Genomic DNA, 70,833 nt, shown 5'->3' with positions numbered 1-70,833 from the left:
GTAAACCGAAGGATCATCGCCGACAATGAAACCCTTCCCCACTTTGCTCGGGCAAGCTAGAACATTGCCACCACAACGGCCTTGCTCCGTGGCCTTGTAGAGGCCATAACACTCGAGGATCGCCGGGCCCACCATGAAATCTGCACGCTACTTGAGCGTGTGGTAGCACAGCAGGTGGAGAGCTCATTATCTCGGTAATGTGAGCCCGACACCAGCCAACGTACGCCCTCGGCACACCCCGCCAGGGACGCATCGGTCCACCAAGCGCCACAAGGCGATGGGCAGCACGCTGCAATCCCGGTACATCAACATCTCGGCCACAACCGTGACGCATGCAGCACCCTTGCCGCCCACAGACATGCCTACAGCGACCCAAGGGAAGGAGCCCACTACGGCTATCATCCTTGATGTGGCGGATGCTATGACAGCGGCAAGGGCCAGAGCCCAAGCCCTAGCATCCCAGGGCCTCAGGCCTTTAGTCGGCACATCCTCAACACTGCGTTCCTGCCAAGGTATCGACCACCTACTAATATCCCTAAGTACTTCGGGGAGACAAACTCCGGGCTTTGGCTTGAAGACTATTAGCTTGTCTGTCAAGCCGGTGGTATGGATAATGATGACTTCATTATCCGCAACCTTCCACTGTTCTTGGCCGATTTGGCTCGGGCATGGTTGGAACACCTACCGTCCAACACAATCCAGAGTTGGTTGGATCTGAAGGAGATCTTCGTGGGAAACTTCCAGGGCACATACAAATGCCCTAGGAACCCATGGGACCTCAAGAACTATCGCTAGAAGGCCGGTGAGACCCTTCATGGGTACATCTAATGCTTCTCCCAGTAGTGCAATGAGCTCCCCAACGTCGCCGACACCGACGTGATAGGAGCCTTCCTGTCCGGGATGACCTGCGAATCTTTGGTTCATAAGCTAGGACGCAAGGGCCCATGGACCACCAAGGAGCTCCTGGACATCACCACCAGCCACGCCTTAGGAGAAGAGGTGATCGGAGCGATCTATGATCGCCTCAAGGGCAAGGCAAGGTGGGACAAGGGTGCTGGTGAAGGCACCTCCAATCGTTCCACCAAAAGGAAAAACAAGAAGCAATGGTGCGAGGACCCACTCGTGGCTACTGCTGACCGCAAGGGTGGTCGAAAGCCCATGGAGGGCGCTCCAAACCACTTTGAGAAAATGCTCGAGGGGCCATACCCAAACCATGCCTTCCCCGTAAAGCATCCGCTCAAGGACTGCAGCCTCATGCGGAAGTTCTTGTCCGGAGGCTCCAACAAAGGGGAATAGGGGAAGGAACCTGCCCCTGCTATAGACGACGCTGAGGAGAAGGACGATGGCTTTCCAATGCCAGATGGCTGCCTCATGATCTTCGGGGGATCAACGACCTACGACTCCAAATATCGTTAGAAGGTCGCACGCTGCCAAGTCAACACGGCCTAGCCGGCCACACCTCCTTTTCTCCGGTGGTCGGAGTCCGCCATAGCCTTCGATCGGACCGACCATCCGGACACCGTCCCACACCCGGGAAGGTATCCGCTTGTGGTCGACCCGATCATCGGCCCAAAGCGCCTCACCAAAGTTCTAATGGACGGAGGCAGCGACCTCAACATCATGTACGCAAAGACGCTCGACGTAATGGGCGTCGACTGAACGCACCTTCGCCCAATTCGAGCGCCTTTCCATGGCATCGTCCCCAAGAAGTAGGCCATGCCACTCGGACAGATCGATCTACCCATTACCTTTGGGGATTAGTTCAATTATAGGACTGAGACCCTCACCTTTGAGGTAGTGGGGTTCCCCGAAACCTTCCATGACATCCTAGGACGTCCATGCTACGCGAAGTTCATGGCCATCCCCAACTACACATACCTCAAGCTAAAGATGCCAGGCCCCCACGGGGTCATCAATGTCGGCACCTCCTTCCAACGTGCCTACGAGTGCGAGGTCGAGTGCTGTGGCCATGCCACGGCAATCGTCGCCTCCGAGGAGCTCGCCGCCCTCAAGGAGGAAGTCGCCGAAGGAGCGCCCGACGCAAAGAGGTCGACTGGGTCGTTCGAATCGGCCGAGGGCTCCAAGGAGGTCCTCATAGATCCTAGTAGCTCCGAGGGTAAAACTATACGCATTGGTACCAAGCTCTCCTCTGAATAGGAAAGCGCGCTCATCGACTTCCTCCACGACAACAAAGACATCTTTGCGTTGAAACCCTCGGATATGCTAGGCATTCCAAGAGAGGTCATCGAGCATACCCTAAAAATCCATCCAAGCTCCAAGCCGGTGAAGCAACGCCTATGCCACTTCGATGAGGAAAAGCGCAGGGCCATCGGTAAGGAGATAGCAAAATGGTCGGCTACCAGATTCATCAGGGAAGTACACCACCCAGAGTGGTTAGCCAATCCCGTCCTTGTACAAAAGAAGAGCGGGAAATGGAGGATGTGTGTTGACTATATGGGCCTCAACAAGGCATGCCTAAAGGACCTATTTCCTTTGCCACACATAGACCAAATAGTCGACTCTACCTTAGGGTGCAAAACCCTCTGCTTCCTTGATGCGTACTCCGGCTACCACCAAATCACGATAAGAGAGTCCGACCAGCTCGCGACGTCTTTTATCACCCCCTTTGGATTGTTCTGCTACATCTCAATGTCGTTCGGTCTAAAAAATGTTGGGGCCACTTACCAGTGCTGTATGCTCAACTGCTTCGGGGACCTCATTGGGTGGACCGTTGAGGCCTACGCCGATGACATCGTAGTTAAGTCCAAACGGGCTGGCCACCTTATCACCGATCTTGAGCAAACCTTTGCGAAACTCTGGGCAAATGGCATCAAACTCAATCTCGAGAAGTGTGTTTTCGGGGTCTCAAGGGGCATGCTACTCGGCTTCATCGTCTCTGAGCGTGGCATCGAAGCCAACCCAGAGAAAATCTTAACCATCACAAGGATGGGCCCGGTCCAGAACATAAATGGGGTTCAGCAGGTCGCAGGGTGCCTCGCCGCTCTTAGCTGATTCATCTCGCGCCTCGACGAACGAGGACTCCCCCTTTACCGACTCCTGAAGAAAGCCGACCGCTTCGAGTGGACAGCCAAGGCCTAGGAGGCACTTGACATGGTCAAACTACTTCTGACAAAACCCCCGGTCCTAGTTCCTCCAAGCGATGGAGAATCCCTCCTGCTATACATAGCCGCCGCCACACAAGTGGTCAGCACCACCCTGGTAGTAGAGCGGGAAGAAAAGGGGCACACCCTCAAGGTGCAGCGCCCTATGTACTTCATCAGTGAGGTATTGTCCGACTCCAAAACTAGCTACTCCCAAATCTAGAAGCTCCTATATACCGTCCTCATCACCAAGAGGAAGCTACGTCATTATTTTGAGTCACACCCTATGACAGTCGTGACATCGTTCCCCCTCGACGAGGTCGTCCATAGCCAGGACGCCAAAGGAAGAACCACAAAGTGGGCACTCGAGCTGATGGATCAAGGCATCGTGTATGCCCCCCGAACGGCGATCAAGTCCCAGGTGTTGGCTGACTTCATCGCAGAGTGGACCGAGGTCTAGATGCCATCGGTGATCATCGATCAAGAGTACTAGACGATGTACTTCGACGGATCACTAATGAAGAAGGGCACCAGCGTGGGGCTAGTCTTCATATCACCCCTTAGGGTCCGCATGAGGTACATGGTTAGGCTCTATTTTCCCTCATCAAATAATGTGGCCAAATACGAAGCACTCATCAATGGTCTACGCATCGCCATCGAGTTGGGTATTCGATGTCTCAACATTCGAGGCGACTCTCAGCTAGTCGTTAACCAAGTCATGAAGGAGTCAAGCTACCACGACGCCAAGATGGCTACGTACTGCCAAGAAGTCCGATGGCTGGAGGACAAGTTCGATGGCCTCAAACTCAATCACATCCCGAGGTGCCTCAACGAGCCGGCCGACGCACTCATGAAGGCGGCATCCGGTTGATAGCTGGTGCCAATGGGCATCTTTGCTAGTGACCAACATAAACCCTTGGTGCGCTTCGAAGGGTCAAAACGGACCGACGATGGCCCATCTGATCTAGCCCCAGGGGCTGACCAACCGACCACTCTGCCTAGCCTCGGTGTCATGGAGCTTGAAGAAGATTCAGCGATAGAGCTCGACCCTCTAGGCAACTGGAGAACACTCTACCTCGACTACTTCCTTCGCTATGCGCTACCAACAGACAAGATGGAGGCTCGACGGCTCACACGACGCGCCAAATCCTTTGTTCTTGTAAAGGGTGAACTCTACAAAAGGAGACACACTGGGATCCTACAGCTCTGTATTCCCATCGAACAGGGAAAGCTTCTACTAAGTGATATCCACGGTGGGGTCTACGGTCATCATGCCACGCCTAGAACCTTAGTTGGGAATGCATTCCGATAGGGCTTCTACTGGCCTACTACAGTAGCTGACGCTGAGCAAATCATACGCACCTGCGAAGGTTGCCAGTACTACGCTCGGCAAACTCACCTCCCGGCCTAGACACTCCAGATGATCCCCATCACATGGCCCTTCACGGTCTGGGGGCTCGATCTGGTTGGGCCTCTCAAAAAGGCGCCCATGGGTTACACCCACTTGCTTGTCACTATAGACAAGTTCACAAAATGGATCGAAGCTCGGCCGATCTTCACGATCAAGTCTGAGCAAGCTGTGCTGTTCTTCCTCGACATCATCCATCGCTTCAGAGTACCGAACTCCATCATAATAGATAACAACACGTAGTTCACCGAAAAGAAATTCATTTGATTCTGCGATGAACAACACATCCAAGTCAATTGGGCTACCGTCGTGCACCCCCGAACGAACGGGTAGGTCGAGCGCACGAATGGCGAGCTCCTACAGGGCCTCAAACCTAGGATCTTCAACCGGTTGAACAAGTTTGGTGCACGCTGGGTCGCCGAGCTCCCTGCGGTGCTCTGGAGTCTAAGGACAACTCCTAGCTGGGCCACCGGCTACACACCTTTCTTCATGGTCTATGCTTCCGAGGCCGTCCTCCCGACTGACCTCGACTATAGAGCGCCAAGGATCAGAGCATACGATAAGCTGGGAGCCGGGGCATCCCACGAAGACGCCATGGACCAGCTAGACGAAGCTCGTGACATCACCCTCCTCCGTTCAGCCAGGTACCAATAGGCGTTGCGATGGTACCACAGCCGACGGGTGCAGGACCGAGCCTTCAACGTTGGGGACCTTGTCCTCCACCTTGTACAAAGCAACAAAGACCGCCACAAGCTCTCCCCACCCTAGGAGGGGCCGTACGTCATCATGGAAGTACTCCGGCCAGGCGCCTATAAGTTGAAAACCATCAACGGCAAGGTCTTCACAAATGCCAGGAACATTGAACAGCTACATCATTTTTACCCTTAATAAACACATATTTTCCCTTATCAGTTTTTATCTTCTGAGATCCTCGACCTTTAGTGACATCTGACCCCTGCAAATTGCAAGGGGTCAGACCTCACTCGGGGGCTGATATAAGTGATACAAGTACGTTTATCTTGCAAACACTTCCTATGTTACCTTTGCAAACATTCTCTAAAAGTTTTCCATTCTTCTCGTAACAAGTCCTAAGGCTAGGATTTCGGGAATCAATTCTGAGTATAACTGGTAGGACTGCGGGAAACCCACGCCCCAGCGGCTATGACCTCCTTGCTCACCGGCGTGATCAGAATTGATTCACCCGCACTCCTAGTTTCTTTGACCTGGACTATGGGATGAGCTAGAAGGCACCGAAACCTCTTATACAAAAAAAAGAGGAAGCTGAAAAGTTGTTTGCCATAGCGAAAGTCAAAAACTTATGCATTTTTCTACACAAAATTAATTGCCTACAAAGTGATCCCATCACGAAAAGGACTAATGTATTCACAAATACAAAAGACTGTTCACTCAGGGACTCCCCCACAAACTTATTCGATTACAGTTTCTGACCAGCCCTACTATGAGTACTGCTACGGTCGCCACGCCACGCTCTCCATCAGCAACACCCTACCGTTCCGTAGGATCCTCAAAGGCACCGTCCTCTACAAACATCGAGCACCACGTCGGCGACTGTGGTGCACTCCTCAGGGCATCTAGGGACTGTGCCATCGTCATTAGCCACGATGCTGACAACAGCGCCCCCACCAAGGCATCTAGGGACTATGCCATCGTCATCAGCCGCGACCTTGACAACGGCGCCCTCGCCGAGGCATCCAGGGTCTACGCCATCGTCCTCAGCCACGACCTTGACAACGGCGCCCCCACTAGGGCATCTAGGGACTACACCATCATCACCAACCAAGACCTTGACAACGGCGCCCCCGCCGGGGCATCCAGGGACTACGCCATTGTCATCAGCCGTAACCCTAACAACGACATCTGGGTGGGGGTGTCTCCCACCAAGGAAAGGTCACAACGAACAATGGCAAAGCCGACGATGCTTGGCACCCTCCAGTGCTCCTCCTCCTTTGGCAGTAGTGGCCCCTTCTCAGTAAAGGTAGCCTACACCATCTCATCTACGTTGGATGACCCCTAGCTCGACATCGCACTCCGGATTCAACGGCAGATCTGTGAGCTTTTCTCTCCTTGGCGTTACCCTCTCTCACTTAGGACCCACCACGACGCATGAACTCATTTGATCGAAAGGAAGGAGAAGAGGTAGCGGCTCAGAAGCAGGCGAAGGAGTGGGATGAGAACTCCCCTCCCCCTCCCTATTTAAGGAAGAGGCATAGCAACTACGGAAAGGTGAAAGGTTGGGACAAAAAACTCTCTCCATTCCCCTATTCAATACAGGTGGGAGATCAATGCTTATGGGAATCCGAGGAGACGTGCCTAGACCGACGGGACATGCTCTGGTCAACAAGACATCGCCTGGTCAAACAGGACATTGCCTAGGAGTGGCCCACCACCAATGCACGCCGGGCGCGAGAACTAGGGCACACCCACATGCAGACGACTCTCTGCTTCTCTAGGTAGGACCATGGAATGACCCAACGGGGGAGGTCCCGTCGGGCCTCCTAGGTCAATCGGACGGCCTAGGCGAAACGATGAACGAACGGCCGTAGAAAGATAAGCACCTCTGTTTCCTTGCTTTGGGCGTTAATTTCATTACCGAGAGTGTCTACCTGTTTAGACATCCTCCTCATCCGACCCCTCCTTACATTTAAAATCAGAAGCACGGCGTGTGGGTATAAAACTTTGAATACAACTAGATGAACCGCTAGACCCTATGCCCAGACGGCTATGGTGTTTTTGTTCACCAGCATAATCGAGTTCATAGTTCCCCACACCACAAGCATTGGCTCCCGCCTTCCCGAGAAGGGTTTGGGGGGGGCTCCTACAGAATCTCCTTCGAGGAGAAGCTGTCAGGTCAACTAAAATCAATCGAACGACTCGAATCACCGCCGAGAGATAGAAATGAAAAATGGTAATGTTTATGCAGGATACACCGACCTCATCGCAGATGTTGGACCCAAACCCCACACTAACATATTTGGTAAGAGCTTCCCGATGCTCACACCCCAGGGTAACATTACCGACCCCCCGCTTTCGTTTCAATTAAATTATACATTGAATCCATACATCTAAACATTGCATATACAAATCGCTGCATCCCAATGCTTCGTGTCGCGTCACGAAGCGGCAGCCACCTCATTCAATATGAGTGGTGACTGACCGAGGTTCGATGGCCGGCCCACAAAGGGCTTGAGGCCGCCTCATGTCAAATAGAGCCAGGGGAGAAAAACCAAGATGAGCCCCAGTGGCCTTGCCTGACTCCGCTCAGAAGCGGACAGGGACATCTCGACCTTTCTCGTTCAATTCTAACCCCAAGCCGAACCCACAGAATCTCCATCAAGGAGAGGCCAATGGGCCACCTTAGCCTATCGAACGGCTCGGGCATCTGCCAGGAGGCGGGTTAAGAAATAGTGAAATGCCACATGAGGGCTCTATTGACCCTGTCAGCGAATGATGGACCCAGATTTCACACGAACATACCCGTTAGCGAGCTCATTGAGCATGACACTCGTCAACTTAGCCCCTCCAGTTGCGGAAACCGAGGATGGGGTAACACACAAAACATGGTCAACCCCTAACAGACCCTAAGGGGCTCGGGGGCTCGAGCCACTTGATTCATCATCGAGAGACCGAGGCTTAAAAGCTGACCCACGAAGGGTCTAAAGTCGCCTCGCATCCAACAAGAGCCAGCGGAGAAAAACGCAAATGAGCCTCAGCGGCCTTTGCCCAACCCGCATTACGACGGAAAGGGTCATCTCAACCTTCTAGTTCAATCCAGCCTCTAGCCTAGCCTATAGAATCCCCATTGAGGGGAATCTATTGAAAGGCAGGATAAGGAGCAATGGAACGCCACTCAAGGGCTTTGCCAACCCTATCGCAAAGCAAATAGGATCGGATTCCATCTGAACATCCCAGTTAGCGACCTCATAAGACACGCCACTCGAGTCGTCGAGGCAAGTGACGTCGCCTTCACCCCTCCAGTCACAGAAATCATGGACAGGGCGACAGTCACAAAACAAGCCGGCCCTTGACCGAATCCCCACCACACGCGGGAGCTCAGGGAAGGCCGGGCCAGTAATAAGACCAAACGCATGGTCACACAACGATCGCCAAAATCCTAAGTAAGGGGTACGTGCAACACTAAGTTCGCTACCCTCGCTCTGGTCTCCAGTAACATCCGACCCCAGCGACACATCAGACCTTCTCCTTGCGTTGAGACTGGCGGCAAGGTTTAGGGGAACAGATAGGTAAGACTGCAAAAAGCTCACGCCCAGATAGCTACGGTAATTTTGCTCACCAGCACAATCAAAATTTCTCCTAAACACCTCAGGCCCTACAGTCTTAACAAACGGAAGGGTCGGATCGCGTAAATCTTTTCTTATTACAAAAAAGGAAGAAGGTAAGATCAAACAAATGAAACAAAATTGCGAAACAAAGTCATGAATCTATTTTCAGACATAAAAGTACCGACACTTGTTCACATATTATGGATAAATGTTTATCAAACTTATTCAACTAACTACTTCCACGGAGGGAGAACCGTTTCTTTCAGCCTGTTCACTAGGTTCCGCGCAAGGGGAGTCACCACCCTCTCAATCTTGTCCAGCTCAGGGTCTTCATAGACAGGCGTGAAGCCTTGGCTCATTACCTCCAAGTTGATCTCTAGATCATAATGAGAACGGGCAACAGCGAAGGCTTGGGTGATCCCGATGTGAAAGGCGTCCTCCTCAAGCTAGCCCACCCACGCTGTGATACCAGTGGCATGAGTCGGGAGGGAGCTGATCGCCTCTCCTTGTGCCACCTACAGGTCGTCGCAGACCACCACGACGGCAGCATGTAGAAGATCATGCTGATCACTTTCGGCCCGAAGGATCCCCCGCACCTCGGCGAGTTCCGTGCCCAGCCCGGTAGAAACTTCCTCGGTCTCCAGCCTTAGGGCCATCGTGTCTCCAAGATCCGCCTAGAGGGTCATGGCCTCCCAACACGCCTTGCCATGCTCTCAGATGGCCCGGTTGCGCTCCTCGTAGGCCGTGCTGCGCTCTGAGCAAAGAATTTCTTCGGTCCGGCGCAGCTCATCCCGCTCCCCATGTAGCCAGGAGATCACCTCGGCATCCTGGTTTGCCCTCTGCTGTAGGGCCACGGACCTTTCCTCGGCCTTCCACCTGAGATCTCGCACCGTCTCCAGCTCAGCCAGGACCTCGATGGCCCGCTAACTGGCCTCAGCATCCTTCTGGAGCAGCTCATCTCGCTCCTTTCGGATCCTAGCAGCCGCCTCCTCATCCAGCTTCACCCTCGCCGACAGGTCTTCAAACATCCCATGGATTTCCTCCGCGTCCCAATGCACCTCAGCCTCCTACTGCTGGGCGGCAGCAAGCTACGCGCCCACATCTCCTCGCAGCTAGGCCTCCTCGATAAGGTTGTCCCTTTCCACTTTTTGCTCATGGAGGAATAGGGATTTGTTCCGGCTACGAGCAACGATACACTGAAGAGAAGACCGGTATCAAAAATACGAAAACACAAGAATACGTGAAGAAAGAAGAAAACAAGGGAGAAGATTAAGCGAATACCCGGCTAGTAGGAATGAGGATTTCGTGTAGGACACCACTGGCCTGGCTCAAGGCATCCATCATAGCCGAGAACCCGATGTCAAGATTCTCCCACTCCATGCTCTCGGTAGCATCGTCAAGCGAGAAAAGAGCCGACGTTGGGTCCTCAGCGGCCATCCACTAGAGCAGCGGCTTGCCCCATGCGGGGGAGTGGCTGCCCCCCAACAACAAGACCGAGGGCGACCTCCTACTAGTCCTCTCCACCACCGCCAGGATGCCCGGAGACCCTCTGTCCGTGTCCTCCTCCATCCGGTCCGCCTCGGGCGCCACAGCCTGGGCCGCAGGTGGCGTGGATTGTGCCGCCCCCTTGGATGCCACCATGGCAACATCCAGCCCCATCAGGCTTGTCGTGGTCATGGTCACCTCCACCTAGGCCTCTAGTGGCACGGACTACGCCACTCCCTCAGACACCACCATGGCTACGTCTGACTACGCCTGGCTCGTTAGGGTTGGGGATGATCCGGTCGCGTCCTCCTCCGTCCGGCCCACGTCGAGCACCGTCGCTTGGGCTGCCGGAGGCACGGATTGCGCTGCCCCCTCAGACACCACCGTGGCGGCGTCCGGCTGCTCCTAGCTTGGCGCGATCACGGCCACCTCCACTGGTGATACTGGACCCTCATCTAGCGGTGTCGCACCCGCCACAAAAGACGCCGCCTGCTCGGCGACCACCGAGGGCACGGGCGCCGTTAGATCGGCCAATGAGGCCGCAACATCAGCACTGCTCCTACCCGAAATTGGGGCAACGTCGGGTAGCACCGTCCATCCCGCCTGAACGGCAAGGCTCTTCTTGGGTGCCAGCCCCAGAGAGCGGCCCTACCGCAAGAATCTGTAAGAGGAAAAAAGGCATAAGGTCAAAAGAGAAGAATAAAAAGGGGGAAAATAGGGGAATCAGTGGCCTACTCCGGCGCCTTGGGGCAGTGGGAACATTTTAGGGACGAACCCCTAGACCCCTACCATGACTCATCTAGGCGGGACCGCTTCGAGCCTACCCCCTACTCCTGGGCAGGGGGGCAGGGGGCTCGCCTCCCTTATCTCTAAGGGCATGGCAACGGAGCCACCCCTCTTTGTCGATGCCTCGGGCATGGTGGTAGATCCGCCCGCCCCCGTTGGCTCATGGGGCACGGCAGCTGTGCCGCCCCCTCCATCAGCACCTCGAGGGCGGTGGCCGATCTGCCTCCTCCCATCCACCGATCCTTCGACGGCACCCTGGGTGGGGTGGTAGATTCTCTGGCTCCCACCAGCCCCATGGACAGGGCGATGGTTCGGCCCACCTCCACCGATCTCACAGACTCGCTTCCCTCTACATGGAACGGGAAGGGTCCCTGCATGGGTCAGTGGCGTCTGTCAGTATATCCTCGTCTGCCAAGACGTCCCAATCCACGCTGGTGGCTACCTCATTGTCATCATCGTCATCACTGCATGTCTCTTCTCCTCGATCACGCACTTGTCATTTCCGTAACAGCTTCTTCTTCCTAAGCTCTCTCGTCTTTTTGTCCCACTCGGCCGCGATACGGTTCGCTTTCGCCAGGGTCTGATCCTTCTGCAACAGAGCCAGGCTATCCTTGAAGAATAGTCCCCCCGGCTGGTCCCGCCATCCCTAGGGTCAGCTTCAAGGGATCAGAAATTCAAGTAAAAAAGGAGTATGGAGAAGGAAAACTTATGAAGTCAATAAACCCCAGTTTCGGCCACATTGGGGGATGCCTCGGCACCGGGAACATGAAATCGAGGACGACGCCAGCGGTGTCCTTCAAAGGCTCCATCGTCTCCTTGATGCACTGGGCCACCTCGAACAAAGGCAGCGCCTCGTCGATAAGCACCGTCCCTTCGAACAGTGCTTCGGGCACCATCTGGTGTAGGGGAAGCACGCGCGCCATCAGCGGTGCCACCATCCTCGCATGGTAGGCACCGATGATCCCCGAACCCTTCATGCCAAATTCTTCAAAGTTTGGAGGGCAGCGAGAAGGTCATCGATGTACTTCCTCTCCTTGATCGGGACGCCCCACCTCCACGACCCCGGGGCCTCCTTGATGACGCACTCGGAGAAGACTGGCAAGGGGGCGGCGGCGGCATCCTTGACATAGAACCATTGCAAAAGCCACCCCTTGTTGGAGGTGGATAGACGCATTAATGGGTACACATCTGCCCGGTTGTTGCGGAGGTGAATGCCGGCGCATCCCATCGGTGTGGGCAGCTCCTGCTTCCTGACCCGCCTCTTTAGAAGGTTGACGATGAAGATATGCAGCCATAGGTCGAAGTGGGGATCAATCCCCAAGAACCCCTCACATAGGGTGACGAACGCCGCAATTTGCTAGATACCATTGGGGGTAAGGTGATGTAGCTCCACCAGGTAGTAATCCAACAGCCCCCGAAGGAACAGGTGAGCAGGTATGGTGAATCCCCACTCATGGAAGTGAGCGAAGGACACGACATACCCTTCGGGCGGCAATGGCTCGTCCTCATCACCAGGCAGCCGCCACTCCTTGGCAGCAGTCAGCGGGTAAAGAAGGCCACGGTGAACAAGGCCCTCTAGGCACTGAGGGGTGATGCTGGATCTACCCCACGTCTCCATTGAAACAATTAGGAGGGGGTGGACGTGAGTTCAATGGCAGCTACGATGCGGATGCGAGCTTGACGGTGGTCGTGATGCGAGTACGGGAGGCTCTGGCGATTGGCAACGTGGCCGTGATGCGAGTACGGGAGGCTCTAGCGATTGGCGGTGGAGGTTGACGATGCAAAGGCAAAAAGGCAAAGTACAGAACCCTGGGGGCAAACCCCATGGTTTTATAGGGGCGACGGATGCAAGAAGGGCAACCATCCACCTTGATCTCTGAGCCTACCACGACACACTGCCGCGTCACACCGCGGGATACGCGCTAGCGATCCCTACCCCTTCCCACTAAAATCACGCCGGACGGTTCGTCTTCCTGAGCAGATCAGACTCTTTTCCCACGAAGGGGACACGGGTCAGAAGATTTCCCCTCTGGCCTGTATGGGCCCAGAAAGCCCAAGGGTCGGCCCAACAGTCTCGATGGCCATCCCAATGAGGGACAGGACCACGAGCGACTAAGACGCAGGTACGCGAGCATCAGTAGGGCCTCGTTCCACGGTCGAGCCCCAGCCAGGCAGGCCCTGGACGAAATCCCCGTGAATGGGATACCAGGGTTCCCTTAAAACTTTCTAGTTGGTAAAAACCAAATCTCACAGCCTTACCCATGAAGGGTCCGAAATTACCCCCTGGGTGATTCTACCCGAATCACCTGGGGGCTCGGGGGCTACTGTCGGGGACCTAATACCAGGGTACCCAATGAGGTGGGACTAATGACCATCGAATTTTGACGCTTCCAGTCAGACAAAGAACACTACTATGTTTCTTGCTCGAATAATGGAAGACTGGTTCTGCCTCACCCGATGGCTAAGGGCTAGCTCCGCCTCGCCCGACATCTGAGAGCAGGCTCCGCCTCGCCCGACCCCCAAGGGGTGGGCTCCGCCTCGCCCGACCTCCAAGGGCAGGCTCCGGCTTGCCCGACCCCCGAGGGCCGGCTCCTCCTCGCCCGACATCCAAGGGCGGGCTCCGCCTCGCCCGACTTCTGAGGGCTAGACTCTGCCTCGCCCGATGGCTAAGGGCTGGCTCCGCCTCGCCCGACAATCACACCCTGCTCCTTCATGAGGACGAGCACAGGATATGACAGGACATTCGAGTCAACCATGATATCGAGGGCCATGCCCTGTGCGCCTGCAGGAAGGTACCGTCAGGATACGATGGGACAGGCGCTTTAGGTCCTTTCCGACATAACAGTGCCCCAATAGTGTTGTAGGCGCCGACTTTTGTCCCATAGTATAGTAGGGGCCGCCTTCAGTCCTTGGGCGCAGATACTAACACAGACATACGACAACCATTACAGTCCAAAACAGAAATCACATCATCTACAGTGACGGACATATGGTCACTTCCCCTGTTACTCCCCGAGGGGTCATAGCTCGGCTCTCCGGCGCACCGCACCGTCTGCCGGCGTAGGATGGGACACACCCACTTGCTAAATAAGGCCAGGGCTTGGCCTACGAAGATCAGCGAACACACCACCTCTGACATGGTCTACCATGTTAAGCAGGGCAGACCCAGGGAAAAAGGAAGACCTGGCTCCCTCGAAGGACCTTCGATACCTTTGGTATTTTCCTCCTTCTCTGATCTGTAACCCTTGCTCCCCCCTTGGTCTATAAAAGGGAGGGCAGAGCCCCCCACCAAAGGGACCGACTTTTGACGGATCAGTTCAACATACACAACACATCACACATACAGCCGAGCAGTGATTGGGCTCTTGGCATCCTTTTGACCATTCCATCAGAGGCCTGGAACCTCTCCCTCTCTCGATCGTTTGTACCCCCTACTACAAACCTTTTTTTGGTACTAATAACATGAGCAGCGATAGACTGGACGTAGGGACATTCAGCCCGATCCAGTATAAATCTTGTGTCCTTTGGTGCATCATCCAGGTCTAACGCGTAACAATCATAAATTTACTAGCCGGTGTTTGTTCGAAACACCGACAGGTTGAATGGCATAGTCATTGGACCCAAATTTCCTTTAATACCTAATCAGAATCTATGTTAGTTGTTATCTCTGAAACCTAAGTAAACATCATACTGAAACTCCTCTCACAAAGCATGTGTCTTCTGTGTTGTCACTGTTGTCTTTCTGTAATTTAGTAAGCTGCAGGTTTAGTAAACTGCCTTTTGTCCCTCATTTTCTTGTCTGACCAATACCATTCTTCTTCTCTTCTTCTGTTTTGGCAGTTGTTCAGTAAAACAGGTTGGTCTAGGGGTTTATTGAATTCTGCTTGTATTATTTTGTGAATGAAGCTTTGATTCTTTATAATTTACCTATGTTGTTTCCATTTATTCGATCTGATCCCAAATGAGAATATGGGAATGCCGCTTTAGTTTGTGCTGTTCAACGAGGAAAGATTGCTTGTGTGGCTATTGAGCAGTTTGTCATTCTCTCTATTTACACATGCATGAGCTCCACCATACTGTATATGTATTGATATACATTTACAGTTTAATTGCATTAAGAACGCATACTATTTGCACTATTTAAATTGTGCAATTTTCATATTTGTGTTTTGTAATTTCATCAATATAATGCATTACACTTAATTTGCATCTACGATTCTGCAAAAGCTAACAGGATCTGAAATAGTTGGGTGCTCTAATTGCAAAAGCTAGCAGCATCTAAAATAGTTGGATTGCTGATACACGCTGCTCTTATCTCATACTATCTGTTGTGTCATGCAATGCAGGAAATTAGCAGGATCTGAAATAGGCTTGTTTGTAGCCTTTAGACCACAATTACAACCCCCAAGTGCTGGATCTGCTTCTTGTGCAAAGTGAGCAACGAGGGCCACACCCTGCTATTGGAGCAAGCACAAGCAGCAGGTCATCTTAGCCATCCTAAATGTGTAAGGTCTCATGATTACATATTCCATGGATCTAGATTCTCCTGTTCTTTCTCATCTGATCTGCTAATTTCTTCGTTTTCGCTTCTTCAGAGAAATTGAAATACCAGAAAGTTGGATTTAAAAGATTGGTCTACTAACCTTGGCTGATGAGGTATGAATCAAACTTCTAGTGCTTATTCTTCAAATTTCCTATTGTTTTTGTTTGCAATCATATTTCTGCCCCTTCTCCTGCTCCGCGTGAGCAGAGAAGAGCCTTTTCCACACAAAGAATATATGTTTTCTTTATTTTCTTCTTTCCCAAGTATATCTGATATATTCCTATCGATTTCTGCTTTTGGGTTTTTAATATGGGCTCCGTAGTTGTTGGGCTCTACTATTTTACTCTCAACTGCACAGAAATTGTATCTAGATCTGCTCTGCATGGGCCTTTTTTGTCTGATGGAATTTGTGTGCTAACTTTTCCTAAAACACACGATTTTTTTCTCTGTTGTAATTTGTGTGTTTTTTAGGCAACCAACAATCATGTGCTAGCTTCTCCTAAAACACATGGTTTTTTGTCTGTTGGAATTCGTGTGTTTTTTAGGTAGCCAACAAGGCTAACTTTGGCTGAAACGCATGGTTTTTTCTCTGCTACAAATCATGTGTTTTGCAGCTAGCAAACAACCATGTGCTAACTTTTACTGAAACACATGGTTGTTGGGTAGGCAGACTCTAATTAAAATTACCCGACTAACTGAACGATCGATCTCAAAGAGACAATAATTAACCTAGCTTATTTTTATTCATGTCCCTGCTGGCATCAAACCCTAAGACCTTGACACATTGTGCATGCGTCGTGCTTCTGCTTCTGCTAGCCTAGCAGCAGCATGGCTGCCGGCCCCTGACTGAGACTGCATGCAGGATCGATCGGATGTGATCTTGGGTTTGATGGGTCGGTCGTTGATGATTAGCTAGTAGCACTTGCCCGGGTACTTGGGGCGGAAGAAGCGGTTGCCGACGGAGTACATCCCCTGGAGGCCGTTGTCGCGCTTGACGAACTCCTGGAACTTGAGCGGCAGCCCCCTGCGTCCGGCCGGGTAGTCGGGCACCCCGCAGGCGCGCACGGGCGACCGCGCCACGTACACCCGGCACTGCTGGCTCGTGAACGCCGACACCTGCTGCGACGTCTGGATCAGGAAGTAGCCGCCCGGGCCCGACTCCCCCGCCACCGTCACCGCGCGCCGCCCGTGTTTGCACCGCAGGTACACCTTCGCGCCTGCACGCATGGGCAAAAGGCGTCGTTTGCATTGTCGTCTCGTCGTTTGCTCAGGAGTGTACTGACAACAATGGACAATACTACTACTGTACCTGGGAGTGGGGACGCGTCCATGGGCGCGAAGTAGCCGGGGTACCTGCACGACTTGCACCACACCACGCCCTGCACGCCGATGCTGAAGTTCACCGGGGGCAGGCTGCTCAGCATGGCGGAGGCGCCGCCGCTCAGACAACAGAGGAGCACGGCGGAGAGGGACAGCAGCACGCACTTGTTGGCGAGCAAAGCCATCGTCGTCGTCGTGTGGTAGCCTTGCTTTCTTTGCCTACAAAAAGCTAGCCAGTATAGTACTAGCTAGCTAGCTAGGATACAGCAGCAGAGGTTGCGAAGACCGGAAGCGAGATGGCTGCAATTTATAGCAGTAGCTAAGGGCATGTTTAGTTCCCAAAAAATTTTGTGTAGTACCTATCACATCGAATCTTGCGGCATATGCATGGAGTACTAAATGTAGACGAAAAAAAAACTAATTGCATAGTTGGATTAGAAATCGCGAGGCGAAACTTTCGAACCTAATTAGTCCATAATTAGACACTAATTGCCAAATACAAACGAAAGTGCTACAGTAGCCAAAACCTAAAAAATTTTGGATCTAAACGCGGCCTAACTCCTCTGATTTCCTAGCTTGGTACGTTAGATTACGGGCCTGTTTTTATTTTTTAGAACAACTTCATCTCCTTCACTCGAAAAGACATGAGATGGAATGAAGCTGAAAAAAAATAGCTTATCTTAGCTCCATCTCTTATTTCTCTCTCTCACTCATACATGAAGTTGTTGGTGAAGCTGTTTTGCCAAATAATTTTTCAAAACAGTTCAGCTTCACCTAGAAAGTTACTCATAAAACTGTTTTTTTTAAATAACTTTACTAGTGAAGCTGGTCTGTGCCAGATAGGTCCTACGTTGCATTGCTCGTGATTGCCGTTTTGGCTTGTGGATCAGTACGCGGAGATCCTTCAAGTTGCGCGGAAATCAGGAGGGCTCGTCGGGGAATCGAGGGCAAGACATGATGAGCTCGCATGTGGCTTGGAGTGCGCTGCAAGCGAACAACTGCTTCGTTAACAGCATCAGTCGATCAGCACAGTTCAGTCCAGATCGATAACTTCCTTAATTAATTACGGGGTTCCAGGTGCGTTAGATTGTGTGTGTAAATTGTACATAAATCCCTAGCTATAGTAGCCATGTTCGTCTAGCCGAGCTCGATCTAGTCAGAATTGAATGTCAGTGTCAGAAAGGAGTATGCATTCTATGCTCAAGCTCAAGTAAACACGCAGGACCAGCGTCGACGTCCCGGCTTCTGGTCTGTGTCTGCCCACGCCCGCATCATCCTCGGTTGAACTTGAGCATCCGCGGCCGCCGCGGTCTCTGCAGATCGAGGCCCGTATGGGGTGAATACATAAGAGGCGGACTGATCGTACTTAGGAGTGTGCAACAGAATAATGCAATCGAGCTGAGCGGATACGTAACGTTCAAGGCATCGGATCCATTTCGATGTGGAATGCAATATAGACTGCTGCTGCGTAACTGAATACTATCTCGATGGTGTTCAGTTTGAGGGGAATCCGTTTGGGTTTTGGATCTCGCGTAGTGGTAACTGGATGGTAAGTCGCGGCAAGACCGAGTGAGCAAAACGGTTGCGGTTCCAATGTCCTGCAAGTAAATCCCAAGGGAGGGTGGCTTATTTGGTAGAATTACACCCACTGATTTTTTGCTATAGCTTTCCGATTATCTGATAGAGTGATTCTGGTTGATGAGTAGGTGGGAAGAACTGATCTAGAAGAGATTAAACAAGGAGTAGTGGGGAATGAAATTTTTAAGCTCTCAGCTCGCAGTGTAAATAGAGAAGTGATTCTTATCTAATCACAGTCAAAATCTAATCGTGTTTAAGGGCTTATTTGCTAGAGCTTCACTCTTTGATTCTTAGCTCCAACTCCTTGGTTCTCGGATGTAGTGACTTTTGGTGGGGGAGTAGGTGGTGGGTGATTCTAGTGTAGATTGAATAAGAGTAATGGATCCTTACCAGAGAATTTGTGCATGTTTTTCTATTGAGAGAATTCTTTATTTAGCACTGAAACAAATCGCTCTTCTGTATTTGACACTGGAAATTTTGAACTTCCTTATCTAGCATCAACTTAAAAATTCCTTCCGTATATGGCACTTCCGTCCATTTCAGGCAGTAACGATGTCAAGTGCCACCTAAAATAACATATATGCCCTTATATGTAACAGGAACATGTAGTGCCAGATAGGAAAAGAATAAATGGACATAATGTCAAATAAGGAAAGCACAAATATGACAAATATACTTGATGCACAAGCTTCACAAATCTGACCACATTGTCAGCATATCTACATAGAGAATCACATTACAGTTCACATGTCCAGGTTATGCATACATTACCAGGTTCATAAACATAAACACATGAAGGTTCATACATAGAGGGTCTAAGTTCACATTACAGTTCATAGAGCATATGCCTTACATATTGCCAAGCACATCTACATAGAGAATCACAAGCTCAACCTTCTCTTGCTTCTTGTGCTATTTGCAGGACTAGCAAGGTTAGCTGTTTTGTTTCTGGTGGCCATTGCAGGGCTGTCATTTTTTTCAGGTTTGAAGCAAGCTGTTTCTTGGTCCTTTTAGCCTTCTCCTTTGATGGAGATTGAAACTCGGTGGAAATTGGCTCGGGTTGATTGGAGCCGCTTCTTGACCTGCACATGTACATTCAAACTAGGATGACATCCTTGCTCTTCGTTGACTACAGAATAATATTCAGAAATACGAGACAAGATTGGCAAATTCACACTACAGAGCAAAGACATCAACTGACACAGAGGTGACAGTCAGTTACTTGGCAGCATAGAGACTACAGCAGAGAATTGTAACTGGCATTTGCTACAGCCTCTGATGGCATATATACTAGTAAAACTTCGGTTGTACTGTTCTCAAGTTGATTTTACATATATACAAGCAAGTCTTGTCTCATTTTGCTTGCTGAACTTCCATTATGCAACACATTCAGAAGCAGCTCTCCAGTGTACATCCGGTGGTAACTCACTATAAAAAAAAAGTTGATATATATGTACAGGTTGTCTGTACAGAGCAAAGACAACGGAGTTGATCATCTCTAGTGTACATATATACAGGATGCCAACACATGTACATATATACAAGCAAATTCATACTATGTTAAGTACACTCTCCAGTGTGAAAGATAGTGAGTTACCTTTTTGATGCTCTAGAGCTGGAGTTACCATGTTTCTCATTTTGCTTGCTTGTAGTCTCCATGCTTTGGCTATGGTGAGAGAAGATTGGTAATTAGGTTCTCTAATTAGATTGGAAACCATGTTTCATTAAATAAAATAGAAAAGAGATCTTAATACCAGTTTGAACTCTTTGAAGGTCCAAATGTAGAGTCAGGCTTTTTTCTCTTCTTCTTACTTATTATCTTCTTAATTGGAGACTTCTTAGTTGTAGTTCCCAAGCTTTGACTATGTTATCAAACAATATAATTACAAATCAGCACAGGTGAGCAGATTTTGTACATAGAAATCAGCACAAGTGAGCACAAGTAAGCAAATTTTGTACTTAGAAATTTACCTAGGTGGAAAAGACATAGATAGCGTTGGTACTTCATCCTCTAAAGGCATAATATAACTTTGAGCAGATTTTGTAGTCGTTGCCTTCTTCTTTCGTGGTCCTCTACATTGAGCAATAAGAGATTAGTAAGTGGGTTGTAGCAAATTATTTGATGCAGCAAAATATGAACACATTTCTTACCTCACAGCCTTCATAGCTTCAATGTCAGCCGGGTTGCCTTTCTTGCAATTGTGCCAATGATGCCCATAGTCCAGGCAAATAGGACACTGGTGCTGGCCCTTTCTTTTTTTCTTCTCAGTGCCACCTTTATGCCTCTCAGTTTTGGGCCTACCAGCTACGGGTGTCAATAGTGGGGGATGCATAAAAAACCCATGGGAAGATTTAGGCCATTGTGTCTTATCAATCATAGCAGGTATTAGTTGGGCATAGGCTGCTCTAAATTTTTCAATGGAGTAGTAAGAGTCCACATGCATCTCTATTTTACCATTATCAAGAGCTGTGATGAATGCAAGAGCATGTTTGCATGGAAGACCAGAAACTTGCCACTCTCGACAAGAACAAGTTCTATCTTCCAAGTTAACCACAAATCTGAAGGCACTACCTCCTAGTGCAGTTATTTCAGCAACATGTGGTCCACATTCAAGCACTGCCAAGTTTAGTTCTCTACTCTTTTCATTAAGCTCCTTGATTATGTGTGGCAGAATCAATCCATCTAGTTTCTGTCCAATCGTCCTCCTTTGATGCCACTTTGTCATAACCATTTGCCTAATCTTGTCCATCAAGTCATCTAAGTTCATGGATTTGTGAGACTTGATCCAATTGTTGAAGCTCTCTGCCAAATTGTTTGTAATATAGTCAACTTTGCATATGGTCAAGAACTGACTCCTAGTCCACAACTTTTTGTGGCATTGCCTTAGATAATCTGTTGCGGCTGGCCTAGCCACCTCCATTGCTGCCCAATGCTTCTCAAATAAATAGGAGTTCCACGAGTATGCTGCAGCCCAAAGATGGTCATCAAATACCTTCCCATGGAATTTCTTCTTGAAGTTTGACACCAAGTGAAACATGTATTCTCTATGTTCAGCTTGTGGAAACACTTCTGCTACCCCTGCCATCACAGCCTGTCCAGCATCAGTGCATATGGCTAAACCCCTCGGTGCCCCAATCACCTCTCTAAGTTGAGTCATGAACCATATCCAATTATCATTTGTTTCAGAATCAAAGACTCCTAAAGCAACTGGATACAACCAATTATGTCCATCTACAGCAGATGCACTAGCTAATTGACCTTTGAATTTGCCTGTCAGAAATGTGCTATCTATTGCCAAATATGGCCTGCAACCACTAAGGAACCCTTCTATGCAAGGTTTCAAGGTGAAAAAAAATCTTCTAAATCTGATTTCTTCTGCAATAGTGTGATGATCAATAATTACTAAACTACCAGGGCAACAGCTCTCAACTTGTGCCTTAAATCTGTACAGATTATCGAAACTGGAGTCCCAATCACCATATAGATGCTTCAATGCAAGGTTCTTACCATCAAATACTCTCTTGTAGTGGATGGTAACCTTGTAGTGTTCTTTGAGCTTTTCTTGCAATGCACTTGCTCCCAGAGTTGCATCCTATATGAGCCAGTCCTTGACCTTTTCACAAATCCAGTGCTTAGTGGCATTCCTCACTCTCTTCTTTCTTCTACTACTAGAGCAGCAATGAGCACTAGGGTTCTTTTTCACCTACACAAAAAGGCAAACATAGTCAATTAAATATACATATCAAGTTTGCAATAAAAGCAAGATGTGCAAGCTTGAACAGTAGATAATTACCATTATTGTTATTTGATCAGCCGTTGTAGAAGCATGTATCCTCCATGGACAATTATCGGCTTCTTTCCTTGAACAATAAGCCCTCAGCCGTTTTGGTCCACTTCTCTCTGTATTATACTCAAACTCATTTTTGATTGCATGTTGCGAAAGAGCCAACTTAAACTCTGCCATATTGGGATACATACTGCCTACTGTCATCGGAGGGTCTTCTTTGTCATATTCCACATGCGGGCCATGATTTGGATCTTTTTGCATCTCATCTTCTGTCATCTCATTCTCTGTCCCCTCCTGTTCACTACCAGATTGTGCCTCATCTTCAGTTAATGGAACAGAGGTCTTCTCCTTCCCTTTATCAGAAGGGACAGCTACCACACGGTCTTCCTTTAAGTACATACCCTCCTCATCCACACCAACATGCTCATTGTTTGGTAATGGATTCATGAGATAGGTATCCAACTCTTGTTCTATGTCGTCCTTATGTTGTGCTTCTCCTTCAAATTGCCATTCAGTGATAGGCTTGTAAGGTTCAGATGGATCACAATAAGCAATGAATATCTCGATGACCTTTTCCTTATGTTTACTGAACATTACCATCAGTTCTTGGTCTGACGTTACTTCTGGAAAAGTTTTTAACTCAGCATCATAGTATTGCACATGTGGAACTTCCAAGTACCCCGGAGGATACTGTTGAACAATGGATTCAACAAGGTCCATATAATTTGTGAAATCAGCATCCACAACCTTCTCCAAGGAAAAACATCTCACATCCTTTCTACTTTTCTTTGGATTGCCAAGAAGGTGAATTTTGAGCAAGTAACTTGTATCTGTATCCATTCTGTGTGTCCAAACAACAAAATTCAGATGGCACTACATGTTCAGTAACTTAGTAGTAGCTAGAGTATTATAGGCCGTGCTTAGTTAGTCTTACCAATGACACATGTCACCACTCAAACATGTTCCAAACTATCACTAGCAGTGTATATATAGCCGGGTAAATAAGGAACTTGCTATAATTCGAAGTAGATACAGTATCGCCCAAGAACTCAGATATCTGACCATTATATATAATTCTATATCACTTTAATTTTTATATAATTCGAAATTGGGGAAAGAGCTAATCTATCCCTCTACCTACCGAGGTCCTCAATTTCCCCAACCTCTATTTCCTCAAATCAGTCAGACGACCATCTAGTCTAGCAATCGATTAGCGCAAGAAAAACACCACGCCGCAGAAATCCGAGCAGAGGTTCCATCCAGTGCTCACCTACGTACGAAATCGATGAAAGGAAGAGCCGCAGTACTCACTCTTCGGTGGCATCGCAAGCCGCATGGTGGTGACAGTGGCCGCTTCCCGCGCCGTTGGACGAGTCCGTGCCACTGGGACTGCTGCTTGGGGAGGCCGCCACGCCCAGTCCGCCACGCGGTCTGGCCGGTGCTCCGGTGGGCGAGCTCGCCCCGCCGTGTCTGCCACGCCGTGGCCTGCACCCCGCGCCGTCGGGCGAGGCCGCCCCCCCGCGCACCACGCGCCGCGAGATGGGGCCAGCGCCGAGCGACGAGCCCGCCCCGCCGCTGCGTTCCCCGCCGGACCCGTGCCTCGATCTGCGACCATGGGGCAAGCTTGGCTGACTGTGGGGCGCCTCGAGCTGGGGGACCCGCCCCGCGAGTTCCTGGGCACCGGCGGCCGCCGCCTCCTTTTCCCCATCCTCATCTCCTCCGGCCTCCATTCTCTCTAGGGTTTTGGTTTGAGAGGTGTCTCTTGTTTCTCTTTCAGAATAGAGGAGCGACGGGAGAGACCGAGAGAGGAGAGACGGGGAGAAGGGGAGATGGACGGACGCACGAGACCAAGGGCATTTTGGTACTTCTAATGAAAAGCTGACATGGTCTTGCTGGTCAATTGACGGAGGGACGCCTGAAATGGACGGAAGTGCCATATACGGAATGAATTTTTAAGTTGATGCTAGATAAGGAAGTTCAAAATTTCCAGTGCCAAATATGGAAGAGCGATTTGTTTCAGTGCCAAATAAAGAATTCTCTCTTTTCTATTTGGGTGATGAGGAATGATTCTCATAAGAAACTACTCCAAAGAGCACTAGTAAACGACCCCTCACTATTTGGATGTATAGGAGCAATTCTCACGAAAAATCTGAAATTGAGAGCGCACCAGATGGATCCATCAGTGGTAGTACTTCCTCCGTTCCAAAAAATATATAAATCTTAATTTTCAAGGAGTACATAATTTTTAAGTTTAATTAGATTTATAAAAAATAGTATCAACATATTTATCTTCAAATGGATTTATTATTAAAATATATTTATTATATCAATTATAAATATTTTTTAATTTCGTTTGAGCTTATTCAGAACTAATTTTGAGCTATAAAACAGTGTTTTCCTCTTATAATATTTCAGCATAAATACTGGTATAAGCCAAATTTCAGCATTAGCTAAATGGGTGAATATTTGAGGTGCTCTTTCTCCCTCGGTGTCGATTTCATACGGATGGACGAGGGCCTTAAAGTTGGGCCACGACAAGGCCGTTGAGGCACACTTACCAAGATGGTGGACGCATGTAGGCCACGGCCCACGAACCAGACAACCAGTCGGTCCAGTGTTTTCTTGGCAGATAAACCTTCGCCCGTGCACCACCACCGAGGACAAAGCTACCTCGGTACGGCGGTAGTTGCAGTGTTTTGGTCGGTTGTTCAGCACTGCTTCAACGTTACATTTTATCGAAGCACCAGAGTTATCCTCTACAATAAATCGGTACCAGCGTCAACATAAGCCAATTTTAGCAAAACGAACAGGTCCGAGATAGCACGTTTTTTTATCTGCTCCGCCATGTCACTACAAGGTTGGGACTCTAGGATGGTCTTAGCAAGGCCAGGATAGCATGCATTTTTATCTGCTCCACCAGAGCTCAAGGCGGATTATATAAAAAAAACTCGACACGCGGGGTATGATAGCTCTGGGTATTGTGCTTAAGAAGAAGGTCTTCTCATGCAGGCCTGAGAAAACCCTCGAACTCCTGCCTTACCCATACATAGCGGCACCGCAACCACATGAGACCGGATCGAACCTTAGACCTGTGCTTTGGTATAGAACATGCGAGGAGATTTTTTATGATGCGCAAACATGTGTATACAGAGGTGGAGAGTTGAACTCCTGACCTGGAGCTTCTCAAAACCGACAGCTACCAACCGAGCTATCAGTTCATCCGCCATGGCATAGGTCTGTTTTTGACCACATTAGTCTGTTTTTGTGTATATTATTTGACCACATTAGTCCCTTTTTGTGTATATTATAAGAGAAACTTTATTTTAAAGTTGCGTCCTTCTTTCGAGGGGTTTAGAGTTTAGGGCTGGTTTGGTAGAGATTTTCTCTCAGCATTACAAAATTGTTTTTCAACTTTTACCAAACAGGTCTTGATAAAACAACTTCTTAGTAGAAGCTGTTTTTCATCTTCTCTCGTATGCACAGTTGCTCATGTCAAGTTGAAACTACTAGATTCTCCAAGCGCTCTCTCTCGTTTCACTGGCTGGTGTGCAGCAAAGAGAAAAAAAAATAGTTTCACCAGTGAAGTTGGGCTGTTTCAAACAGAACGACATGAACTTTGAAACCGATTGGAGTAAAAAATGGTAAACTGGATCTTTCACCAAATTGCCGGTTTTCCGATCAAATCTGTCTAGCCGACAATCGGTTGTTTTAGCCCCTCCCAACAACCAGATTTTACCCATACACTTACACCGCTTTATAGCTATATTTACACCGTCTTATTACTATGTTTACAATAATTTATTCAGTGTAATTTATTGGACAGAGTGATGTAATTTAGGTATTTCTATGGATTGCAGATCTCAGAAACATATATGCCAAATTATTCAGAAAAAATTACAAATTATTTATGTGAATTGCATATATCAAAGAAATATATGTTAAATTATTCACAAATGTCAAATATCAGATATACAGCTCCTACTAGCCCCTACTGTCACACCCACTACCCTCAGCTCGCACGGCTGCGCCCCCGGTGCACACCCACATCCACGCTGCACCATCATGGCTCCGTTTGCTTGGAGAAATTTTGGAGGAATCTGGATGAATCTGGAGGAATTTGTGAGAGAAAAACGCTGTTTTGGATGAAAAAAAGAAACGGGTCAAGCCGGGTTTAAGGACACGCGAACAGCATGTTGCATAATCATGTCGCAGAGAAGGAATCCTTTGCACATCGTAGGAGAGAAGGAATCCTGCCGATGCACGTCGCAGCCACGCGATACGTGTCCAATCCAATGGTCTAGAATTCGGTTGTTGCAAGAAGCCAAAACATCCTTTTGAGGGATAGCAGTTCTGAACTCTTTCGTTCTTTTGTCCAAAAGACAGGATTGACCAAAGGGTGTTTGTTTCTTTAGTCGCTACTAAAATTTATGTCACATCGAATGTTTACATACTAATAAGGAGCATTAAATATAGATTAATTACAAAACCAATTACATAGATGGAGACTAATTTGCGAGACGTTTTTTAAGCATAATTAATCCGTCATTAGCACATGTTTACTGTAGCAACACGTTGTCAAATCATGGACTAATTAGGCTTAAAAGATTCGTCTCGCAAATTAGTCGCAAGTTATGCAATTAGTTTCGTAATTAGTCTATATTTAATACTCCATGCATATGTCTAAACATTCGATGTGACAGGAATTTCCAATCAGGACCTAAGAAACGGTTACACTCAACGTCAAAAAAAAAGAAACGGTTACACAGACAAGCAAACTAACCACTTCAGACTCAACAAATAGCAACAGTCAACAGATCAGATACTCCATGGAGCATCGACTAAAACGATGACACGATACGCGACAACAATCACTACATACTACACTCCTTATTTTTGCCTCTGACAACGTCCGACCTCTTGACCAAACGAGCATCCATCCACGCTGCCCATGCACCCACAGTCCACCATGTTCCATAGCTCATGACGCCGCTCCGATCCCGACCACGTACACCATCATCGCCATCGGACATCGATCAGTACGGCGGGCACTTGCCGGCGGTGGCCGGCGCGTACATGAGCGCGGTCTTGGGGTGGAAGATGCCGCGCGCGCCCCTGGGCGCCGTGGCCGCCCGGTCCCTCACGAGGGTGAGCCCCAGCTTGGGGTTGGACGGGACGAAGGGCGCGGCGCAGAGCGGCGTCGGCGACGAGCGCAGGTACAGCCTGCAGCTGTGCCGGTCGAACATGTCCACGTCGTACACCATCACGAGGAAGTAGCCGTTCTTGTCCGTGGCCGTGCTCGTCTGGTTCAGCACCCGGTACTTGCTCTCCGCGTCGCCGTAGCACACCAGGCTCGCCGTTGCATCTGCACATGTACACATGTTTTATTCACAACGCTACTAGCTTTCAGTTCTGTCAGCGAGTAGAAACCAAATGAAATGTAGGTTGTTGGAGACTCACTGGGGAGAGGGGACGCGTCCATGCCGCTGTTGTAGCCCCTGAGCTTGCAGGACTTGCAGTAGATGACACCTTGGACGACGATCACCGGCCGCGGCGGCGGCAGCGAGGAGTGCGATGCAGGGGACGGCGCTGGCGCCGTGGGCTTATACTTAGCCGGCTCATCGACCGCCGTCGACGCATGAGAAGGGAGGACGGTGGCGAGGAAGACCACCGCTATCATTGCCACCACGACACCATGGTCCTTGAAAGAGGCCATCGATCTATCCTTACCGTTGAAATTGAAAGGCACTGATGAAATTGGAAGGCAACTGAGTGTGATGAGGCGTTGTACGAACAAGCATGCGCTAATTTATAGAGAGGGAGAGCTAGGGTTTCTCTCCCGTTTGCTTTCTCATCAAACAAACTGAACCAGCTAGCTAGAGCGGTCAGACACTCAGACAGATTCCGTTTGAAGTTAATGCAATTTTTGTCTGTCATGCATACTCGCAACAGACTTCGTTAATTAGGCTTGTATTGAAAGAAATGTAGGGCATGGAATTGCAGGTTAATTTCAGAAGCATGTCATTGACGACTGCTGCAAAATATACAGTGAAGGAACAATGACTGCATACCAGAGCTAATCTATCGCCAGTCAGCGTGCAGCATGTAAAGTAATCTGCTGCTCTCCCTCTGTACGCGTAGCAGGGGCAGACGTTGAAAGGGCTCCTCTGCTATTGCACTGTAGCCACAGCAGGGGCAGGCGTCAAAGTCAGCTCTGCTGTCACATCTAGTCGTTGTAGCTGCATGACAGTCTGACATGTCTGTGTACTAGGATTAGATGGTTAGAGTTGTATATATAGCTTCCCACTACAACTCAGTGAAGAGAGGCAGTTCAGTTTGCCACATCCAAAAGTAGAGCTTTTGGCCAACACTGAGCTTGTGCTGTGTGTGTGAGCTATTCTTAATATCTTCTTCTACCTCTGGTAAGTGAAGGCAGCGCAGCCGAGGGACCAACACAGCATCCGAGCACCGGCCTGTTGCTAAATGAGAGACAAAAGCGTAGCAGACCAGTCTGAAAGTTTACTCTGAGCACATCAAGCCTTTTAACCATCTCAGTAACTGAAAGTTTTCATCCTAGTAGCACTCGGTTGGACATGTGTTTTTTTTAACCCTGAAATTGAACGGTACTGGGAGGGTAGCTGAGGTTGGATCTCTGCGTTTTGGGGGCATCGGGGAGTGTAGCTCGGACCTCGGAGATTTGTGCGGAACGGCGACCCTTGTAGTTACTCATCCAGACAGACGACATGGGATTAATTTCTGCAGTGGTATGTGTGCGGCGTTACCGCTACGACAAGCAAGCCGGTCGCCCTGGCTCCCTGGATTTCCGGCCTCGGAAGCGTCCCGCGTCCGTCCATCAATTGTTTTTCGCAAAGTAATCCATCTTTGCATTGATTAATCGGTTTGTTCAGGGTTTTTTTTTCCTCTTCTCTTCCCGGGGGATATCACTTCTGTTTCAATCAAGGATTTCATTACTTATTGGACTCAGCCAAATCGCTAGTCACCAAGCCCTCGACAAAGCGAGGTACTGTCTCCCAAGTGATCGGATCATCACTGGGATATTTACAACCAAACGCCACAAGGGCATCAGCAACTTTATTGCATGATCTAGGACATACTTCAACTCTAGCATCTACAGATTCTGACAGCAGAAGGAGCCTAAGTTCAGTAACTATGCCGCCCAAGGTCGATAGTCTATACTCATCACCCTCTAGAGCAGTCTTGATTAAGGGTCTGTTTGGTTCGTCTAGTAGCTATTAAATTTAGTAGTTTTTAGTCATTTTAGTAACTTTTCAACCAAACGTTATGACTAAAAGCTACTAAAAGGGCTTTACTCCTCTCTAGTAACTCTGAAGTTACTAAAAATGACTAAACCGTTTAGTAGCTACTAAAGTTTAGTAGCTCCAACTAAACACCCCCTAAAGAAGCATCTGTCTCCAAAATAATTCTGTGCAGCCCCAAGTGCGCCGCAGATTTGACTGCCGCCAAGCAGCCGAGCAGTTCCGCATGAAAAGCGTCGAACAAGAATGGTTCTTTTCCAGACCCTGCCAGGATCATCAGTCCTTGTTCATCACGGATGATAAAACCCCAGCCACCGGTTCTTGTATTTGGATCAAATGCACCATTTTTTTTTGAATTACTGTTTCAGTTTTCTTCACGGAACCAGACAGGCAACAACGAGAGCGCGGGAAGTGCTATTTCTTAATGGGCCAAATGGATTAGGCCCACCACACGCATGCAATAAAGGCCCATGCGGCCATGTGACTTTAATATTGGGCCACGTCCTGGGCCTAGCCCACGATGCCGCAGGCTGACGGCCGCCCAAATTTGAACGGGAAGTGTTACTGTCTCACTGTCTGTGTGACAGCAGCTCGTGCAGTTTGTGTGCGCGTCACAGCAGCTCGTACAATTCTGTTAAAAAAGAAGACTAAGCCTTATTCAATAAAAAAAAAACTCATGCAGCCGTACGAGTTCATGGCGTGTTGACATCTATCCCTGTTCACTTGAGTTTGTTTGGCTGATAAGTCATGGTTGAAAGTACTGTTGTCTGATTTAGTGTGAGAGAAAAATAATGTTTGTTGGCTAAAAAAATACGGCTTATAAGCCAAACAAGACAAAGCGAACAGGGTGATATCTATGTATATTCCAATTCGTATGGAAGCGCATCCGTGCCCGGTTGCTATCGGTGCCCTGACCTTTTCCTCCGGGCTCGCGGTCGCGGAAATGCATTCCTTCAATCCATCCATCACTAGTGCCTCTTGTACACGCAAGCTGCCTACCTTGGCTGCCCAAGACCAGCGGAACCCCAAATTATCAGCCAACCGAAGCAAATTGGAGAGACGGGATTGCTGGAAAGGAATTGCATGTTTGTTCTTGTCGCACGTCTGATGACTACACATCCTCGGTCCTGAAATACAATGATTTTTTCGGTTATCCACAATCAAACAGTTATACGTTTGAAAAAAAAAATATAGAGAAAACTATATTTTCAAAAAGGTAAATCTCGAAAATAGTTTCAAATATATTTAAGGAAGCTCATTCAATGATATAAATATTATTAATCATTTCAAAAAATTTGGTCAAGTTTAAAATGATTTGACTTGGGACAACTGAAAAAAAATCTCTTATATTTTAGGAAGAGGGAGCAGTTGCGTAGATACTCTAAGCAGGAACTGTCCCGCGTATGAATTTTTAAGGGTCCGTTCATGAATTAAACTAACTTAAACTATCAGTACGCTTCGTATCCTCTCATTTTGGATATCAACGTGGTTTACAAAGTACTAATTAATCACTAATATTTTGTTATAATATATTTATAATCAACATTTTAAATAGTGGGCTAAATTATGTAGTGGTGACCCTCGCCTAGAGGCTATACTAACTATAAAGAGCAGCACCAGTGCACGAAGCTCCCGCTTACACAGGGTCCGGGAAAGGGTCCGACCACTTGGGTCTTTTATACGCAGTCTTTCCCTGCATTTCTGCAAGAGGCTGTTACAAGGACTTGAACCGGTGACCTCATGGTCACAAGGTGGTAGCTTTACCACTGCGCCAAGGCTCTCCTTCTAACTATATTAGGATATAATGACATCTATTTTATTTAACTAGTTTTTTAAAAAACATGAAAATTCCCAATTAATAATGAAAACAAATGCTCAACGGGGCTCTAAGAGAACATATTTATTTGTCCTAGTCATTACTTCACATTTTTTCATCAATCGACATACTCAAGGATAACGAACATTCAACATTAATTAAAGAAACTAATTAACTATTCAATGGTCCAATAGATCCTGTGTGAAGTAAAAAAACACAATGGAGAGACATATATAAAAATGTAGCCATCTATAGTAGATAATGAATTTGGCTCGGCCATAGAGGCGCTTATAATTTCACAGCTAAGCCACATAGCCGTGTTTAATGCTAAGATTCCTTAGCTACAATAGTGGAACAGTTGGCAATATCAACATGCATGCCTTTTAGAAAGATATGCTGCTATATTGAGATCCATGTTTGTAACACATACCAAAAATATATACCTTATTACTACTTTTCCATACAAATGTATTTATATATTTTTAATTATCCACTCGAAAAGAACACTTGTAATCTTGACTTCGAAATTATTGACTTAATTAATAAAACTCCAAGATGCATTGATTTATGTCGGAAGGGAGTAGCCAATCTAGTTGTGCGAATTGAATGTAGATCATCAACTGATCAAATTCCTTCCGGATTCAAGTTTTTAACTTGATGTGATCACTGGGGTAAGGTATGAGTTTATAAGAATAATTGTGCATACATATATACATTATGAGCATCTATGTGCTTTAAAAAAAATCATATGTGGTTGTTTGCCACTTCGCTATTTCAGGCAAATGCTTTTATTGGACTAAGGTCTATTCTTTTCAAGGATCACTATTATACTATAGAGTCCAAGCAGTTCAGTATAGGTTCACCTTAGATTAAGCCTTGCACCCTGTCATCAAAGAGGATCTAATTAGTATAACTTTATAACAGAAATAAAGCGAAACCAGCTTAGGGCTCGTTCGGTTGTCCAGAACCATTCCTTGGAACGATTCCCGGCTGAATGATCGACTAATTTGTACAACAATTGATTAGCTGAAATAGTTCGTGGCTTCATTCCAGGAACGACAGCTTACGTGCTTTCGCGCAACTGAATTTTTAATCTTCTTCGTTTCTTATGATTAGCCGAAATGCTAACACACTTACAGGCCTACAATATACAACATTGATGCAGTGCAATAGCAGCTGGCATTTTAATTATTCTTTTCAACTTTCACCACCATTTTCTTAGCTAGCTATGTACATCAATTATTACATGAGCTAGCAAATTTTCACACGAATCAACCAACATTTCGTCATCTTCTTCTACGCATCTGCTACTGATGCTTTCATTGACTTGCTGAAAATAAACTTGTCGATCCATGCGACGACACGCATATGCTGAATGTTCATTCCTCGATGAATCCGGTCATCTTGAGCACTTGGTTCCTGACATCGCGGAGGTCCCGCCCTTTGAGCGTCCTCCCTTTGCCGGCGCACATGGAGTACGCCGCCGTCCGGCCAGCCACCACCAGCCTCCTCCGTGCAACAAGAACATCCGGCGGCACGATGACCAAACCGTCGCTAGTAGTCCCTTTTGCGTCTTCGGTACGACGACCTTCTTCGTCGTCGGAGGCGACGTCGATTTCTTCATTAAACGTGGTGGTGTAGTACTCCGACGCCGACCATGGGCGGCACCGCCGCTTCCGGCTAGAGATCTCGACCGGCGCGGCCGCTTCGGGACGAACGGAACAAGGCATAGGCGCCGCCTCGCCGCCGTTGCCGACGACGTCGTCGTCGCCTTGGCTGTTGCCACGGTCGTCGGAGCCGGCAGCAGGCCATAGGATTTCAGCTTCTTCGAATTCCTCCATGATATGATACGATACGATTGATGGCCTCGCCGTCGGGGACGGGCAGGGATGGACGTCCATGGCTAGCTGAATATATAGCGGTGTGCTTTGGAAGGAGGCGATGGCGTGTCTTGGCGAGCAAGCACTCTTCCTTGGGTGGGAAGACTACTGCAATGGCATTAGCCGGTTGATTTGGAGTGCGGTGCTCACCCTCTCGTGAGCTGCCACCTGGAATCTGCCCCAGTTGGTTTGATGCTCGTGCGAGTATGAATAATGTGAATTGTGAAGAAGAGAGATCAAATATCGTGCAGAACTCTGATTAGCAGCACCACACAGTATAAACTCAGCTTGACAGAAATACTCCTACAGAATTGTCACACGGCAAGATAGGTACTACTATTTACAGATGATTAATTGTGTGCCGGAGCCGTCAAGAGAAAGATAATAAGAGTCGTCTGGTTCAAATAAATCCAACACCCAAATCGGTAGTCTCCCCATGTACTGATTTCCATCCAATTTGACCGCGAGTACAAATCGAGGTACACGGTGCACCACCAATCCACCATGCACCCGCGGGGACGTCACCCTTCGATGAAGCCGGTCATCCGGAGCACGGAGTCGCGGAGGTGGCACAGGTCGCGCGCCCGCTTGCACGGCGGGCCGACTGACGCCCGCAGCGTCCACGCCGCCGGCTCCGCCTCCGACCGCCGCCAGCCTCCGGCCGACAGCAGCAAGTTTGGCGGAACGATCACGCTGCCGTTGTCGTCGTCATGGTCACCGCTGTCGTCCCTCGGCCTGCTCCAGCGCCAGGAGCGGGCAGGGGCAGCCTTGGGGCCGGGAACGTCCACGGGCCGAGAGCGCGCCGCAGACGCGTCGGATGGCTGCGCCGCCTGCACTGGCACAGGTGACAGGCTCGTCGTCGTCGGCGGCGGCTCGTGCGTGTGGGCGTGGCAGGTCTCCGGCTCCGGCCAGAGCACCTCGAACTCGACGAGCTCTTCCATTGCCATGGCAGAGATGGCGGAAGGGCAGAGGCCGAGAGCACCGGGGCGAGTGCGTCAGGAGCCGTACTTATACCGCGAAATTAAACCCCCACCGCCAACGGGGTGGATCGGCGACTGCTAATTTGCTAGTCGTGTCTGGCGTCTGAAGCTCGGAATCGCGACGGATTTTGGCAAGAGCGACCGCGATGCTGGCAGGATGAACTCCGCACGCCTAGCGAAAGGGACGGCGGCGAGCGGGGGGTGATCCCGTTGGCGCCATACCCCCGCGGACGCCGGACGCGGCGCCGGGAGAACACGCGTTTCCCAGCGACGCAGGCTACACGGCAACGCGCAACGGTGCTGATGATGCGCACAGCGCACGCCGTGTTGCCGCGTCGGAAAGGAACCCATCCTATTTGGTGGTTTGCGTATGCAAAGCACTGGGGCCACGTCTGAGATGCACGCGACAACGGTTCCATCAGGTGTTTTGGGCGAAATTTGGGAAGACTGGGTTTCCTCTGAAATTTGCGAATTGCTGATGGTTGATTGCGGGGGCAAGTGGTGGTAATATGGCTTCGCATATAAGCATGTTTGGTCCGCTACATAGCGGAGCTTGGCTCCCATAATATATATACGAGCCAAGCTGCACGGGGACGGGTTCAAGACATGTAATAATAACTTGTTGTTTCGTTCATTAAATCGAGAGAACCAGGCTAGCTAGATCATTTATTTGGATGAGTGCACTAGAATACGTCATATTAGATTGAAATGAAAATAGTACAAAGATAATTTTTTTTTTTGTAGGAATCGACTGCACACTAATTAATTTTATCATGTCAATTGGTTAGGTTCTTTGTGGTAAAACCTGCCCACAGGTTTAAGTCAAGGGTGCTCGTATTTTTCTGGATTTAATCCGGGATTTAATGGCATTGTGCTTTTAGTGGTAGGCGACGTTTCCGTCGATAGCGAGGCGCCTGTGGTGACTTCGTCAATCTTGATATGTGCCGGCACATTCTTTCGGAGGTGTTCATAGGGTAGGGTTTTGTGTACGTGTGTTTATAGGGGTGAGTGTGCGTGCATGTTGAATGTTTGCATCTGTACTTGTGTAATTCGCAAAAAAAATCTTATTCTATTTTAAAATATACTAATATATACCATAAAACATACTAATTGTTTGTTGATATCATATTTGCTTGCTAATATGTTGCATCCCTAGAACCTAGCTATGAAGAAATATTCCATTTTTGTTTCCCAGAAACCATACTCAGGGCTACTTTTGTATGGCGAGTTATTAAGGGCTCGTTTGGTTTGATCCTGGCATAAGATGTTGTGGTGGTATGGCACCCGGTATCCACAAGACAAAATATGGGCCGCGCCTCAAAGGTGGTCTAGCCCACAAGATCAAGGCGTGCACCGTAAGATTACATGAAGATGTGATTTATTGTATAATACTAAATATAATATTTTCCGTATAACCCTACCCCTCTAGAGTATATATGAAGAGGTAGGGTTCCTCTAGACGGGATATATCGAATCTGATACACAATCAATACAAAATAACAGAGCACAAGATGTAAGGTGTTACATCACGCTGACGGTCTGAACCTGTATAAATCTTATGCATTGTGTCTCTGTTACCATCTGGTTCGTATCACGCACACCTCCACCAATTCATTTACTATCGTGAATATACCCCTCGATAGACCGCCGACCAAAATCAAACATCTGTGATGGATGCCTGAGTTAGGCAACTTTACCCCGTCCTTAACCAAACACGGCCATCAGATTTGTTGAGTATGCATGTAACCAACCACGCTCTTTGTATTTGCTACACCTTGAAGCCCTTTGGTTGGCAATTAAATGACTTGCCCTAGGGGTCATGTCTAGGGCTCCAATGCTCTAGACAACTGTAATAATGACTTATGAGATAACTCTATGTATATTATTTTATATTTTAGTAGAAGGGAGAGAAAATACAACTCTTGATAGCTAGTCTCATACATTAGGCCTCGTTTGGTTTCTACAGGCGCTCCTAAAATTCCTGTCACATCGAATGTTTACACACATGCATGGAGTATTAAATATAGACTAATTACAAAACTAATTACACAACTTACGACTAATTTGCGAGACAAATCTTTTAAGCCTAATTAGTCCATGATTTGACAACGTGGTGCTACAGTAAACATATGCTACTGACAGATTAATTAGGCTTAAAAAATCGTCTCGCAAATTAGCCTCCATCTATGTAATTGGTTTTGTAATTAATCTATATTTAATGCCCTTTATTAGTATCTAAACATTCGATGTGACATGAATTTTAGGAGTAACTAAAGAACCAAACACCCCCATAGTCTAAGATTATGGGAATGTATGATATGGAATTATTCATGTTATGAGCTAGTGCTTAAAAAGTTAAAAGCTAATATTATTAGAAAAGTTTTTTAAAGCTAATAACTATCTCTATTTTCTTCGTTCTAAATTATAAGACATTTTGGTATTTCTAGATTCATAGCTTTTATTATATATTTAGATATAATATATATTTAGGTGTGTAAAAAAGCTATAAATCTAGAAAAGCTAAAACACTTTAAAATTTGAAACGGAGTGAGCACTTTTGAGGCTGCCCAGGTCGAGAGCCAACCATGCGCGACAGACGTGATCTCCCAGCTGGTCAGCACTCGGCACCAGTCACTTTCAAAATCATTGTTTTTTTTGAGGAAAAATCATTGTTTATTTTGCTTTTGAATAACTCTTGTCATCTCCAAGCCGTGAATCCGAGTTTTTTTTAGAAACTTCAGACTCTGCACCTTTGGTACTTTTCTGCAGCCTGGGCTTCAGAATAAGGGCCCATACTAATTGGGCTTCCATTTAAACGCGCGATCCAATTTGGCAATGCAACTGGTCGCGCGCGGCGGAGTCTTGGACCGGTCCGCCCTTGATCTGCCTGGGCTTATGGCGTCCGTGTCCCCGTCCGCGTCCGCGCAACACTTTTTTGCTTGCCCGCCATGTATTCGAAGGAATGCCGCGCCACGTCTTCCTGAACACCTTTTCTTCGTTGAAGTTGCTCCTTGGTAGTTTGGTGGTATACATAGTTCTTTTCAAACTTCCGAGACCATCATTTGACAATATTTGGTGGCAGGGAGCTGCACTATTTGATATTCAGAGGTTGAGGCGGTTTACAATCCCATATATAGAATCATAATCTTTGTGCTTCGATCTTCACAATGTATCATACGAAATTACGAATAGGATGATCTATGGTGCTGTTTGGTTTAGGAATTGTAACGCAAACGTCAATGGAATCAGAAAGCAGTGCTAACGGTAACAATGTAACAAATCCCTAGCTTTGTTTGGTTTCTGCACCGTAACGTAAATGAAAAATAAGAAGCTGCCCGGCGGCCGGCAAGCTGTCCGGTGCGAGAGCTCCTAGATCCATGCAGCTGTGTTCGCGCCACCACCGCGCTGTAAGAACGTCAGCAGACCCATCACCGCGCTGCCAGCCTTGGGTCGAGATGCACCTGTGTTCACGCCGCCACCGCCCTAAGCCCACCGGCCGCCGTAGATCCATCCTTGGGGGTGAACGGGGCAGTAGAGCCTCGCCGTCGCCGTCCTTGCCGTGTGCGTGCACTTCCTCTGTGCGCTCACGGGTGGCGACGAAGGCGGGGCGGGGTGGGGGTGGAGGCGGGGCTGCGGCGCTATGGAGGAGAGCCGCCATGAAACGCCGAGCTGAGAAGAAACAAGTCACGATCGGGAGTCGAAGACGATGGGTGCCGTGCTGCGTGGTCCCGTTCTATCCGATCACATAGGGATGGGAGGGGTATCAATTTTGTACACCACGGTATCTAATTATAGGGGATTTGATTACGGTGGAGATGGAAACAAACACGATTTAACGTAAACACTTACCATCGCAAAGAGATTACGTTACATTGAAGCGAACCAAACGCTATCTATGTTCTATACATGGAAAGCAAGTGCACGAATAGGATGATCTGTGTTCTATACATCGGTGGTTCGGCGTAGAGTAGAGACAAACACGAAACTGTATCTCTGCGCACGATCAGATCAGTTGCCCATTGGGTGCCATCCCTGCGACTCTTTTTCTGCCGTGCCTTGATTTGCTCTTTTGTGGGATGTACTACTATACATGAGTTAGTATTTGGACCGTGCCATTTGAGAGGAGGCCGTGGTGCGCTCTCTTGGCAATGGCAAGGAGTAGAACACGGTATGATATGAAATATTTTAGGTCGTGCCGGGATGGCATAAATGTGAGGGCCCCATCGTGTCTAAGATCTCGGCGATGCGTTGCACGGTCTTGTGCGTATTTTGGGTTGTGCTTGACTGGCACGCTAATAAAGTGGCACGTAAGCAAATTTATAATGCTACAGTGCAATTTTCTAGTATTTAAATTGGTAAGTATAGAAAACACTGCCTATGCAGGGGATCAGATATAAATGCAAGAAAGCCACCTAAGGCAGCTTGAAAGATGGTCTGCAAACCCAAACTGGAGGGAGGTCTGATATTGAAAAGCAAAACAAAGCACAACTTATCAAGAACTTTCACAAATTCTATAATAGGAATGATTTGCCTTGGGTCAATTTGGTCTGGGAAAAGCACTACAGGAATGGGAAACTCCCATCTCACATAAAAAAGGGTTCCTTTTGGTGGAGAGATGTTGCAAAGCTTCTTCCTGACTTCAAATCCATTGCCAACCCCCAGGTGGAGAATGGGGAGAGTACTCTTGCCCTGTTCGCTTGGTTGATAAGACATGGCTGAAAGTACCGTTGACTGATTTATTGTGAGAGGAAAATATTGTTCGTTGGCTGAAAAAGTACGGCTTATAAGCCAAGCGAACGGGGCGTCTATTTTGGCATGACAATTGGTTCAATCAGTCTCTAGCTAATGCAGCCCCTGAGCTCTTCTCCTTTGCAAAGAACAAGCTCTCAGTACAGAAAGCCTTCAGGCAACATGATTTTTCAGACTTATTTCAGCTCCCTCTGTCCCAATCTGCATTTCTGCAAATGCAAGACATCCAACAGCTAATGGAGGACATGCCTCTCACAGGTGGTTCTACACAAGGGGCTCCAGCATTTTTGCCTCCGCCAAGGTCTATAAAATACTGATTGGGCATTCAGAAACTCACCCTGCCTTCAAATAGCTATGCTATGGAAGAGCCAATATAATGCCAGCCAAAACATAAAATCTCCTTTTGGCTCCTGATCAATGATAGGCTCAGTACTAGAAATATTTTGAGAAGAAGAAACATGCATCTTGACTCCTAAAATTGTGTCCTATGTAACCATTTGATGGATGAATCAGTTGATCATCTTTTTGTGGACTGCCCATTTGCAAGGATGTGCTTGGACACTATGAACAATGATATTCCTTTGGACAATGGCTTAGTTTTTCATGGAGGCTAAATTCTCAGTTTTTCATGGAGGCCATAATCATGTTATGTTGGACCATTTGGACAACAAGAAATGACCTCATTTTCAAGGGAATCAAGATGGATTTGTCAAGGTGCAGACGTGTCTTCTTCAGAGAACTTAAGCTACTCCAGTATAGAGTGAAGACTGGACAGGAAGAACAATTTTCTTTATGGATTCAAAGTCTGGAATAGCCAGCCTCCTGAAGCTGATTTTCTTTGTTTTTTTTTTCTTAGACATTCTTCACCGTGTCTCCTCCCCCTAGCCCTGCTTTACTTTATTTCTTCCTCTGTACTCTTTTAACATTCTGTTTTATTCAATAAATACCGTGGGGGCTTTGGCCCCTCCGGAACCTTAAAAAAAAATCTAGTATTTATTATACTACTTAATCTAAGTCTTGAATAGATTATGAAAATCATTAAAACTTTCACAAAATTGATAGGTACATTTTTTAATGTCATAAGTGGATAAAAAAACTAGCAAAGATATTTTAATGGCCATGGTTGGACTAACAGGAAAGCGTGTTAACGTGCCATAAGCTATACTTGGAGTGAAGCAAAGACTTTGTGTTTATAGAGTCACGTGGCTAAAGGTCACAATTCAAAATGGCACGAAGCACCAGAGAGACTACAGTTCCATCTCTATATAAGAATTGTTCTGTCGTTTTTTAAATATGTTGGGGTTAACCTTAGTCATTGTTTAAATCCAGGGTGTAAAGTTTTGGGATGTCACATCGGATGTCATATGGGGTAGGATGTTCGGATACTAACAAAAAATAAATTACAGAATCCGTCAGTAACCCGCTTGACGAATTTATTAAGCCTAATTAGTCAGTCATTAGCACGCGTGTTACTGTAGCACAACATTGTCAAATCATGGACTAATTAGACTTAAAAGATTGGTCTCGTAAATTAGTCATAAAAACTGTCTAATTAATTATTATTTTAATCTATATTTAATATTCTATACATATGTTCAAATATTTAATATTTCATGCACATGTGTGACACGAACCAAAGGCCTGCACTTGAATGAACAGATACTACACTTCTTTCTCAACAGGTAAAGCCAGAGCTCGGGGTTATCTGCTGCACAGATATATACACCAGCAACGAGCCAATGATGCAGACAGACAGACAGAAAGTGAACATGCTACTGTACGTAATACACACCTGCGCTTATATTTGGCATCTGTGAAGAAAGAACCCCACTGTACGAGATGGAGAGATTGCTTGGATTGGGGAAAAAAATGTCGAACGCGTGAGCGTGACACAGTATCAGGCTATCAGCCTATCAGGGAGAAAGGAAGTTTCACCGGAATGGAACGTGAAAGGAGCCGCATCAACAAAGAAGAAAAGGCAAAGGGCCGGTGACAAGTCGATAGCTGAAACTGTAGCGGGAACAAAGATGTACAGTAGTAGTGTGGACTTGGTCATCCATCCACCCGTGCTCTAGGCATTATTGTCGACATTATTTTCGGTGGACTGTGCGGTGAACAGTTCCGTTAAGGATGATGACGCATGAGGCCCGGTTTAATTGCTCCTCCTGAAGTTTAGGACCTGTTCATCGAATATTTAGACCCATAGATTAATAAATATAGACTAAAAAATAATTAATTATACAGTTTATGACTAATTTGCAAGATGAATCTTTTAAGCCTAATTAGTCCATGATTTGACAACGTGATGCTACGATGACACATGTGTTAATGACAGATTAATTAGGCTTAATAAATTCGTCAAGTGGATTACTGACTGATTCTATAATTTATTTTTTTATTAGTATCTGAACACCTTACCCCATATGCCATTCGATATGACATCCTAAAACTTTAGTTCTGGATTTAAACAAGGCAAAAAATTTTTTTCTAAAAGTCCAAAACGACGCTTTAAGTTTGATGGATGGAGGGAGGACGCGACTACAACGCCTCTACGGCTCTACCCAAGGGTCCAAGAGTGCAAGACCTCCGGCGAAACTGATGAGAGATTGCGTGTGTTGGTCGACAGCCATGCCGGCGTGGGTTCACTTGGGAAGGCACACTCACATACGTATGTTGGCGGAGTTGGCCACCCATGACCATGAGGAGGCACTTGGAACTGCGAGAGGTGCAACTTGCTACGACGACTGTATACGTGGCAAGTCCACTCCAGAGAAATGGTGTCAGTCTCCGACATGGATTGCTACTGTGCTGTAGACCTGTAGTTTAGGGTGCGCTTAGTTCGCAAAATGAAAATTTTTGGATGTCACATCGGATATTTTGGGATGTCGGAAGAGGTTTTCGGATACTAATAAAAAAACTAATTACATAGCTCGTCTGGAAACTGCGAGACGAATTTATTAAGCATAATTAATCCATCATTAGCGCATATTAGTTACTATAGCACTTATGGCTAATCATGGACTAATTAGTCTTAAAATATTCGTCTCGCGATTTCCAACAAAACTGTGTAATTAGTTTTTTTCGTCTATATTTAATACTCCATGCATGTGCCACAAGATTCGATGTGATAGTTTAGGGTAAAAATTTTTGAGAACTAAACCAGGCCTTATATGCGCGCAGGTGCCGCTATCAGTTCCAGAGTATCTCTACAACTAAAATATTCACAAGTATTTCTACAACTAAAATATTCATAAGAGAATCCTTGGTAGACGTGCGAAACAAATCATCGCCCCCGCTCCCTTCACGTGACACCGTAGGCAAATCCGTGAACAACTTTTCAGCTTGTTTTTTCAGCGGCAACGTTGTACCGTCCGCCACCGTAGGCAAGCAACGGAGCAGTGGCCCTGTTTTGCTGCACTACTTTAGATCGACAGTATTTTTCTTTTACAAACATTTCAACGTAAATATCACCCTGAACCAAATTTCAGCGAAATGTGTTTACAGGTGAAATGCAATGCGAGGCGCCGCGGAGTACTACGTGGCCTGATCTGAATTTCTTTTTTCCCCAGCTCCGGATGGGCTTTGGATGGAGGTGACGACGGTCAGTACGGAGTACTACGTGAATGATCCCAAGGATTACTGCGATCAGCCAGACAAAAACTCTGAATAACAGTGACATGGAAAGGGCTTCACTATTCTCCGTTGGCAGAACAGAACAGAGCATGTGGTTGTTCGTCAGCTCAATCAGCGGCAGGATCAATTACTGCTCCTCGGAACAGTGAGAATCGCCATGCCAACAGGCGCACGCACACACTGTGTTTCTCCCCGGTGTACGGGCAGGTAGGCCCTGCGTCTTGTTTAGTTGGCAAAATATTTTGAGAAATAGTACTGTATCATTTTTTTTTTGTTATTTGATAATTAGTGTCCAATCATAGTCTAATTAGGCTTAAAAGATTCGTCTCGTGAATTTTGTCTAAACTATGTAATTAATTTTATTTTTTATTTATATTTAATGCTTTATGCATGCGTCAAAGATTCGATGTGACGAAAAATCTTAAAAAATTTTACAAAATTTTGGGAACTAAACACTACCCTGGTCTCACGCTCTGCTGCGCCCGCGGCCATCATGGCGCCGGCACCGTCCTCCTCCTCCAGGACCCTCCCTCCCCCCCCGTCCTGTACCTCCTCCTCCTCCTCTTGTCCATGCAGGTCGCCGCGGCCGCCGCCGCCATGGACCCTGCCGAGCGGGAGGCCGCCGCCGACGACCCCTGCGCCTCGCCGTGGCCGGGGCTCGAGTGCAGGCCCGGGACCGCGCCCGGCGGTCCCGGTCCCGGCGGCAGCGTGGCACGGATGCACGTCGCGCGCCTCGACTTCCTGGTGCCGCCGAACCCGACGTGCAAGGACACGGCGACGTTCCCGGTGGCCGCGTTCGCGCTGCCGGAGGTCCGGGCGCTGTTCCTCGTCGGGTGCTTCAAGAACCCCGACGCCGTGGCCTCCTTCTCCCTGCCGCCGGCGTCCAACCTCTCCCCCTCGTGCCTGCAGCAGCTCAGCGTCCGCGCCAACCCGTCGCTGTGACTGTCCGGCACGCTGCCGCCACAGCTGGCCAGCCTCCGGTCACTGCAGGTGCTCACCATGTCCCAGAACGCGCTGGTCCGGGGCGCCGTCCCGCGGGGCATCGGCGAGCTCGAGGACCTCGTGACCGATCCCCAGCGCGCTCGGCGACCTGCGCGGCCTCGTCGGCCTCGACCTCAGCTACAACTCCTTCTCTGGCACCATCCCGAGCCGCCTCGGCGACCTCGCGCAGCTGCAGAAGCTGGACCTCAGCTCCAACAACCTCACCGGCGGCGTCCCGGCCGCCCTCATCCGCCTCAAGGCGCTCACGTTCCTCGCGCTCAGCAACAACGAGCTGCGCGGCCGCCTCCCCGCCGGCCTCTCCGGTCTCCGCGACCTGCAGTACCTGATCATGGAGAACAACCTGATGGGCGTCCCGCTGCCACCCGAGCTGGGCAACATCACGCGGCTCCAGGAGCTCCGGCTCGCCAACTCGGGCTCCATACCGGACACGTTCGGCCTCCTGTCCAGCCTCACCACGCTGTCGCTGGAGAACAACAACCTCACCTGGCGGATCCCGGCGGGGCTCAGCCGGCTGAAGCGCATATACCACCTCAACCTCAGCAAGAACGGGCTGGACAGCGTCGTCCCGTTCGACGGCGCGTTCCTGAGGCAGCTCGGCCGGAACCTGGACCTGAGCGGCAACCCGGGGCTGTGCGTCGCCGACCGGGCCGTCGTGCCGGACGTGGGCGTCGGAGTCTTTCGCGACGACGTCGCCTGCGAAACGTCCGCCGCCGCGGAGAGCTCGGTCGTCGCGAGAGTGGTTAGGGGAGAGGCGACGAGGGGTCGCTGGCCGGCCGGGCTGCTCAGGCCCGCCGCGGTAGCTCTGTGCAGCTGCCTTTTGCTCTGAGCTCTGATCATCCAGCGTGGCGTGGGTGCATTGCATGCAATTCTTTGGCATGAACTTGCATTGTTTGCACCGGTTGATCTCTGATTCTCTGTACGTAGTTGTGTTGCTGTAACTTGCGATGTTGACTGTGTGAGGAGTGTAGTTGCGCCTCGTGACAGGAAGGCCTTTGAGTGAATGGTTCCACCTACCAAAATTAGGCCATGTCACATTAAATGTTTGACATATGTACAGAGAATTAAAGTAGATTAATTACAAAACTAATTATATAGATTAAGATTAGTTTATAAGAAGTCTAATTAAACTCATATTTAGTTTTTCTAATTAGTACCCAACGTAACATCTAGTAAGCTGGATCAAACACGCCTTTAGGATGACGTTGTTTGTGCGTGCGTGATTGGCACACACGTGGGGTTTGTCGGATCACTTCACTTCACTTCACTTCATTCACTTTGTGCAGATAGATGGTCATGGGCCCCAGTAGTCAACGGAAGCACCGATAACAATAATATCTCTCATTTGCCATTAAAAAAAATATCTCTCATTTTCGTCTGTCAATAAATACTTTTAAACGAAGAAATAATATTTTTCTCTCACGATAAATTAGCATACTCCCTCCGTCTCAAACTATCTGTTGTTTTTTGTTTTCGTGCCGTAAATTTGACTCGATTTATAAAAAATACATGCAACATTTGTATCTTCAAATAAATATATTATAAGACTAGATTTAAAGATCTTTCCAATGATACCAATTTTGTACTATAAATATTACTATTTTTTAATATATATTTTATCAAAGTTGTTTCTCTAAAAACGAAAACGATAGATATTTTGGGACGGAAAGAGTAAGCACCAGCATAAATCAAATTTCAGCGAAACAAATAGGACCAAAGTGCTAATTGGTAACTTTGTTGTCACTCATCAAACACGTTGTCTGCGGTTAGAATTGTCACAAAAGATAAAACACAAGTCGCGAGCTGTTAAAACTTTTCATTCTCCATCTTTCATTATTAACACTGTCTTTCATTATCCTCTGCTTTCTCCATTCAGAATTATAAGATATTTTGATTTTTTTCTCGTCCCTCTCTTTCGCCTTCCATAACTCGCCGGAGGTCGAAGAGAGAGAAGATTCATCTTTCTAACATGTTTATTGTAGATCTGGTTTTGTTAGGTTAGGTCTCTCAATGTAAAGTTTCTTGGTATTGGTGATTTGCTCCCTCCTTTTCGGCGACGACTGGAAGGTAAAGTAGATTTGGTTTCTCTATGGCGACTCTGATGACCACGAGGGCGACAACTACAACATCAACAACTTTCTAGGCGTGATGACATAGAGAATTAGGTTTCTGGAAAGTGACATCAAGATGGAGATGATGTTGCTGCCGTGGAATAATTTTTCTTGGTTTTTTTGTTTTGTTTTGTTGTGGTTAGATCTGACCACGATGAAGGACCAGTGAAAATACATCTGCCCTTCAAGCCAATTACTTTCTTTTTGCGAATTACACGAGTACAGACGCAGACGCTCACAACACGCACGTATACTCACCCCTATGAACACACGCACATATGAGCACCTCCGAAAAACTATGCCGGCATATCTCGAGATTGACGAAGTCATCGCAGGCGCCTCGCTGTAGACGGGAACATCGACTATAACCAGTGGCGGAGCCAAGATGAGCACCTCAGGGGGGCTAATCAATAGAGATTTAGAACAAATGTCGAAGATTAATAGTAAAATCACGTTTTTTCTACAGTAGTAACAAGCCAAAATCACCCTCACGGGGGGGGGGGGGGGGGGGCGTGGATCCGCCAATGACTATAACTGAAAGCACAACGCCATTAAATTCTAGAATAAATCCAGGAAAATGCAACCACCCGTGCTAAGTCGAGGACTTAAATCTGGGTGGACATGTTCCACTACAAGGAACCTAACCAACTGAGTTGGGAAGATTTAGATCGGTCTTCGTTATTCTTCGGTGGCAGAAGAAAAATGAAGGACAACACAAGAAATAAGTTTATGCTCAACTCCACCAATAGAAATGTTGGCCGCCGTTCGTTGGGCACATGTTCGTAGCCTTTTTTGTTAAGTGTTTGTATGTGCGGTCATCTATATATATGAACTGCAATACATGTTTGTGATTGAGATTTGGAGTTATACGAACCATGTGTACAATACAGGATGAAGAACAATTCCTAGGTATACGTATTGTATTCTAGGGTGCTTGTATCATTATGATGTATTTATCTATAATTCAATATAATTCTTCTTTTGTTTTAAAAAACTACTTACAATTTACAATCATGGATGTCCCGGTTCATATGGACTCACTCAACTGAACTATTGATGGGTGAAATGATAGGATAACTGAATAGAATGCTAAAGTTTAGCCCTTATCACATCGAATGTTAGGAGGCTAATTAGAAGGACTAAAGATGAGCTAATTATTAAACTAATTGCATAAGCCTAGGGCCAATTCGTGTAAGCCTAATTAATTTATCATTAGCGAATATTTACTATAGTACCATATTGTCAAATCATAGACTAATTGAACTTAATAGATTCGTCTCGTAAATTAGCATCTATCTATACAATTAGTTTTATAATTAGTCTTGTTTAATTATCCTAATTGATATAAAATATCCGATGCGATTGAGCTAAAGTGTATTAGCCTACGGCTAGTTCCGTTCGGAAAAGAATAAGTCCAGATACATTCTTGATTATAATATCTAAATTTCGATCAAAATATTGATGATCATATGTCAAATGTACTATATATTACAAAAGTATGTTTCGTTTGGTGATTTATATGTACAGATTCATATTTAAACAGTGATTCTTTCCGTCATGGATTATAAGTCAATTCAGCTGAAACGAACAGACCGCACGTGGGCGTGGACGCTGCTGGATTAGCATCAGGCCTGTTCTCACGTGGGCGTGGACGCTGCTGGATTAGCATAATAGCAGGTGTGGATTGGTGTTGGTGGATCGTGTCATTGCCCAGCAGTCTCAGGCGCTGCCCCGCCTCTGAGCATCAGCCCTCACCGGCTCTGTGCTTCATGTGGCGGTTCGGCAACTTTGCAGGGAGATTGACGGCACTTGCCTGGTCGCTACACTGTGTTGTACGGGTACGGCCGTACCTCCTGATCAGCCAAACAACAGCAGTGCGCTTCGTTTCCGGTCATTGACTAGGGGACGAATACTCAGACCTACAGTACGATAATATTCTACAGGACCGCTAATGGTCTTTTTATGGGTGAGTCTGCCAGTGTCATTGTGCGGTGGCAACAGTGAACAGCCAGTCAGCAATGAAAACTCGTGTTCTTATCAGAGAACAGTACCACTGTACCACTGACCACACAGCAAAATACAACAGTTCAACGAGTTTTTTTTATGATGAAAAAAACATAAAGAAGATGCGATCAAATTTCGCAAAAGCAGATTGGTTGGGCCCTCGGCGGGAGTACTAGATTAGGCCTACTTAGGAGCCCGTTTACACATGTCCAGCCCAGCTATCTGAAAACTGCGTACGCGCGTTGTATTGTCTCAGGCCTTATAGCCCAGCCCGCCCGAGACGCCCTCCCTCGGCTGTTTTTCCTTCTCTGCCAGCCGCGCCGCCGCCCGCCCGCCTCCGTCTCCGCCAGCCGCTGCGATGGAGGCGCTCCACGAGGAGCTGCCCTTCGACCTCGACTTCCACCCGTCCTCGCCGCTCGTCGTCACCTCCCTCATCACCGGAGAGCTCTGCATGTACGCCCTCCGAGCCGCACACACTGAACCCTATGCCTTTCCATGTTTCCCGTTCCTGTTTGCTTGTTCTTACCGCCACAGAGTAACCGCTTCCAATCTTGGTTGGTTTCACAGGTTCCGCTACGGCCCGGAGTCGCAGCCTGAGAGGTACTCTCGGAATCTCTCTTGCTGCTTCTGCTCTGTTAGTTTCACACTTGGAATTCCGCCTTCCGGTGCTCGGCACCGTGTTGCTGTGCTCATAGCATCATATTAGTGTTCCTTGGTTTTTGCTTAGGCCTTGTTTGGATGCATGTGTATCCACTTCAATCCACATGTGTTGGAGTGGATGGGAATGAAACTTAGTTTAATTCCACTCCAATCCACTTCAACACATGTGGATTAAGACGAATACACGTGCATCCAAACAAGGCCTTAGGTGTGTCCACAGTTATGTAACTGTGTAGTCGACTTGAATTGAATTGCAACGGTAGAAATATCATGTGGTTAGTGCATTCTGTCATTGAGGTTATGCACTCATGCTTTGGCAATTCGAAGGTTGATTCCATATCTTAGAGATTGATATCACTTCGTTTTTGTTTGATACTAAGGTTAGTTTCGGTAAAAGCTCACAAGGAGTCATGCAGAGCTGTTCGTTTTGTGGACTCAGGAAAAGGTAATGCCTTGTTGCCTTTTGTTATCGAGTGCTCTTATATACCTGCCAACCTGTGCACCCACTTGCACTATGTTTTATGGATTATGTTCTGACCTTTGTTTCTAACTCTGCTATGTTTAAAAAATGATGCTGCAAAATTAGCAGCTTTAAGTTGGCAATGACAAACTGAAACTAATTGGGAGGGGAGCACACCTTGATGCATCCTGTTGCATACCTTACGTCCTCTAACCATTTTCCTGACGGTTTTCTTGCTGTTGTGGTTTGGTTCAGTGATTTTGTCGGGGTCAGCTGATTGCTCAGTCCTTGCCTCAGATGTAGAATCAGGCAAGGCCATTGCCCGCTTGCAGGATGCACATGAGTGAGTTTTGTTGGTTTTCAGTGCTAGTATTTATTTTGTTTGCGGAACTAAACATTGGACCATTTGTAACTTGATTTTAGGAATGCCATAAACCGCCTTGTCTGTCTTACTGAGTCTACAATTGCCACAGGTGATGATGATGGCTGCATTAAGGTATGAAGCAGTAACCAGTAAGTCTGCTGGCCTAAGATGTATGGGTGCTAAAATACAGTTCAGTACTTCAGTTTTATCATTTTGTTTCCAGTACTCTGACATTTTGGGTCATACGAAAATAAGCATTAACAAGCTTATTTATATAACAATGCTTGTACCAAACATACTAAAATCCGTGTTACAAAAATGTTCACTTATGTCTGTTTTTGGACTCAAGTGACGTTTATGAGATGGCTCCTTTTGCAGACAAAATTTGTTTTATATGCAATTATCTTCTATTAGATTAAATGTAAAATGTAGTTTTTGACTTAGCTATCCTCATTCTTTTAATTTTAGGTATGGGATACCCGGGATCGAGCTTGCTGCAACAGTTTTGATGTCCATGATGATTACATTTCAGATATGACCTATGTGGCTGACTCAAATCAGATACTGGCTACAAGGTTTAACTAGATTCCCTGCAGTTGATATGTATCAAACACAGTTGAAACTTTGTCTGCATGGCAAACAACTAAAGATGATCACCAATCCTCTTATTTATTTCCCATTTTTTGGGTCATGAAGTAGGCAGAAATACTCCTGTTTTTAGTTCTGCACTTAACTGCTCTGCTACTTCATGTGGAGTAGTTATTAAGTAATTTGATGGTGTGATTTTGTTATACCAATTAACAAAAGACATTCTATGACACACTAAAGATGTTTTTATTTACAAAACGCTTGCATGTCAAATTTATCGTCATCTATTCTGTGCATGATACAATATGGTAACCAAGGGTTAAATAATCTTTGTTTTCCTTGTAGTGGGGATGGAACTCTGTCTGTGAACAGCCTGCGGAGGAATAAAGTGAGTTGCCTTTGGAGTACATCGAGTCTTGCTTCTAGTGTGTTCAATTCGTGTTTTAGGACTTCTTATCTACGGTTATCATTTACCGATGAATTATTGTAAGTTAACTTGCAATCTTTTAACTGTTTCTAATTTAATACCAGGTAAGGTCACGATCTGAATTTTCAGAAGATGAGTTGCTATCCTTGGTGGTAATGAAGGTACCTATTTTTGGCAAACAGTTTTTGCTAGCAACATTTCTGTCCTGTTGTCATGATAATTGAATTTTATCTTATTCTTTGTGACTCTTAGAATGGTAAAAAGGTTGTTTGTGGAACTCCAAGTGGAGCACTCTTATTATATTCATGGGGATACTTTAAGGATTGCAGGTAACCATGTTTTCATCACACAACATTAACTGCTGAAATAAAATAGCACAAAGATAAAACTTCACTAACGAAACTATTTTTGTCTAATACTATTTGTATAGTACTCCCTCCAGTCTAAATTACAGTTCACTTTGCCTTTGTCCTAAGTCAAACTTCTTCATCTTTGACCAAGTTTTTAGGAAAAATATAGTGACATCTACAAGACAAATGCATTATCAAAACTTATTTCATGAAGAAGTTAATGAAACTAATTTAATGTTGTAGATGTTGGTGTTTTTTTCTATAAACTTGGTTAAAGTTAAAGAAGTTAACTTAGGACAAAACCAAAGTGAACTACAATTGGAACGGAGGGACCCCCATCATTACATCAACGTAGTTCTCTGGATGCAGCGTTCCCTGATATTTTGATGCTTAAATATTGCTTGTATGTTTCCTAGTTCCTACCAATATTTTCTCTAATCATCATTGTAATTATCGAAGGGCAGGCCTGGTGCAGTGGTGAGAGCTGTCTCACCGAGTCACCAGGTCGTGGGTTCGAAGCAGCCTCTCCGTAGATTTTGCGGGGTGGGGGGAGGCTTGCCTCGGTTTTTCCCTTCCCCAGACCCCACTCATGTGGGAGCCTCCGGCACTCGGTCTGCCCCCCCCCCCCCCCCCCCCCCCCCCCCCCCCTTTTCATCATTGTAATTATCATAGGTGGGAGCAATTTTGTTCTTATGGGTAATTTGATAAGTAACTTCATTGGACCAAGTGTAATTCACTTTCTTCGATTATTCCAATTTTCAAAGATCTTGTGATCAGTAGATCCTTAGAAGGATCTTGACATCTAATATTCATAGCTTCCTAAAAATGCCAAAATGCCACTATGAGATGTTGCCAGTCTGCTTCCTTCACTTTGTGTGGTTTAGACCCAATTAATTCTGCAAGTGATGTGGTCTAAAATTGTTCACTGGCATGTCTTTTTGTGGTTAGTGCCCACTTTCTCGGACAGACGCAGTCTGTGGATACAATGCTGAAGGTTTGTGGGACCCAAACCTTATTATGATAACTGTCATTTTTGCCCTATTTGTGTATTCATTCTTATTACGGGTATGCTTCGTGTTCTAGCTGGATGAAGAAACTTTGGTTTCTGGTTCGTCAGATGGTGTGATCAGGTTTGGAATTCACAGCTGTTGCTTTATGTCAATTGCCTGTTAGTCTGATGGATTGCTGTTCTAACATGAAATCCTTGTTCTTTGTGTAGATTAGTGGGCATCTTACCGAATAGGATAATACAGCCACTTGCTGAACATTCAGAATATCCCATTGAGGCCCTTGGCATGTGCGTCCATTTGATTGTGAGATTTTGTGGAAAAAAACAGCATGTTCTTATGACTTATTTATGCTATGCAGCTTTCTCAAACGATAAGAAATATCTCGGCAGCATCTCACATGATAAAATGCTGAAGGTGACAATCCTTTCTCATTCTCATTGTTGGTGTGCCCATACATTAGTCTGACTTGACATCTTGTTTGTTGTATATGCAGCTCTGGGACTTGGAAGAACTCTTGAATGGTCCACAGGTAGTCAATGGTGACGAACCTGCCGATGATAGTGATGACGATAGCGATGATGATGCGATGGATGTAGACATGGCCGCAACCTCTTCTAAAGGTGAGATTTTATTGAACTATGCTGTGTGCCATTAGCATGATAATCCTGCCTTTTGGGTTCACATTTCTTCTCAAAGCTGTTTCTTATCTTTCTCACTGGGGGGTGTTCAGGGTCAAGGAGTAAAAAGGCGGGTAAAGGACAGAGTTCAAGTAGGCCGGCATCGGATTTCTTTGCAGATTTATAGACGTCAAGTTCCCAAGTTAGAAGCTTCGAGTTGTACGTTTTTTTTGTTACTGTACGTGAGTGCGAGTGGGCAACTTTGACTGCCGGTGCAAGGCATGCCAAATGTTGTTTTTTTAAGTATGTTGGCTGATGGAATATTAGAAGTAGAAGCAGTTAGTGTTGTGGGTTGTCTCCCAGGAAACAGGACCTCGTTGCAGTATGTTATGCACATATATAAATAAATACTCCAACTGGCAATTTTCGAGTAAAGAGGGTTCTACTTGAAAAATGATTATTCTGGTATTTGGTTCCGTGAAGCATGGTTTTCGTAACACAATGCGTCCTGACTTATTAAGCTGTGTACCATGCCGTGTAGCTGGTGTTGAATGGCTTAAGCTAGGGCTAGGCCATCCCGTCCCGTCCTAACCGTGTGTTTGGTTTGTGGGTTCAGTTGGGATATCCCGGTCCGTTATCTGCTGTTTAGTTGACGAATCATGCGGGTTTGTGTACAACCCACGAGGGAATATACCCTCAGATCCGGGTTCAGCTCATTCCACCAAAACGAGGGACCAAGCGAACCCACTTCAACGCCGTCGGTGTCCGTCTCGTCTCTGCATCTCCCTTAGCGCTCGCCACGCCCCCATCCTCAACCGCCAGCGCCGGCCTCACCCCCGTCCCCCGCGCCCGCGCCGGCCTCGGCCCAGCCCCTGCACCCAGCGCCCGCCGTGGCGACCACGCCGGCCTCGCCCCGCCCGCGCTCACGGCGACCGTGGCGGCCCCGCCCCCGCCTTCAGTGACCGCGGCGGCCCCGTCCCCGTCCTCAGCGACCGCGCCGACCCCCGGCCATGGTGGTGCGAGACGAGATCCGTACTTGTCCATGGCAGCACGAGGCAGCGAAAGGGGTGGCCACCGGGAGCACGGGGCTAGCTCCGGTGCCGTACCCGGCCATGGCGCAGCGCGGGCAGCGAGAGGCGCGGGCACAGGGAGCGTGGAGGCCGGTCGGGCTGGGCACGGCGGCCAGGTGCACGCTGGTGCGCGGTGATGGTGAAGGGAGTGCGCCTGGAGGAAGAAGACGATGTGCAGTGTGACTGACGCGCGGGTCCTAGGAGTAACGGTAGCAAACGGTGTGCAAAATTCCATCCATCCCATTCTACTTCATCCCTCGCACCAAACGTGAAACTGGAATCAACCCCTCCCTCTAACCAAACAGCAAACGGTTCAACCAATCCAGCAAAATGGGATAGGTCCAACTCATTCCATATCGTCCCCAGACCAAACACACGCTGAAATCTATGGAATGGTCCTAGCTTGAAGCAGGTTAAGGACTCACCTAAAGGCCAAGAGCACGCTGGAGCCCCAGACCGAAACAGAAAGTGTGTTGTGTTCATTGTTCGGCTGTTCCAGGCACTTGGGATGCGAGGTTCCCTCTCTGAATTTCATAAGAGATAATGGCAAAGGGAACCATCAGAATCGGGCAAACACACTAGCAAAGCCAGCAGTTTAAAATTATAAACTTAACCTTTATGATTAGCCATATTAACCATAGAGATAACTTTTAAAGAGTTTAAACTAGTTAAATTAAAGTAATTATTATTTATATCATTAATTAGTCATAAGTATAAATTTAAGATGATATTTTCTTTTTGTGAATTATGCACGCAACACTTACAACAACACGCACACTCGACTCTATAAACGCACGCACGTAGCTACCCATTCTTCGTGGATACAAATAATATAAGAAATTTCACATTTTTCGAATATGGACCTAGAATCGGATAACGAACTATCAAAAAAATGGATTCAAATAATATCCATTTAGCATTCCATATTTAAATCATGTATAAACATGGATATCTATGCCTATATTAACACTAAACCACATGATCTTTACAATGTCGGTAATATACCCGTGAGGACTTCCGCACGGACGGATAGATGGACGTGGCTTCCCACTCGCAACCACGCCGTCCACTCGTTCCTGTCCGCGCCCTTTAAAGAAAATCTCTCTACCCATGTGTTCACAGGGGTGCTCGTGCTTGCCGGCTTGAAAGTGCAATCAAGCCCTAATTGTGGGTTTTGGTGATAATGACCACGCAATTAGAGAACTAATAATATTTTTTTGAGATGACAAACAAGGAATTTATATTCGAGGATGCTACATGAAACGGAGGAGCCCTCAATTATAAATGTTGATGGCTTCAAACTCAAAGAAGGTTTAAATTCTTTTATATTTTGAATTTGAGTATAGGAAAAGTCATACTATAAAGGGGGACACAATGCTTAAGCTAACATGTGCTACCAAGTGCTCAAACATACACATGCATCCTCAGATTCAAAGCCAAAACAGTCTACACTTCACTTTTGCCCTTGCCGTCTTGCGTGGTGTGGCACTGCCGCGCTTGAAGAGAGGCACTGCCGCACTTGAGCCGCGGCACTGCTGCTAAGTGACCGTTGAGGGCTGGGGGTATTTATACCCTTCTCCTTTGAAAGCACTAGTTTGGTTTTGGTGAATTGATGAAACCCTAAGTGCTAACCTGGTTTATCAAAGTCATTATGAGATAGGTGGCACATTTCAAGTGGCGAAGCAAATGAAGATCATGACATGATGATGGTGATGCCATGGTAATGATCAAGTGCTTGGACTTGAAAAAGAAGAAAGAGAAAAACAAAAAGCTCAAGGCAAAGGTGAAATTTATAGGAGTTTTTTTGGTTTACTGATCGAGACACTTAGCGAGTGTGATCACATTTAGGATCGATAGCCATACTATTAAGAGGAGTGAAACTCATATCGAAATATGGTTATCAAAGTGCCACTAGATACTCTAACTCATTGTATATGCATTTAGGATCTAGTGGAAAGCTAACACCCTTGAAAATGTTTGTGAAAAATGCTAACACACGTGCACAAGGTGATATACTTGGTGGTTGGCATATTTGAGCAAGTGTGGAGAAGTTAGTGAAGTAAAGGAGGTAATTGTCACTGCAAAACAGTGACCAGACGCTGGTCATGTAGTGACCGGACTCGGGGGAGCAGTGTCTGGTCATTTATAAAAATCAGTGGAGTGCTCGGGCTACTCTCGGTCTGAGACCGAACATAGGTGACCGGACTCTGGCTAAACACTGTTTGGCATTCGGAACTGCTGATGTGGCGGCGCACAGAGAAGAGGGTGAGTGACCGAATGCTGGGCGAGTCCGGTCGGGCGTGACCGGACATGTCTGGTCGTGAAAAACCATCTCTAGAACCTTACTGGAAACGACCAGACTCCAATGATGGAGTGTCCGGCCACTTTGAGCAGCGTGTCCGGTCGCAACTTACCATGTGGCGCGAAGCTAATTAGCCGTTGAGATCACGTGGACGAGGTCAAACAGAGGGCCCACGTGGCGCGCATCGCGTGACCAGACGCTAGGAGGTGTGCGTCCGGTCTCCTCGACCTACGCGTCTGGTTGGTGCGCAGTGGGGTGCTCTGTGAGCCCAACGGCTCTATTCGTGTGGGCTATCTATTTAAACCCCATGGCCGGCTTAAGCTCACTCTCTTGGCTATTTGCATGGACATAGCAACCTTGTGAGCTTAGCCAAAGCCCTTCCACTCATCTCCATCATTGATTCATTATCTTAGTGAGATTAAGAGAGAATCCAAGTGCATTGCTTGAGTGATTGCATCTAGAGGCACTTGGTGTTCATGTTTCGCTGCGGGATTCACTTGTTACTCTTGGTGGTTGCCACCACCTAGATGGCTTGAAGCAGCGAGGATCATCGAGCGAAGGTTGGTGATTGCCTCCGGATTCGATCGCGAAGATTGTGAGGGGTCTTGTGCCTTCCCCGATGGAGTGCTGAAAGGTAACTCTAGTGGATTGCTCATGTCATTGAGTTACCTCACTTATGGGTAGGTTCTTGCAGTGTTCAATTATGTGGACGAGGTTTGTGCAACACCTCTTAGCCGTCGAATCACCAAGTGTTGGTCGACACAACGGGGACTAGCGTGCCAACAAGCACGTGAACCTCGGGAGAAAAAAATTAGTTGTCTCTTGCCCTTTGGTATTCTCCTGGTGATTGAATTAGTATTCATATTGTGATTAGTTCACTCCTCTACACGACGGTATAATCACCTTACTCATTTATATTCCCGCAAACTAGTTGTAGCAAGCTCTTTAGTGTAGCTAGAATTAAGAGCTTGCTTTGTAGCTTAAGTTCAACTAGTGGAGCTCTTTAGTGTAGCAAGTGTGAGAGCTCTTAGTGAGTAGTGACTTAGTAAATTGTGTGTCTAGTAATCATAGTAACTAGAATTATTGGATAGGTGGCTTGCAACCCTTGTAGAGCTATAGCAAGTTTGCTTTTCGCTATTTGTCATACTAATCAAATTGCTCTAGTTGGTTTGTAGATTTTTAAATAGGCTATTCACCCCCCTCTAGCCATATTAGGACCTTTCACCCTTCCTTCCCAACAGCGCTCTGCCTCTTCTTCCTCACTCTAGTTCATCCAAAACAGAAAGGAGCCTCTCTCTCTTCCTCCATTGTTGACCTTGAGTCCTTAAGCAAATCCATTGATTTCCCCAACAATCCTTGTGAGAAAAGGGTCCAAAACTCAAATAGAGAGCAACTCCATTGATTCCCCAACTCAAAAGGGCACTTGGTTCATATTTTGGTTGGTGGTTGTGTTTGTTACTCTTGGTGCTTGGCTCCTAGCCGGCTAGAGCGTCACCCGTGGAGCTTGCCAACTTATGTGGCAGCCCCGGGAGATTTGTAACCATCTCTTGAAGCTAGTAAACTCACCCATCATCTCAAGAGTGAATCACTTGCTAAAACATGTCATGAGCATCATACTTAAGTGATATTGCATGTAATGTGATGGATAGGTAAAGCATTGTAACTTAAACGAGTCGTAAAAATGTAAAACGAAAAGTTAATTCATGATTTATAAAGTTAGCAAGTAGAGATGTTAACTAGTTTTTATTGAACAAAAACGCTATAAAACATATAGGAGACGTCTAAATAAAGTTTGAAGTACAAACTTTGTAGATGACAATGCAGCTTTGCCTTTCAAGAATATGGGTTGTTAATTAGTACTTTTAGGAGCTTAGAATTTGAATTGGAAATTCAAGTCCGCCTTAGCTTTAAATTCTTCTAAGTCTAAAAGTTGGCAGTGTCAATGTTACTCTGGCAATTTAATTCTAAAAATTGGATTAAACATTAGTATTATGTTTTTCCTTAGTGGGTTGCATCAAAGTGAGTACTTTTCAACGGTATAGGGGTTGGTTTAGTTGGTATGTATTTTGATCGTCAATTAATTGATACAAAAAGTTAGAAAATGATGTTTGGACAACTAGTCTAGGGTCTTGGGCGCCGGTTGGCAGCACCAACTTGGCATGCCCATATTTTCTTCTCTAGTCTACCTTGGTTCGAGTATTTGGCTCCATCTAGTAGCCTTAGGTACCATCTTTAGCTTGGCCGAGTTGGTTGGGTCATAACCGAGCTAGATGGGTCATGGTTGAAGCTTTAAAATTTGTGCATGTCATAGTTTGAGCGGTCTGGCGCCGTGGGCACGGTCACCGCGTGGCCACCCCACGCCATCGCGTTGGGTCGGTCGAGCCGCCTTGGCTTGGCTAAGGCCGGTCACAATGTGTCGACGAAATATGGTCGGCAGTCTACCTAGGGGTATACCCAAGGTAGTAGATTGTCGGCATACAGATGCGCAAGCCACAAACAAGACGGTGACGCAAGACAGACACAAGGTTTTATCCAGGTTTGGCCGCCAAGAAGGCGTAATACCTATGTCCTGCGTCTGATTTGTATTGTTGTATGTCAATGAGAGATGTTTTTTAGAGGGGTCCCCTGCCCGCCTTATATAGTTCGGGGGGCAGGGTTATAGATCTAGAAACTAATCCTAGCCAGTTATAATTGCCATATGTGGCCGGATAAGGATTCCTATTCTAACCGACTAGGATCTTGATTGATCACCAAATCCGCCTTGACTCCTTGTGCGGGACTCCGATCAGGTTAACCGGGCCGCACGTCGTCTTTTGGTGGACCAGACCCACCGATCCGGGCCAGCCCAAGCTTAGCCATAAGGGTATAGGGGTTAATACCCCCACAGCTAGTCCCCGAGCACCATGTATTATGCTGCGACACACTATTTTAACCTTCTCCGACAAGTAAGGCTTGAGTCCTTGACGTCTCTGACCACCGTTGTTACCGGAGAAGTAGGTTGTCCGAAGAATATATGGTGCTCTTAAGAAAAAAGAAAAAGATTTCCGTCCTGGGAAGTGTGCCCACTTGTATTTCTGAACAGAAATGTAAGTGCGTCTTGGAGTGTAGCGTCCTTGATCATCAGAGGCGTAGGGGTCGAAAAACAAACACATTCACCGCAAGGTGAAGTGTGCCCACTTAGTCCCCGAGCCTGGTAGTAGGTGACGTAGGCATGTGGTGCCAGGGTCTGAAAAGAATTCCCAATTAAGTTGAGAACCCAATTGTCGTACAAGCAATACGAGATGCACCGGCAGGTGCATCGTACCGATGTAGTCCCCGAGCTTGCTGGAAGGCGAAGTATGAGCCTTATAGCAAGGTCTAAATAAATGTCGCTCAACTGTATGTGAGTACAAATCACATGTAGCCGAGGAGAACGATCTCCGAGCAGTGGTCGGGACAGTCCCCGAGCACGATAGTAATCCTTACAATCAGCCAAAGCATAAGGGTCGATTAAACAAACACATTCACCGCAAGGTGAAGTGTGCCCACTTAGTCCCCGAGCCTGGTAGTAGGTGACGTAGGCATGTGGTGCCAGGTTCTAAAAAAGAATTTCCATTAAAGTTAAGAATCCAATCGTTGTGCAGGCGATACGAGATGCACCGGCAGGTGCATCGTACCGATGTAGTCCCCGAGCTTACTGGAAGGAGAAGTATGAGCCTTGTAGCAATGTCTAAATAAATGTCTCTCAACTGTATGTGAGTACAAATCACATGTAGCCGAGAAGAACGATCTCCGAGCAGTGGTCGGTACAGTCCCCGAGCACATCAGTAGCCGGAGCAGTCCCCGAGCGTGGCAGTGGTCGGAGCAGTCCCCGAGCACGGCAGTGGTTGGAGCAGTCCTCGAGTGTGGTAGTGGTCAGAGCAGTCCCCAAGCACGGTAGTGGTCGGAGCAGTCCCCAAGCATGGCAGTGGTCTGGGCAGTGCCCGAGCACGGCAGTGGTCTGGGCAGTCCCCGAGCACGGCAGTGGTCTGGTCCATCATTGAGCTCAAGATATGCAGCGAAAAAAAACGCCGCCTGTATTATTATTTGGTGTATTTATTTATCTCCTTACTCTATCAAGTCCAATCTGCCACGTCTAGTCAAAAAAGCAGACGGATATAACATATCACTCTGCCTTCTTACTCTTTCTGGCAAACAGTCGCTTGGCGCCTGTATGGAGGTGCGTCAGTGTGGGCCCTCTCACATTATCAACGAAGAGGTGCGTACACTGGAAACGAAGAGGCGTGTTTGTTGGCGTAGATCTCGAGGTTATGAAAACAACCGTCTGCAGCGCGTGCGCACGTCTCCCAAGAATCTCGGGCAAACAAAACGACGGAGCCCTTGGTTATTTATAATATAGAGCTGGTAAGTTACTTTTTATCGATCCCCATTGTCATTCACCGCCGCAACCTTCTTCTTCCTCTCGCCAAAACCTACTCCTCCAAAAATCACCACCAATCCCTTCTCCATCGCATCCACCCCCTTAACAAGGGCAGATTAATGGCGAAGAGAGACGCCTAGAAGAAAGGCGGAGTCATGGTGAAGGAGTGGTGGAAGTCAAGGAGCAATGAGCAGACCATCGAAGACCTCGTCGCCATGGGAGTGCTCCACAACAAGGCACTCGCGGGATGGCGTGCGCCGGAAGGAGAAAGCTTCCCCGATCCACAACCAGGTGAGATTGTGGTTTTCGAGGATTTCTTCAAGCGGGGTTTTGGGGTTCCAGTGCACCCTTTCCTTCAGGGGCTCTGCTTGTATTACGAGATTGGGATTTGCAATCTGCATCCCAACTTGATTCTTCTTGTCTCCACCTTCATCCATCTTTGTGAAGCTTATGGTGGCTTCCAGCCCCATTTCGACCTCTTTCGCCATCTGTTCTGTCTACGGAAGAAAGGGAGCGGAGGCTTGAAGATAGCCGGAGGTGTATACCTCAATCTGCATGACGGTATGAAGGCCCAGTACCTGCACTGCCCCTGGAACACCTCACTAGACGAATGGTACAAGAAATGGTTCTACATCCGCGAAGAGCCGAACACGATCACCCTGTGTGACGTGGGGTTGATTCCGGAGAAGAAGAACAGCTGGTCGGAGAAGCCCGAGCACTTGGAGCAGATCGCAGAACTGCTCAGGTTGATCCCATGGGGAAAGCTGGATGGTCCAAGCATGGTCGAGAACTTCATCAGCCGAAGGATCCAGCCCTGCCAAAAGAGGGTACATCCTGGCTTCGAGTACCAGGGTAGCGCAGATCCGACGAGGACCAGAAAAGAGGCGCTCGACAAGATAGAAATCAAGGCTAGAATTGGGGAGCTATTCAATCTAGCCGACCCCAATTATGTCAGGTTAAACGACATCGAGCATGCCTTCAAGCTGGCCCGACCTCCCCCAAAGGTAAATGATGCCTCCTTGTACCTATAGATTTATGTTGCAACAAAAAATTGACTGTTGTCTCCTTTATGTTTCCCAGAGTAATGGTCATGACCAGGCAGCAGTGTTCGTGTCTCCGCCCCCTGGCATGGATTGGCCGCAAATTGCTGGCTCAACCACCTAGACCAGTGCCAGTACCGAAGACGTCGACTGGGCGGTACTCGGGGTTGGGGAGGATGCAACGGCCAGGGCTGCTGGCAAGCGGCCGGCTGCCAACAAACGTCGCCAGGCCATCTTCCCCCTTTTAGATGATGAAACAGAGGATGCGGACATCTTCTGACTCGTCCCTCGAAAGAGGAGGAGACAAATGGGGTCAACAGAGCAGGGTGGCTCCTCTGTGCCAGCAGTGATCGCATCACCGACCACTGCAACACATAGGACAAGCGGGGGAAGTGTCGAGCACCAAACCCCGGCGCCAGTACCCGTGGTGGAAAAAGACCCTGTGGAACCCACCGAGCACGTGGACCAGGCGCGGTCGAAGAGACGTTCCTTCACCACGTCATTCCATGCTTCCAAGCTGTAAGTATCTGTAACTTTGATGTAATCTTATAATTTGTATTGAATACTATTGTCTTCTGAACTTTGTCTGGTATATTAGGTCGACGTCCACCGAAAATCCCGACCAACTAGCCAGGTGTGGCATGGCTTCGCCAGTACTGGCAGAAAGAACTGCTCGGCAGCCGACTATAGAGGAACCTGTAGAAGAAATTCCACCGGAACCTCAGCAGACGAGCGGCCCGACGTCAGTCCCCGAGCAGCTGGTCGAGAAGACAGCCGAGCAAAGTACAAATGCTCCGAGCACTAACCCTGCTGAGGCAGATACCTTGGTGCCAAGGGAACCAGACCGAGCCGAGGAGCAGCAACCGGAGTTGGCACAGAACACGCTTGCCGATGCTATGGCTCGTGGGAAAGCCATAGTGGTCGCGGAGACTACTATCTCCGGCCCAGCGCTGCCCCCTGAACAAGAGGCCGAAGAGGACGAAGTCGAAGAGATCCTAGGCCGTCCCAAAGACAAATGACAACATGTATATGTGACGCGCTGGCGGAACGACGAGTGGGTTATGCATGAAGAAATCCCAGAGGTCGAAGAGACCCTAAAAGTTGAACGAGCGGCAAAGCGTTTGGTGACAGAAGTCCAGGTATGTTTGGCTTGACCACTTGACCCTGTTATGTAGTCGAACTGTCTGACTTAGCTTATTTATATGCAAGACTTGATGAAGACCGCAAAGTACCGAAAGAGGTGCTTCGACCAGATTGAGGGAATCACGGCGAACAATAGAGAACTGGCGGCCGAGGTGGAACGCTTGCGCCGCCAACTTGAAGCCGCCGACCAGGAGAGGACAGAGCAAGAAGCATAGAACCAGAACCTGGTCGGCCAGCTCAATGACAAAGAGCGTAAAAAAACAAGTAAGTTGTCATTTTATCACATCAAGTGTATGACACGTGTTGTTGCGTTGTTGGTAATGACAGCTGTAATGCAGGCTTAGAAGCTGAGGTAACCCGCCTCCAAGAGGAGAATAGCCGCGTGACCGCAGAGTGTGGTCGCCTGAAGGAGGACAACGAGAAACTGCCGCGCAGCCAATCTCAACTCCAGGACCACACCACCAAAATGAAGGAGGAACTGAAGAGTAAGTATTCTAGACCACCGTTCTCATTCTGTTGCCCGCCTTGACTTGTCGTGCCTTTACATTTGATGTCTTGTATGGTGTGTAGTTTTAAAAGTCAATGCCAAGAGGCATCTAGAAGCCGTGATGAAAGAGCGTGACGGCTGGAAAGCATGATGCCTCGAGGCCACCGAGGATCGGGACACATGGAAGAACCGGTGCCAGGAAGTGGCAACTGGCATTTTGCCCATCCTCGACCTTGTCGACCCGGCGCTCACAGAGGAAGAGCCAAGGACGTCCCAGCTCGGACTGGTCGAGAGATGCAAACAAGCATGGGGATGGTTCCAGGAGTTCGTGAAGGAGGCGGGTGAGTACACGGGCGCCCATGTGCTAAGCATGGTGCGTGCCCACTACCCCTTGATCAATCTCAAGCGCCTGGAGGCTGGATACCCGAAGGAGGTAGACCCAGACAAGGCGGAGGAGCTTCGGATGGCCCAGCTGGACCTGTCGTCAAAGATAATTGGCGACATTAACCTATGTGGAGGTGGGACAGCACCTGTATAGGGTACGCCATCAACAAGTCAGCTAGAAACGCCATCTGTTGCTAGCCAACCGATGAAGCCTACGGCCTCGACCAGCCAGGCATCGGTGGGGCCATCCCCTTCAGCTCGACTAGCACAAGAGTCCCCGAGACTCGAGTAGGATATCGGAAGCAGCGAGCAGTAGGTGCCGCGCGCCCCGACCAGCCAATGTAATAGGCTTAGAGCTGTAGAAGGAGGACATAGTTGTGTTATTGTAAACTTGGGCCTCTTCAGGCAAGCTTGTAATAACGTAACTGTATATCATTATAAGCTTGTTTGCTTTGTATAAAACATATTTAAGCTTGAAACTTATGTTGGTGGAACTAAGTGAGAACATAATAACGTTCTGTTTAGTTGTACCATTTTGCTCGACACATCATCCTGAAAAGTTTGTGCGGCCCTAGTTTGCCATGTGTTCGGAGTGTGAGGTGCGTGACCTATGCACACGCAGACGCAGACAAGTCAAACCAAGGGGGACCTACCGATCACCCGCAACGTAGAGAGCGGATCCCATGCACGTGTTGGGAGGAACTGGAGACAGGTCCTGCTCCGAAAACCGTAGAAGGAGTGGTGGTCGGCTTTTACTGGCTAAGTTAGAATAACCATAAAAGTCGAAGTGACACATTAGAGTGGTCGGAGAAATAATGATAGCTTTATTGAAGTAAATAAAAAATACAAGAGGGGTACATATCTCAGTAGTTAAGCCTAGAAACGTCTAAGCTTGTCGATGTGCCACGAGTTTGGTACGTCCGTACCGTCCAGGTGAGCTAACCTGTAAGACATTAGTCGTGTGACCTTGATCATGAAGGGCCCCTCCCATGGGGTTGCGAGTTTATGGACACCAGCCTGGTTCGTCTTCCACTTCAGGACCAGGTCCCCGACCACAAAAAACCGCTCTTTAACGTTCTTGTTGTAGTACCTGCGCAAAACAGCAAGGTATTTGGCCGTACGTACACAAGAATCGAGCTGCTTCTCTTTTGCGCTATTCACTTCTAGCTCCCGTACTTCATTGGCCTTGCCTTCGTCAAAGTTCTCTACCCGTGCTGATCTGAAAGCTATATCTGCGGGGAGGACTGCCTCAGTGCCGTAAATCATAAAGTATGGCGAGACGCCGGTGTTACGGCTGGGCTGAGTTCTAAGTCCCCAGACCACGGCTGGTAACTCTTTGAGCCATCTTCCGGGAGCCTTGTCATTTTCTCTATACATCCTCTTCTTCAACGCGTCCAAGATCATGCCATTTGCCCGCTCGACCTGTCCATTAGCTCTAGGGTGCGCCACCGAGACGTATTTTACTACTATGCTCCTTTCATCGCAGAAGTCCCAAAAAGCGTTCCCGGTGAACTGAGTACCCAGATCGGTGATGATGCTATTCGGTATGCCAAAACGATGGATGACCTAGTCGAGGAACGTGACAGCCTTTTCTGAGGATGCCTGTACCAAAGGCATGTATTCTATCCACTTAGAAAATTTGTCGATCAGCATAAAGACGCATGTAAATTTCCTTGGAGCCGGTTTGAAGGGCCCGATCATATCCAGTCCCCAGCATGCGAAGGGCTAGGAGGCTGGTATTGTCTGGATCTCATGTGCTGGTACATGGATTCTCTTGGTGAAGAACTGACAACCCTCACAGTGGTGGACTAGCTTCTCTGTGTCGGCTACTGCTGACGGCCAATAGAACCCTGCTCGGAAAGCCTTGCCGACCAGCGTTCTTGAGGCCGCGTGGTTGCCGCAGGAGCTAGAGTGGATTTGGTCCAGGAGATGTTCGCCATCCTCCTGGGTTATACACTTCATCAAGATTTCCTCTTTTGCGTTCTTGCGCCATAGCTTGCCATCAACGAGTAGGTACTGCTTACTACGACGCATCAGGCGCTCGTTCTCTGTCCGATCAGTGTAACCGCTGCCATCTGTTAGGTACTTGATGAAAGGTATTCTCCAGTCAGGCTCATGAGTGGTCGAAGGGGGCTCGATGGTGCTTGACGCCGGAACCATAGCCACCAATTGCTGGTCTGGAGGCTTGTCTGCCATGGAATCTTTCTCTTTGATGGAAGGCGTGAGCAGGTCTTGGACAAATACGGCATGTGGGATTTTTGCTCAGGATGATCCTAACTTTGACAGTGCATCCGCTGCTTGATTCTTGTCCCGGACCACGTGTATGTACTCGATGCCATAGAACCTGCCTTCTAGCTTTCTGATCAAATTGTAGTATGCATCCATCTTTTCGCTGGTTGTGTCCCAATCCTTGTTGAGTTGGTTGATGACCAGAGCAGAGTCTCCGTAGACGTAGAGACGTTTAACGCCAAGCTCAACCGCAATGCGCAAACCATGTAGGCATGCTTCGTACTCGGCGGCATTATTAGATGCTGGGAAATAAATCCTGAGGACGTACCGGAGCTGCTCCTTGGATGGTGACATGAAAAGGACTCCTACTCCTGCACCGTCAATGTTGAGAGAGCCATCGAAGTATATTGTCCAATATTCATCGGATCCGGGAGAGGCAGGCGTGCTTAAGTCTGTCCACTCGACGATGAAATCGACAAGTGCCTGAGACTTGATTGTAGTGCGGCTTGCAAATTCCAAGGAAAAGGGGCATAGCTCCATTGCCCATTTGACGATGCACCCATTCGCATCCTTGTTGCTAATGATGTCTCGCAAAGGGTACTCAGTCATGACCACCATACGATATTCGTCGAAGTAGTGTTTCAACTTTTGGGATGTTATCAGTATGGTGTAGATCAACTTCTGAATCTGTGGGTACCTGGTCTTGGACTCGTTGAGTACCTCACTAATGAAATAGATTGGTCGCTGTACCTTGTAGATGTGGCCGGGCTCGTCTCACTCGACCACCATGGCCGTGGAGACCACTCGATTAGTAGCCGCAATGTATAGCAGGAGTATTTCGTCTTCTCTTGGAGCAGTGAGTACCGGAGGTGACATAAGGTATTGTTTCAGCTGTGTGAAAGCAACGTCTGCTTCCTCCGACCACTCAAACTTTTCGGACGCTTTGAGTAGTTTAAAGAACGGTAATCCTTTTTCGCCTAATCTTGATATGAAATGGCTGAGGGCGGCCATGCATCCGGTAAGCTCCTGAACATCCTTCACCTTTTTGGGCAGCTTCATGTCCAAGACAGCTTTGACTTTTTCCGGGTTAGGTCATATGCCGTCGTGACTGACGACGTTGCCGAGGAGTATGCTAGAAGGAACACCAAAGATGCACTTCTTTGGGTTTAACTTCCACTGGAATGTATTAAGGGCTGCAAAAGTGCATCCTAGGTTGTCAACAAGGGTATGAGCTTCCTTGGTTTTGACAACTATATCATCAACATAAGCCTCGACGAGGTCATCTTTTATCTCGTCTTTGAGGCAAGCTTGTATAGCGCGTTGGTAGGTAGCCCTGGCGTTCTTGAGCCTGAACGACATGGTCATGTAGCAGTAGGCGCCAAAGGGAGTGATAAAAGATGTCTTGATCTGGTCATCCTTTTTTAGAGCGATCTGGTGATAACCAGAGTAGCAATCGAGAAAGGAAAGGAGCTCGCAACCGGCGGTTGAATCTACGACCTTGTCTATGCGAGGTAAGCCGAAGGGGTCTTTAGGGCAGTGTTTGTTGAGATCAGTGTAATCAACGCACATTCTCCATTCACTATTCTTTTTACGTACAAGAACCGGGTTGGCTAACCACTCCGGATGATACACTTCTTTGATAAATCCGGCTGCCAAAAGCCGTGTAACTTCTACCCTAATCGCCTCCTTTTTGTCGCGGGCGAACCATCGTAGCTTCTGCTTGATAGGTTTGGCCTTGCCGTTGACATTCAAGGAGTGCTCGATCAAGTTCTGAGGTACACCGGGCATGTCAGCAGGTTTCCATGCGAACACATCCATGTTGCTCCTCAAGAACCTGACGAGCGCGTCTTCCTATTTGGGATCCAGGTTGGCCCCGAGAAGGGCCGTCTTGCTGGGATCACCGTCGACCAGCTGGATCACCTTGTGCTCCTTGGACTTGATGTTCTTGCATGGAGCCTCGAGCTCCAGGATCTCCTGGTGGTCGATCGAGGTCTTCTTGGCGTCGAGCACGGTCTCGGCCATGCGAATAGAGAGGTCATGAGCCTCTGCTATTTTGAAACTGTCATCTTCACAGGTATAAGCTGCATACACATTGCCTCGGAGGGTTAGAACTCCTTTCTCGGTAGGCATCTTGAGCACCAGATACCTATAATGAGGTATGGCTATGAACTTGGTGAGCGACGGTCGACCAAGAATAGCATGGTAGGTGCCGTCGAAGTCGGCGACCACGAAGTTGACGTAGTCGGTGCGGAAGTGATCCGGGGTCCCAAACTGCACTGGTAGCATGATCTGCCCGAGAGGTATAGAGCTCTGTCCGGGGAGAACACCCTAGAACTGTGCCTCGTATGGCTTGAGGTCCGCCTGAGCTATCTTCAGGGCGGGCAGACTGTTCTTGAACAGTATATCAATGGAGCTGCCGCCGTCGATCAGTACTCTATCGAACTAAACTTTGTTGATACAAGGATCGAGGACTAGGGGAAAACACCCTGGCTCAGGTATTGCGGCCCATTGGTCCTTTCTGCTGAAGGAGATTTCGCGGTGAGACCACAGAGGGAGCCACGGATCGGTGAGGAGATTGTCGGTGTTGGCCACGTTCAAGCAAGCACGGGCGAGCAGCTTGCGTTCTCGTTTGGTCTCGATGGACACTTTGCCTCCGCTGATGGTGTGCATGCGATCGGTTGGCTTGATGTACTTGTGACGAGGGTCTGCATCATCGTCGTCGTTATCCTCGTTGCGTTGTTCCCCTGCATCGTTAGGCTTGTTGGACGTATCCGGAGCTTGTTGACGCGTGTAGATAGACTTGAGGACGTGGCAATTCTCCATGGTATGGTTCGACTTAGGATGGAGCTGGCAGGGCCCCTTCAATGCTTTGGCATAGTCGTCTTCATAGTTACGACGTCCGCCACCCTTTTTAACGGTGTTGACCTCACCGTCGTCTTCCTGAGCACGCTTGCTCCTGTAATCGTCACGGCGGTTACGCCGCTGATTACGTTGGTCACGGTGGTCGTGGGAGTCATTGTGCTGGTTGCGGTGGTCAAAATTGTCGTTCCGACCACAGTTGCCGCGGTAGTCATCGCGGTGTGGGGGGTGGTCGAAGCACGGAACCCTTACTGCTTCTTCAATAATTATCTTTTTAGCGTCGTCGGCGTCCGCGTATTTCTTAGCGGTGGCTAGGAGCGCTATGACCGAATCAGGTCTCTTGCGAAGGAGCTTGTCCCTTAGGGCGTCGTGGAAGCGGAGGCCAGTGATGAAAGCCTCGATTGCCTCGTTGTCGGAGATTGATGGGACCTTGATGCGCATCTTCGAGAAACGCCAGACGTACTCACGTAGTGGTTCATCTTTTCGATCTCGAATACATTGCAGATCGTATTTGTTGCCTAGTTGTTCACAAGTAGCAATGAAGTTGTCGATGAAGGCTTGCTTGAGCTCCTGCCAAGAGTCGAAATAGTTCGCCGGCAAGCTGACCAGCCATTGGTGACCCGCATGGCCAACAGCGACTTGGAAATAGTTAGACATGACGTGCTCATCAGCCATGGCTGATCTGCACATAGTCTCATAAAGCATGACCCATAATTCGGGGTTTTCCTTGCCGTCGTACTTCTGAAGTTTCTCAAGCTTGAAATTCTTGGGCCATATGACTTGGCGAAGGTGTGGAGTAAACTGCTTCAAACCCGGCAGGCCGTGGGCAGTGTCATATTCCATACGGTGATAACTTTCGTGGGACGCTCGATCGTCGACTCTCTGGTTGATGCGAGCACGCAGATCGCGTCCACCGAGGTAATGGCGGAGATCGTTATTGCCATCGCGGCAATCTCGATTGCCATCTGGATTAGCCCTGCGACCGTGGTTATCGCGGCGATTGTCGTGGTTGTCCTGGCGGTTATCATCCCGGACGTCGCGGTGGTTGTCGTCCCGACGACAGTTGTCGTCCTGGCCACCATCATGGCCACCGTTTCCACCTTGACGGTTGTCTGATGGGTCGTTGTTGCGCGAGCCACGTTGGTTGGGCGGCTGTGAGCGACTTGGGTGCTGGTGGCTATGGCTTGACTCGACCGAGATGGATGGAGCTCGAGCTTGGTTTACAATCTCTGCGGTCTAGGCCATAGCAGCCGTCAGATAGGCTTGTATTTCATCATGAACTGCTTGGGTTTCCGGGGTGTTGGGTAGCCGTTGCATTATCGCCATGGCGACGGCTACGTTGGCACTTGGAGTTCTGAAGACCTATTTGTCCCCCACCCTGTCGAAAGCATCATTGAGGTCACGTGGCTGGACCCTTATGCGTCGTGCCTCCTGGTCTGCTTCGGCTTCGATTTGTCGGCGATTAAACCGGTCAATATTGCATGCTTCGCGTGCAGTCCTTTCTTGTTCTGTTTCGCCAACTACCGGCGGTTCGTCATTGCTGACAACATGGATCAAATCCCCTCGTCTTGGTGGGAAAGACGGGAATTGTGAGAACCCCAGGGCGTGGTCTGGGATATCCAGATCGTACTTGACGCCTTCATCTTCGTGATGCTGAAGCTCGGTGTGGACAGATGCATTAGATGCGGTGCCAGACGAGGAGCTAGAGTCGCCCTCTTGGACTGTGTGAACGGATCATTCTTGATAATCTTCAATCTAGATCATGTTGACGAAGTTGCGTGGCTTCGGCTGAGGTCGGTGCATAAAACACAGATCCAAGCGGCGTTGTAGGTTGTAGGCGTAGCTGGAGGCAGCATTTCGCAGGTCGTAGGGCTGGACCTGGTAGTTCTCTGTCGAGGCTTCGTACTCGGAGAGCCGGAGACCCATCGTGAAGGCTGGCCAGCGACGAGCAGAGCGCCCTTGAGGAGTAGATGTGACCACGAGATCTGTACCAAGTCGTGCAGGATGACTGGTCTGAGCTGGTCGGGTAGATCTACTGTGGGGAGCGGTTACCTACTCATTAGGCTGACTTTGAATCGTACTTACCAGAGCTAGGGTTTCAGCGAGCTTGGTGCCGACCCGATCGATGGAGTCGAGCAGGTCGGTGTTGTCGATCTGCTTCCCTTTGTAGCGGGGAAGCGGATGATGAGTTGTCGGCATGGCTGAAGGTGATGCAGGCGTGGTCAGAGCCAGATGTAATCATGGTCAGAGCCGTATCCATCGTGGTTGGAGCCGTATCCACCGTGGTCGGAGCCGTAGCCGATGTAGGTGAAGCAGTGGTCGACGCAGACTGAATCCACGCCTCCTCTAGGGTCATGGCGATGAAGTCGTCGGAGCCGGTGGTCCAGGTGATCTGGCCAATGGTGAACGTGAGGCCGTTCGGCGTAGCCATGGAGTCGGAGATGATGACCATCTTGTTTGCTTGGAAAGCAGTACGCACACCCCCTACCTGGCGCGCCATTGTCGATGAAATATGGTTGACAGTCTATCTAGGGGTATACCCAAGGTAGTAGATTGTCGGCAGACAGATGCGCAAGCTACAAACAAGACAGTGATGCAAGACAGACACAAGGTTTTATCCAGGTTCGGCCGCCAAGAAGGCGTAATACCTACGTCCTGCGTCTTATTTGTATTTATGTCAATGAGAGA

At 47.9% G+C, this 70,833-nt stretch overlaps 5 protein-coding genes and 1 pseudogene across 5 annotated transcripts; 2 read left to right on the top strand and 4 right to left on the bottom strand.

Annotated features, from left to right (window-relative positions):
• Nucleotides 1–16,363: 16,363 nt before the first annotated feature.
• On the bottom strand, nucleotides 16,364–17,206 carry LOC136509994 (non-classical arabinogalactan protein 31-like). Its single transcript, XM_066504568.1, has 2 exons — nucleotides 16,934–17,206; nucleotides 16,364–16,841 (listed from the first exon to the last, which is right to left on the bottom strand). The coding sequence occupies exons 1-2, from the start codon at nucleotides 17,127–17,129 to the stop codon at nucleotides 16,537–16,539; spliced, it is 501 nt and encodes a 166-aa protein (XP_066360665.1). The 5' UTR covers nucleotides 17,130–17,206; the 3' UTR covers nucleotides 16,364–16,536.
• A 9,809-nt stretch (nucleotides 17,207–27,015) lies between these two features.
• Nucleotides 27,016–28,032, bottom strand: LOC136510118 (non-classical arabinogalactan protein 31-like). Its single transcript, XM_066504680.1, has 2 exons — nucleotides 27,768–28,032; nucleotides 27,016–27,672 (listed from the first exon to the last, which is right to left on the bottom strand). Exons 1-2 carry the CDS (start codon nucleotides 28,021–28,023, stop codon nucleotides 27,344–27,346), a joined length of 585 nt encoding a protein of 194 aa, XP_066360777.1. The 5' UTR covers nucleotides 28,024–28,032; the 3' UTR covers nucleotides 27,016–27,343.
• Nucleotides 28,033–32,560: 4,528 nt separating this feature from the next.
• LOC136513946 (protein S40-1-like) lies at nucleotides 32,561–33,443 on the bottom strand. The gene has a single exon (XM_066507924.1). It carries the CDS (start codon nucleotides 33,299–33,301, stop codon nucleotides 32,780–32,782), a length of 522 nt encoding a protein of 173 aa, XP_066364021.1. The 5' UTR covers nucleotides 33,302–33,443; the 3' UTR covers nucleotides 32,561–32,779.
• A 136-nt stretch (nucleotides 33,444–33,579) lies between these two features.
• On the bottom strand, nucleotides 33,580–34,396 carry LOC136513947 (protein S40-1-like). Its single transcript, XM_066507925.1, has one exon. It carries the CDS (start codon nucleotides 34,225–34,227, stop codon nucleotides 33,802–33,804), a length of 426 nt encoding a protein of 141 aa, XP_066364022.1. The 5' UTR covers nucleotides 34,228–34,396; the 3' UTR covers nucleotides 33,580–33,801.
• Nucleotides 34,397–43,032: 8,636 nt separating this feature from the next.
• Nucleotides 43,033–44,470, top strand: LOC136511203 (receptor like protein 29-like; annotated as a pseudogene).
• A 3,597-nt stretch (nucleotides 44,471–48,067) lies between these two features.
• On the top strand, nucleotides 48,068–52,662 carry LOC136513643 (WD repeat-containing protein 55-like). Its single transcript, XM_066507612.1, has 15 exons — nucleotides 48,068–48,209; nucleotides 48,324–48,356; nucleotides 48,797–48,861; nucleotides 49,132–49,219; nucleotides 49,300–49,372; nucleotides 49,709–49,815; nucleotides 50,174–50,216; nucleotides 50,360–50,416; nucleotides 50,508–50,584; nucleotides 51,554–51,599; nucleotides 51,689–51,735; nucleotides 51,825–51,898; nucleotides 51,974–52,029; nucleotides 52,109–52,235; nucleotides 52,346–52,662. The coding sequence occupies exons 1-15, from the start codon at nucleotides 48,115–48,117 to the stop codon at nucleotides 52,417–52,419; spliced, it is 1,062 nt and encodes a 353-aa protein (XP_066363709.1). The 5' UTR covers nucleotides 48,068–48,114; the 3' UTR covers nucleotides 52,420–52,662.
• Nucleotides 52,663–70,833: the final 18,171 nt, after the last annotated feature.

The sequence above is a fragment of the Miscanthus floridulus genome, chromosome 16 (assembly GCF_019320115.1).
Source record: "Miscanthus floridulus cultivar M001 chromosome 16, ASM1932011v1, whole genome shotgun sequence".
Taxonomy (NCBI): Eukaryota; Viridiplantae; Streptophyta; class Magnoliopsida; order Poales; family Poaceae; genus Miscanthus; species Miscanthus floridulus.
This window is presented reverse-complemented; position numbering and strand designations above follow the sequence as displayed.

Bases quoted from the DNA above. Each gene is read 5' to 3' on its own strand.
- LOC136509994 (XM_066504568.1), bottom strand. From the start codon at position 17,129: ATGGCTTTGCTCGCCAACAAGTGCGTGCTGCTGTCCCTCTCCGCCGTG. The intron at 16,842-16,933 runs GTACAGTAGTAG...CCATGCGTGCAG, and splicing joins GGACGCGTCCCCACTCCCAG to GCGCGAAGGTGTACCTGCGG.
- LOC136510118 (XM_066504680.1), bottom strand. From the start codon at position 28,023: ATGGCCTCTTTCAAGGACCATGGTGTCGTGGTGGCAATGATAGCGGTG. The intron at 27,673-27,767 runs GTGAGTCTCCAA...GTACATGTGCAG, and splicing joins GGACGCGTCCCCTCTCCCCA to ATGCAACGGCGAGCCTGGTG.
- LOC136513946 (XM_066507924.1), bottom strand. From the start codon at position 33,301: ATGGACGTCCATCCCTGCCCGTCCCCGACGGCGAGGCCATCAATCGTA.
- LOC136513947 (XM_066507925.1), bottom strand. From the start codon at position 34,227: ATGGCAATGGAAGAGCTCGTCGAGTTCGAGGTGCTCTGGCCGGAGCCG.
- LOC136513643 (XM_066507612.1), top strand. From the start codon at position 48,115: ATGGAGGCGCTCCACGAGGAGCTGCCCTTCGACCTCGACTTCCACCCG. The intron at 48,862-49,131 runs GTAATGCCTTGT...GGTTTGGTTCAG, and splicing joins TTTTGTGGACTCAGGAAAAG to TGATTTTGTCGGGGTCAGCT. The intron at 50,217-50,359 runs GTGAGTTGCCTT...ATTTAATACCAG, and splicing joins ACAGCCTGCGGAGGAATAAA to GTAAGGTCACGATCTGAATT.